Raw genomic sequence first — 72,089 nt, 5'->3', positions numbered from 1 at the left:
AATTTTGTTTTATGCTTGAAAAAAAACTGAATGGAATTATAAGCCAATCTGCCAGGAGTTCCGTCACTGAGTGGCTGTAACTGTCATTAATTACAGAAAAATCTGAATAGCAAATACTAGACTTGCAGTTAAATTGACATTTAATTAGATTTTTAAAAGTATTATGAATTCAGTTACAAGAAAGAAAGTAAAAGAAAATTTATTTCTTTAAAGATCTAAAATAATGTGAAAATTGGATTGTCCTGAAAGAGGAGGGCTAGGCTTCCCTGGAATAGTATTTAGGAGAAAACAACTTCAGAACACCATTCTCAGGAAAGCAGGTGCAATTTTCTCTCCTATTTTAAAAATGAAGTTTTTATTTATAGATATATTTATAATATAATTTGAGGGTAAAGCACTGTACCATGACTCACGATATTTAGTCTAGTCTTACTCTGCCCCAGAGTCTTGGTATAGTCTTGGCAAGATATGATTTCTGTGTATTTTAGCCTAGCATGGAGAATGCAGGAATAATGCATTGTCTATGAAGAAGGAAGGAATGATCACAGTAACTAATTTTATTCTGCTGTGTAATAAAAGCTGTTATTGTACTCCTAATCAATCTCTCCCTACCTGAAATACATATTTTTAAAGAAGAGACATCTAATCTTACTGGAGAAATTGCTGATATAAAATTGACTATAGTCATTGAACAGTAAAGTTTTCATTCACATTTCATAAATCACTAACTTGAATGTCAAAAAATATTTATTTTTTTCTAGATGGGACTACACTTATTTCATTGTCTATTTTCACACAAAAACTGTAGTGATAGAGCCCAAGATCAGACAAAAAATTTCTCATACTGAATTATTCTCTACCAATGAATTTAACTTTTAAAATTATGTTGAAGGTTGTTCACTAGTGTCAAATATTTGAACAACTTGGGTATTTCAAAGCAATTTTGTGAAGTACATAAGATTGAAGAAACAAATGGTTTATTATTAAACCTTCCTTGACTTCAAGAAGAGTTAGATATCTAGATCCATGTTCACCTGAAACAAGATTCTGGTCTTCTGTGGGCAAAGAACGAAGCTAAAGAGCCAGTAAGATATAAGAAATAATATGTTAGCTGTGAAAAACTTATCAACATTCTAAAATTAACATACTAGTAGAAATCATTAAGACCTAAAGACCTAAAGTATACAAAAATAAGACTATCAGCAATAAGTAAATTAAGAAAATGTCTATGCATTTCCTGGATCAAGGCTATATGTTTATAGATAATCAAATTTCTCCAGATCAGTTTTCAAATAACTTAAAAATCTCCTCTCATGCCCTTCATGTTTTATTCCAATTATACTTTGTCCATCTTCCAGGTCTTCTTTTTGCCTTCACTTATGTACATAGAAACCCAAAATTCTATATGCCTATACATAATTATTTTAAACCATTGATCTGTAATGAAAAAACTTGAGAGGAAGAAAAGAAATCAGAAAATAAATGCCATAGGAATTTTTTTAGTTGAATAGAGAAGAAAAATCCAAATTAGTCAACTTTTATTCCTTAAAAATCTACACTGAAAGAGACACTAACAGTTCTAAGCTATAGTGTAATATATTTGGCGTAGTTCAGATATCCAACAGGCATTCATATTATTATAGACATGGCACAGACTTGGCATATTTTATTGTTGGAAGTGACATATGTGAAAGTAGTAAGAGAAAGGCTTAGAGTTATTTACAGTGGAAGATGGAAGTGAAGGGCAGATGTGTAGAAAACCAGGTTTCATTAACTCTATTCTTTGCAGAACAAAACTCGCAGCTGAACCACTCCCATGAAATAGATAGGAATAATAGATAGTACTAATCACATGAAAAAACCCCACCAAAATTCTTTCCTACTTCTGAGTTTTCCTGTGATGAAATAGACAGCTGTGTGTTGAAGTACCTTAGACATAAAGTCAAAGAGTATTTTGATAGCTGCAGTCACTTGAAATACCATGCTTATAATAAGCGGTCTTTTTTTCAGGATACAGAGACCTCAGAAGAAAGAATATAATCAGTCATAAGTAGAGAAGTATCAGAAGGAGACAGATCAAATAGCTACATAAAATAAGCTGAAGTTAATTATTTGGTCCTAGCTCTCCAATCTGCAAATTCAGCTGTTATAATAGTAAAATACTTAAGCAGAAATAAATATATTGTCTATTTTTTTTACTGAAGAAAATGAACAAACTTATGGAATTTTTATAAGGTACTCTTTGAAAAACAGTTGATTTATTTTCCAGTAGGTTATATGATAAAGGAGGAGCCTGATCCAGAATGCAAATCAGGACAGGTGATAATGATGATTTAATTAATGAAATCATCAACTACTATTATCTGTACTACCACCTGTATATCACTGGGATCAGATTAAGTATATTGAATCACTGTCATTTCTTATTCTCCTTTTTGTTAATTAGAAATATCTTCTGTATTCAAGCGATTCTACTGTTGATGATATTAATGAAATTATTAATTTTTCTCAGTGTATAGAATTTTAAAGTGGTAAAGAGGATCAGAATTTGTCTGTCACTGAACATCACATCATCTGTCAGCCACATGTTGCCCCAGGAAATAGGCAAGCTGTTAGCCAGTTACTAATTTTAGTTTGTCTTTATTCAGCTTGGCTTGTTCTCTTGGGTCACTAATTAAAGTTTATGTGCTATGATCCAAAATAAAAAGTTCTTCTTTCTTCCTGAAAATATTTGTTACAATGAAAAGTGACCTCAATTTCTTATCAAAGCATTTACCATAGAAATAAAGGCGCTGCATTTTTGCCCCTACAGAAACAAAGAAAAGCATAATATTTTGTAATTTTTGATTGATCTAACAGTTCTCATCATAATTACTGTTGTAAAATAGTAGTTTCTGATAAGCTTGTATTTCTGTGCTCCCAAAAACTTTGGAAAAATTATCAACTGTGAGGGTCAATTTTTCACTAAGAATAAAATGAAGAAAAACACAGTGTTGAATTTTATGAAGAATAAATTGCAGCTTCACACTGTTTTCAAACTGCTTTTCAAAAAGCCATTTTGAGACACTGGGGCAAATTGAGCAACATACAATTGAAGGCAAACTTGACTTTGAATGCAAACAGCATTTACAAGATATTTTGAACTCTTTTCTTGGTTGTACTATTTTTTGTTCTGGTAACCAAAAGCATGATTTGGGAAGCTTATGTGAATTTCAATGAAAAGTTTTCACTACCTTTTTTTCTCCTTCTTTTAAGGCCTGATTAAAAATCACAGGATAATTTAAGTCTGAAGGAACCTCAGGAGGCCATCTAATCCAACCTCAATAAGACGCTACACCTTAAACTGTGCAAATAGGATGGAGGATCAGGTGTAGTATAGTATACAGAATGCCATCTAATAACACTGCTAACATAAACCTCACAACTCCTAATATTATAAAAAAACTGTGCATAATGATCAAACCCCAAATATTCTCAGTCAGAAACATGGGGATATCAACTGGCTTTTATGTAACTCTTTTCCAGTATACAGACTTGCAAAGACTTTTTCACGTGAAGTTACAACATGGTTTAAGTTTTCTGTCCAAACTATCTATCTGAAGTAAAAGGCTAAAAATAAATAGATTATAACAATATTTATTAATCTCACACCTTGGTGAGCCCAGGTCCTCACTCGTCAAGTTTATTAAAAAGGCCCTTAAGGTGCTACTATGCTCTGAGGCGAGTACAAAAGGGAACTTGAAAAAAGTTTCCGAGAGGTTCAAAACCAAACTTTATAGGCAAACTTTAGAATATCAGGAATTTGACAAAATTTAAAACAAATATTCAATCAAAACAAAAAATTTCACAGAGCTTCGACTTAGTAACCATCCAACCTTAAATCACCCACATTTCAAGAAGAGGAAATTAGGAGTAGAGGTTAAGTGAAAGAGAGAATAAGAAAGAGAGAAAAGCAAGGTATAACTACTGCCTTAGATCCTAGTGTATTCTCAGCTGTCATACAAACCAAGGACAAGAGGGACATGATCACTTGCATCTCAGAGCAATGGGTTTCACCTGCACTGACGTCCTGCGGCCACGTCTGCCACTCCTATTATGCCCAGCTGGGGCTTCTGGTCATCCAGCCACTCTGGGGCTAGGCTAGGGCTCAAGGGGCAGAGTGTGGGGCACTGCTTCCACTATCCTCAGATGTACCACTGACTGGCAACCATTCTGGGCTGGACTAGAGGCTACAGAGGGGTGGGGTGGAGTGTGAAGCAGTGCATGTCTCACTTTAACTTTCTGCAGAATTTTCCTTGTCTCCCTTACTCAATATCTTTTTTTTTTTTTTTTTTTTTTGAGCCACTAATCATTTTCTCCAGCCTCCCACTTCTCTACTTCATACTGTAATTCTTACTCATCTTTTCATACACAGTAACTGGAGAAGGAGGAGGAGTTAAGTTTGTTGTTCCTGTATAAATCTGTAAAATCACTAAGAGACAGGAGTCATTGATGGGATTGGAAAGTCAGCATTTTCTACTCTGCATGCAAAAATGGATAGCTTTTGTTTCAGTCAATAGTTCTTTCTGGAATAAGATAGTTTTCCTTATTTCGCTGAAGACCCTAAGACAGAAAACCATAAAAAAAATAGCCATGGAATCATAGAAAACACTGAGTTGGAAGGGACCCATCAGGGTCATAGAGTCCAAATCCTAGCCCAGCACAGCACCATCCCCAAGAATCACACCATGAGCCTGAGAGCCTTGTCCAAGTGCTTCTTGAACTCTACCAGGCTGGTGCTGTGACCGCTTCCCTGGGGAGCTGTTCCAGTGCCCAACCACCTCTGGCTGAAGAACCTTTTCCTGATATCCAACCCAAGCCTCCCCTGGCACAGCTTCAGGCCATTCCCTGGGGTGCTGTCAGTGGTCAGCACAGAGCAGAGATCAGTGCCTGTCCCTCCTCTCTGCTCACAAGGAAGCTGTGACTGCAGTGAGGGCTCCCCTCAGTCTCCTCCAGGCCGAACTGACCAAGGGACCTCAGCTGATCCTCACACAACTTCCCCTCAAGGCCCGTCACCATCCTCACCAATATAAACACAAATTCTATTGCTCTATTTTAGACCAGAGAGCATTTTTATCTTCATAAAGCTGATGGTTGTGTTTTGGGTTTTTTTTCATACTGTGAATTTAAAATGTTTTATATAAGGCCAAGACAGCTTTAGAGTTTAAATACTAAGAAAATAAAAGAATATAACCGTGTGGAACACAAACATCAAACTATATGAATTTCAGGAAAATTACATTACTAAATGCTGCACAAGAACTTAGCTATGTCCAGCTGGTAGAATAGGAAGGAATTAACCTAGCTAATTTTTTTCTGGAGTTTTTTAAATCATATTTGTTCACTTGTGTAGATTTGGTTTCAATCCATAATTTGGGTCAATATTTTTTTCACACTGACCCGTATGATATACATCATATCCTAAATTAATATTACTATATGAGGGCTATTTTTTTTTTCCTGACAGATATTTTTACTGTAGCTGATCAGATGCACAGATAATATTTAATGAAATATACTGCATTTTAACAAAATATTTTGCATTCTTTTTTAAGAGATATGACTTGAATTTACTTAATAGCTTACATGAAATTTGAAATAGTGGAACCACTGGAAAAAAATGTTAATCTTCTGGCAGAAGCAACACTTTTAATAGGCCACTAGAAAACAGAAGGAATAAAATCGTATGGATAATAGGCAAAAAGTGAACACAAGTTAATATTCTATTCAAATGAATTTTAAAAAAAAAATTGTAGCTAATAGTTTTGAGGTTTCAGTGGATTTGGGAATAAGGAAAATATGTAGCATGACTCATGACTAAGAAAAATCCAGATGTTTGCACCCCTTAAATATATAAAAGATACTTTAAGAACTGAAACAAAACCAAAAAGCCCATCCAGTATTGTCTCTGAGATCTACAGTCATCTTTCTGGTTTCTATCTTACCAATTCCAACCACATCCATACAGAAACTCTGAGCACTGTAGCTCTGTAAAATGAAATTCAGAGCTAGCATGTAGCAAAAAGATAAAAATTCTCTTCTGTGGGAACTTATTTTCACATAGAGAATATTCTTTGCATTTTTACCAAATGTCACTTTTTACCAAAATCTTCTTTGGACAATGTTATGGGGAAAAAGTGCAAGCTTTACTCTATAGAGCTATATTCTAAAGATAAAGAAATGGTGTGCATGGTTCTCATGTATAAGGACTATATAGGTGATTTGTCTTTCATTAATTTTTATGTGATTCTACAAAGTGAGAAAAAAAGAAGTACCATAGAATGTATTTATTTTGTTTCTCTCCATAACCAGATTTATTTTTCTGTGCCTTGTTTAACATGTCTTTTTGAAAGATCTCCACTGTGGATTAAAGAGACAATCACACTAGTGTGATTTTTTATTAGTCTGGCTTTTTTTTTCCCTTCTGCAGTCATAAAATCAAAAAGAATAAGAGAATCTGATGCTAATGAATTTGAATCAATGCTAGGGGGAAGGGTGGAAGGCATAAGGGAAGGGAGCACACCTCCAAAAATACCTTTACGAAGGTTTTCTTCCTTAAGTTTACATTCTCTGAAATAAAACCTCTCTTGTAAGTATGGTTGTTGGTTTTGATAGGAAGAGTATTGCACTCATTTTACAAAGTCATATATCAGTGATTATGATTGCATACACCTCAAAATTGATGTTTTGAGAAATTTTCTGACTATTTAAAATTTTACTTGGCCAAGGAATATCTTTCAGTGAAGGCTTGCATATTTAAAAATGTGTTTTCTCTATAGATTGTTGGTTTTAAAAAAAAAAAAAGAGGAGTAACTTAATGTTTTTTCTAATTATTTTTAGGTTCATGCAGAATTGTCACTAATTTCAGTTGACTGTAAAGCCACGAATTTTAAAGAGTCTTAGAACATACATAAATGTGCAGGAATCTTTCATATGTCTTCTTGAGCTGATGTACTTGAATTCTGAACAGAGCTGAGGATTGGTTTTTTTTTTCTGATTCATGACTACAACTAGAACCCACAGATTAAATCATGAATGGAGCATAACCCTAAGGCAGAAAGAACTAATTGGGAGAACGGCCCAGATTAGATTTCATGTAACTTAAGTACAAATTGCAAACAAATAAGTTAGGAGACTAACTGAATCTCATAATTCTTATGGACATCTTTCAGAACCCAAAACATCATTAGCTTATCTTCTTAAACTTGCTGGAAGTCCTTGATGCTGTTGTTAAAGGGTACAGTGTTATTGCAGGTATTACAAAGTTCCTTGAAAGACAACAAAAATCTTAAAGCTTGAAGTCAACAACCTCTGTGTGATATAGGACTCGTACACAAATAAGGAAAAGACTGGTTCCCTAGGGGAGAAATTTTTTTTTCAGTAAATTGAAATCTTGCAGGAAGGGAAATTATGTCTGCTATTAACCTTTACTTGTTATTGCATAGTGTCTCCTCACCTTTGCTTTAACAATATCCGTCACTTAAATGAGTAAAAAATAACACCCCAAAAACACAAGTAAAATACTTCTCTCAGATATGACCCTTAATATTGAAAAGTGAGTAAATAAGCTGTGAAACCTATTAATTCTATTGTTTAATGCAGTAATGGAAATGGTTAAAGGACCAGCAAATGCAGTACAAGCGCTACAGATAAATTAACAGACAAAAAGAAACTAAATGCTAGATGGTAGAATATGGTTGTCCAAGATATGTCAAAGTCAAAAAGTAAATTGTTTAGGTTACTTACTAAAAGCTTTATCTGTAAAGCTTAGTACTCCTGAAAACAATCTATATGTGTCCATTTTCAGTGCAAACTCATCCCAAAAATTTTACTCCAGCTATTCTTCGCATGTGTTACTCCTAGGTTACACAACCAACCACCTTGTTTGTTATAAGAGTTGTGTCATTTATCTACAGTAATTTCAAGATTACAAGCCGCACCGATTATAAACCGCATTTCCAGCAACGTTTAGGTCCTCGTCCATATATAAGCCACAACAGATTATTAGCCACACTTTCGTTCGTAGCGAGGATCCGTGTGCAACTTTCACAAATTTGCCAATTAGGAACAGGATCGCGGCATAGCGGGGTTTACTGGCTCGGGGCGGGGCCAGGCAGGCTCGGCCCGCTCATGGTTGTCGACGGGGCCGGGTGGCCCAGCTCGGCACTATGGCTTGGCGGGGCCGCTCAGGGCTGGCCGGGCGGTGCTACCTCTGCCACCGCCAGGCTCGCTCACCCCCCGCCGCCTGCACCACCGCCACCGCGTTTGCTTGCCCTGACCCTGCTCTGCCAGGCTCCCCTGCACTGCTGGCCCCGGTTCTGCTGGTCTTCCTCACGTTGCTGGTTCGAGCTCTGCCGCCTGTCCCCCGCACTGCTGGCCCCGCCTCTGCCAGGCTTTCCCACCTCTACCAGGGCTGGCCGGGCTCCAGCTTGGCTTGGGGTTGCTGCGGGCTCTCACTTCCGTGTTGGCAACTTTTAGAATATTGTTCATATATAAACTACTCCGGATTACAGGCCGCACTTCCGGGTACAGACCAAAACTGTAGTCAAAATGGTGCGGCTTGTAATTGCGAAATTACTGTAATATATCTTCTGCTCTGGAAAGATGTCTTTTTCCAGGCTATGTTTTTGTATTAATCAACCACTCTCAAAAGGAATACTGTTTTTTTGGTTTCCATCCAGACTTCTACAAACTACTACTTCAAAGGGAATAAGAAACAAAAGAGACATCTAGGATCAAATTTAACAGTGTAAATCAGAAAGAAATATAGGAAGAAGGGTTCAAGATTGTCCCAAAGAGTTCTTCTGAACTGCTGCCAAGTTAGCTGTATGAAAAAATTATTTTCCTTATGCAAAGTCTAAACAATTCACTTACAATCACAGACATCATGATAAAAAAAAATTAAAAAAAAACCCCAAAACTGATATAGTTAGTGGGCAAAAATAAAATATAAACTATATCTAGCTAAAAAGAGTTTCCTATTTTCATGTTTTATTTTTTCACAAGCCTAAGCTTCTCAATAACTTCATTTTCTACATGTTTAAGCAATAAAGAAACCTAGGTAAATGATGCAATTTAGCCGGGCATTTGTTTCTTGAAAAAAAGAGTTCTGTACATAATGTGTAATCTTGATGCAGTATAAGCAGGAGTGTAATTGGGTTTTGTTTATCCAATGCGTATGCCAATATGTGGACAGCACAACAGTCTATTGTGTTTACTGGCAGGTAAATTTCTCATTTAGTGAGAAGATAGCTCTTCTAAAAAAGCAAACACAGAACTTAATTGATAGTGAATGTTTAATTCATTTTCATAAAAATCAATAGTGTTTCTCAAGGGGATAAAGGTGAATTAATTCATTTATCTAGATCTTTAAAGCTGATGCATAGTAAACATGAGGCGTTTAACAAAGGTTAAAGAGTGCTTGTTGATAGGCCTTCAAAATAGCAACACTGTTTTGATTTGTTTGATTTCTTAACACCAGGAGGATCATTTATATTAAATTATCACTATATCATTCCACAGTAAAATGGGTGTTTCTTCATGCCATAGTCCTATTATGAGTAAATTCATAACACTTGCAGCACAATCACAACAGGAAAAAACATACATTTTTTATGAACATAAGTGAATTCAATTGTTTTGATATGACAAACATTTTAAAATACATATATACAGGATGCTAAATGCTAGTAAAATTTCAGCAATGTAAAGAAAAAAAAAAACACTTTTACAAGCTTATTAGATTTCCGATGCATGGAGCATTTTAGATTCTCAGTAATTATAAAAAGAATGAAGGATAGGAAAAAGGGTAGATGTCTGATAATTGAAGGGCTTTCATACTAGTCTCTTATTATTGATTAGATTTGCTATTCCCTCCTTTGATGATTCCATCACATGGGGTTTAGGGTAGGTTGATTTGGTATGCTTTTTTTCCACAATCTTTACTGTCTGCTACAAATCTCAAAATTTAAAGAGTCAGAATTCAGCCAAGCAAATAAACAAACATTGGAAAGAAGTAGACCTCTTCTGGAGGATTTAAATCTTGTTTAAAAATATGTATTATATTTAAATGTATTAAGACCTATGTTTTACAAATTTGTTTGCACAAGCATAAATCTCCCCTGCAGGACATTTCTGGAGTTCCCTGTTGATAAAATTGGTACTGAAGAATTGTAAAATTGTCAGCAGGATAGAAGATGACCTTGTTGAGAGTGAAGAGCTGAAGATATAATAGTAAAGATAAAATTTCTCTTCATATTGATAATAAAATAAAATAAAATGAATGTGTCAGTCATTGGCATTCCTTTAATTATAAAACATCATTTGATCTGCTTCCCCTTCAGATAAGAATCTAGTAACTTATTAACAATGGTCATGTAAATCCTAGTTTTTAAGAACAATAAGTGTACATTGCATTTCTAAGTTGTCTGCTTCATCCAAAACTGGCAAAAGACAGAACTTTTGGCTCAGATAGGTTCAGCTGCACATTTAAAATCCACACTTACAAATTCTACTTCCCCATATATAAAGACTTGATCAGTCAGTCACACTGGGATTTATTTGCTGATTTATTTGCAACAAAGAAGTTTCTCTAGAGGCTATTGATTATAACGAGGCTTGTGTCTCATTTTTATCAAGAATTGCCAGGAATCTTAGAGTATGGGAAGAGTAAATTTCATCAGCTGAAAATCCACTGAGAAGTGGCATAGCTACCAGACCTTGATGGAACTCAGTAATCAAGAACAAAACTGTGTACCTCAGTCCTTCTGTCCAACACTGCAAACTAGGGAATGCTTGGAGTATTTTGCATTCAGCCTGGTAAATTGGCTATGATGCCATTTAGTCAGGTTTATGATGATTGATCCAAACATAATGACCAGTCAATAAGATAACCAGGAATAGATTGCAAGTTGTATGTGAAGGTCTAGTCAAGGTCTCACTTCTAGCATGCAGCTATTATAATAACACAAAGTAAGCAAAAGTCTGAATCAATAGCATATTAACTATGTGTTATATTTAATTAAAAATAAAGGAAGCTATAGGTAAATCCAACTATATAGTAAATGTGACAGAGTTTATTAATCTGTGCTCACATATCAGCTACCTTAAAGAAGGTAGAAAAGTGCATCTGGACGCTATTAAGGAGAAGTTAGATGTCTGACATGTTATCTTAACTTTTACCATTACAATAATTTCACGACTATAAGGCACACCCTTTTGACTAAAATTTCCCCCCGAACCCGGAAGTGCGCCTTATAGTCCGGTGCACCTTATCTGATGTACAAAGTTGCGACATTTGCCACCCCGGAAGTGCGAACCCACAACAGTCCCCAGCCAAGCAGAGTCCGCCCGGCAGCGGCATCAGGCCAGCGCCGGGCCAGGGCGAGCCCATTGGCATCGGGGTAGCGGCCCCGCGGGGGAGGGAAAGGGCGGTGGTGCAGCCCGGGCGGGGGGCAAGCTGCCAGCGTCAGGGAGGTGGCCCCTTGGGGCGGACCTGCCGGCATTGGGTCACCCGGAGCGCCAGGGAACTTCCGGAGCAGCGGGGCCCCGGGGACACTGCACAGAGCAGTGGCAGACATAGCCCGTCCCTGGGGACGCTCCATGGAGTGGCAGCGGGCATAGCCCAACCCTGCTGGGTACAGGCAGGCACGGGGACCTCGACCAGCAACCGCACAGGGGGATATGGGGGTGGAGCCTCGCTGAAAAAAAAGTGCGCCTTATAGTCCAGTGCACCTTATATGATCTACAAAGTTGCGAATTTTGCCGACTCCCGGGGGGTGTGCCTTATAGTCCGGTGCACCTTATGGCTGTGAAATTACTGTAACTACACAGACAGCTTCAAGATATCTTGCTTATATGCCCATACTTTTATTCACAATACGCAGCCTTGGCTGGTGGGGTTTTTTTGTCATTTCAGTAAAATGGTGTCCATGTGGTTTTATTTTTTTTTTTTCCCCTAAGGAATGCTATTATTGCAGATGTTCTATAGGGAGAAAAAGAAATTAAAACTTTCAATTAGCTTTCACCCCAAATAATAAACAAAAAAGCATGTCATAATTAACAGATACAGCCATAGATTGCAAAAACTGTCCTTCTTTTTTTTGCTCTATTTTTTAAAATAAATGAGAAATTAACTCACCTTCATTTGGGATGAGTGTTGATTCATTTTGATGAATCTTTCTAACAAAGTTGATGTTTGGGTGAAACATCCCGTCACAGAGGTTTCTGCTGGAAGCTCATTATCAGCTACTACAAAATAATTAATTTCAGTTTTTATAAATAAATATGTTAAAATCAGGTGCAGTACAATAGTAAAACTGTTGCATGACTTTAAAAACTGCACTTGGATATACAAGAAATCAAGAGTGGGTTCATGATGCATAGAGATCTACACTGCATCACTCAGTCCCATATAGAGATACTCAAGCTAGCCCAGCACAAGACAGATCTGGAACAAGAAGCAGCACTGTTGTGCCAACATCATGCTGTGCCAGAGCCAAATAATCCTGTTAGGAGCCTGTGCTGATGCCAAGACCCAAGTGTATATCTCTATCCAATACTGCAGAGTTTGTTATATACGTACTAGGCTGTTTGGACATTCATTACATGGAACTGCATTGCATGGAGCAGGAATACACAGGTATCCTTATTTACTGTGCAAAACGTAATGGACCTTGATATGCAGCATTCAGCATTTATTCCCCTACTGTTACGAAAACTACGTACATTTTCAAAAACTCATTATATGGCAACAGGATTTCACAGTGTCTAAGATTAAGATTGTTTCAACTCTACTTCAAAGAAAGGCTGACACTATTCCAGGCTAGAGGGGTTTTTTTTGCACTTCAAAAGTGCAACAGAGGTTCACATAATTATATAACGGAAAAGTCAAATAAGCTAACTATCCAAAACTTGGAACTTCTTGCAGTCTATCCATGACAACATAGATGCCAGAGTAAGCTTGTTTTGAAATACTGGATAAGTATTCAGAGGATAATGTCTGATGCATTATAGTCTCAAGGTACAGAAGTTACATTTGTTCAAAGAAATTAGGAAGACAGCTATTCTTTCATACTGCTATTAGTTTCTAAGCTGACTGCCTTCAAGAGACTTCATCTTTGCCTGCAAAAGCTGTAGTTCCACGTTTAAACACCCAATGTGTTTGCACAGAGTTGTGAATTATGTGCATGCCTTAATTATAAAATTAGCCCTACCCTTGTTAATAAGGAAACATTTGTTTCTCTGCATCAGAAAACAACAACAAAAGTAATTTAATGGCGATCTTGCCTGCTGTGATTACATCTCCTACTTTGAATGCTCTCTTTTCTAGACATTGATTCTGTGTGTTGTTGATCCCTCAAGCTTTTATACTCTGTACTACTGTTCTCTCTAGATATCTACATTAGAACACATACTACATGTGCACTTTAAAAAGACCGTGTTAGACAGGAGACCAAGTACCGTTAAGCTGAAAGAACATCAGATACAATGTAGAACATGCACACCTTAGGTTTGAATTTGACCCCTTGCTTGCTAATATGGAAAATACACCAGAAACGTTTATGTTTCATAGAAGGAAGTAAGATACAGCTTTTCTTTGGACTTCATCCATACCGTAGAAGGAACATAGTTCCATACCTGTACCACTGCAATAGTAACTGTAGAAGTGTGACATCAGTTAAAGAAAACTAAGGCAATAGCAAGCTGTATGCTATCTGAGTGGTAAAAAGGATTCAGATTACTTCCATGGTGGAGCCATCTGCAGCTTTGTTTAATATTTTTCCAGCTATTTCATAGTGGTTCGCAATATTTAGAAATCCAAAAAGTAGTTTTTTTCCAATTCTATAGACTGACTAAATACCACTATGTGCTCAAATTTCAATAGGACAGAACAGTCTTTATGCATGCACCAAGTTTTATGACCCTGTGCCTGAGTATCTTGTTAAGTAACTTTGCCTACTCACAGTATGAAATGTGATGTCTTTTTGCAATAATAAGAGTAGTGGTCTTTTAAATTAAGTACATTACAAAGATTGATACCTGATTGAGTCACCTTAGAAAGTTACTAAATTCTAATTGAAGACAATGTTTGGGTTAAAAATCATGGTAAAACATTTATTGTAAATTTTTAATTTGTTTGTTCTCTGACTATAATTTCTTCTCTCATCTCAGAAAAGTAACAGGAAAAGTAGATTTCACTGCACTAAGGTAAGGATTATAAGTAAAAAAACTAGTTTGTTATCAAATGTGGCTAATTTGAGAAAAAGGTTTTTTTTCTGTGTCTGGTAGTAAGTATAGTGGATATATAGACTAGGCAACCAGAAAATAAGTTTGGAAAACTTATTTAATGCAGCGACTTTTCATTTCCAAGTGTCTGTTCTATCTCAGTTTGCTTCCCCGTAGTTTTTAAATCAATATTGATCTTGGAGATTTGCAGAAACCCATGCTGATAACTCTGCAATTATTGTCTTTTCTCTTTAATTTCTTCAAGCAAGTGGAACTTCAACGTTTTGAAACTGTATGTGAGTAGCCCCATCACAACAAATAGATGCTTAGAACATGTTGACATTTTTGGAGAAACACCTTAGATCCTCCAGCTAATCAGTACTCTAGCAGTGATTACATAGGTCAGTGCCTGTCTTACATCATTAGAGAAAATGTGGTAGTCTAGGGCAAAGGAGAGAAGCCAGTTATAAAACAATATATAAATCAAATATACTTCAGTACAGAGAGATATATCAAGTAGCAATTTATTGTTTGCAGCATATACTGTATTCCTAAGCACATGTTTTTCTGGATTTGTTTGTAGTCAATAACCACCCAAAAGATTCTACTAATCTGGGGTGAGAGAAGGCTAGATGTGGTGGACTACCTTGCTCAAATATGTGATTTTCTTGGGTGGGGAGTGGACAGAGTAGAAAATGGGAGAGAAGGGAATTGAATTTTTAGTTAGAACTTAATTAAAGAATAACCTTCCTATTCCAAAGTATTACGGAGATGTGAGCATTTAGGCTTCCCATTAAAATTATAACCTTTAAAATCATAAATGGTGCTTCTGTCTTTGGAAATGGCAGAATTAGTCAACCTAATGTTTTGAAATTCTTTTCCTCTTCTTTTTTTAAATTTTAATTTGTTACCTATAATCAACATGTTAAAAGGTTTCTTGAGATGAACAGTCTTCTTTTCCCCTTAGCAAGGTGTTAAAATGTGCTTTTTTGATAAATTTAAAAACATTTTCTTTAAAAACACTTTTGAAGTGGAAAATTCATTTAAACACTCTTTTCTTCATAAATCGTTATAATTTCAACAATGAAATATATATAGAGGAAGATGGGAATTTTTTTTCAAAAACTTTTGCAATCCGGTTTCTAAAAGCACTGCTAGTCTGCATCTCTGCAGTGTGCAAGGCATTTTCACAGGCAGGTGAAGGCTGACATTCTGATTAAGGCATAAGTGTGTGACTCAGAAGACTTGTAAACATGGGAGTTTAGGTGCAAGGTTCCATTGTGATATTTGGTAATTTAGTTACTCTCTGTTTCAGTTGGCTCTTGTCTTTGAAACAGGTGTGCCTTGCAGAGGTATGATCAGGATAAAGGCATTAACATCAAGCTGCTGTGGTGATTAAGGTTCTCTAAGTACCCACATAAAAATCGTGAATGTACTTGGACTGCAGTTCATTCAACAATTAATGAAAAGGTGTATTTCCTTGAATATGACTACAGTGAACCTATTAGATGCAGTGGCTAATTTATATATTATTTATTAAATTATCATTTTTATCATTAAAATGAAATAGTGGATGCAAATTTGTCCTTTGTGTCCTTAGCTCTCCTGTTAAGGATTATTCTGAGGAGTACTTTAAACTTCCTGATACTTGAGTTTCTTTAGAATTTAGAAAAAAATATAGAGGTCCTGCAAAATGTTTCGAAGTACTGCAATTATATGCAATCAACATCATTGTGTGATTCAGATGGATATATAAATCAGCATTATTCCACCTCCCTTAGAATTCAAGGTTCCCAAAAGATCAATTTTATATTTTCTTTTCCATATAGATAAAAAATACGTGCTTACGTCATATAAATACAAGTTAAATATATAATTAGAGATATAAAGCATCAAAGAGGTTATTTGAAAATAAAAAATACATTCTAAGTATATTATGCTAAATATTGTCAATTCTAAACCATTCTTCATTTAACTGACTGAAGATAGCAGTAGTATTGACCAGGTCTTGTCCCATCAAAGCACAGGCTATTTTATTTTGAAAACTCTTCTGCTGTTTCCAAACGGGATATTGAGATACAAAACCACCAGTAGTTACCAAATGCATACAAAATGAAAAGTAGGCATCTAATGAGAGGACCAAAAAAAAGTAGATTTTTTGCACCAAGATTTGAAAATATCCTTAATATCCTTTAATATCCTTACTGAAATAAGGTTTAAGAAGATGGTTTAATGTCACTACTGCAGTCTCCTTATTAAGTAAACAAGATATTTTAAATATACCATTGAAATCTAGGTCCCATATCATGCAAAGAAAGATGAATAAAATGCACTTTTTTAGATCAATCCTTATTGAAATAGAATGCAGAACCATATTTTTTTCTGAATTTGTTTTCCTAAAGTACTCCTTATTTCCTAACAAAGCTATGTAGAGGAGAAAGCAAAAAGCAAGAAAGCAAACCAGCAAGGAATCAAACAAACAAGAAAAAGCAAGAAAGCAATACAGAGAAGCAAAAAATTACTTGCTCATGTCCACAGAACTTTATTTTCAAAGGAACGTAATTTTAAAATTTGACTTCCAAAAACTTCCTGACTTTTACTTTGCTTTATTTTTTTCATATCATGAATTATCTGTCCATGGCTTATGTAAAATTGTCACAGTATTTATTAATTCTATTGTCGAGCATTTATTTAATGAACAAAACTCTCTGTGTTTAAAATGTACTTTGGAGCTTTTCTACTTAAAAAAAAAAAAGTTTGGATGGAGAAAATAAATTATCAAAATAAAACAATATAAGAAAATATTATTTTCAGCCCTTTTTTGACATTTAAGATATATGGTTTATTTAAAGAGATTTCTTTGAAAACTATACCATTAGGCATTTTAAGTCTAGTGTAGCTGAAAAGCATATTTTTTTATATTCCAATGAACAACTTTTGTTCCTGTTAGCATTTGTAACTATACTTTCTGCATACATTACTGACTTGAATTCTTCATTGCCTAGCTTTTCTTTTCCTATTTTCAAAATATTAAGGTATTTTTTCAAGTAATTGGCAATCTTCCTCGTCTCAAAGCCACTATAAGCTTCTTATGTTGTTACTATTGCTTTATTCTAATCATGTTTGATTTGATTTATTTTCCCTGGTAAGAAAAATTTTGCTTCCTTCAGAACAGGCGTTAAGACAGACACATATGGTTAACAGCATACCATAGAAATTATAAGGTCGTATTTTTAACAAAAACTTGACTCAGTAAGTCAGAAGCTTTTTTTCTACTCCTCCCCACTCCTATGCTGTCGAGTTCTAATTTGTCACAGTGGCCATAAACACCGTTTGGGAATTCAGTCAGTGTCTAGGGTGGAAACCAGACTGCTGTGTTGCCTTTTGTTCATGCCCTGCTAGATGCCCTCTGAAAAGGCACTTACATACGGCTGTTACCTTGAGCTTTGAATATGATGAGGCAGAGAAAGGATAGTGGAAGTGAATTTAGTTTCTCTGTTATGTTCTAACACTTGCGGTGCACATCAGCATTGGAAGTTACAGATTATGCCAGCAAAATTCATCATCGAGGACTGAGCATGGGCCATGGGTCCAACACTAATTAAAAATATAAACTCCTATGTGTGTTAAAACAGTCATGCATTGTTTATTACATTCAGATTTAGTTGTTTTACTTACTCTTTAGAATCACCTTTTGTGTGTAACATGCGTGGTATGATCTGAAAGTTAAGGTTTATAGTCACACTTAAATTTTGATCTATTTATTCTAACTCATTTTATATTATTATATCATGAATGCAAATACTTTTTAGTCAGTATAAATAAAAATGTGTTTTCCCACAATTTTCCAGTGATTAAAAGAGGCAGTAGTAGTTTTTAATTTCTGCATGTAAGCATTTCTTAATTCTACAAGGCTGGGAGAACATTGAATTTTATGATACCTAGAGGTCACTTCTGTCCCTAACCATTCTGTGATTCTGTAATTCCTTCTCATAGAAACACTCTGCTTTTTGGGTCACAATATTTCCCCTAATTCTTGGGCTTGCTATCTTCCCTAATTCCACAGGGGAGCACTCTGCAGAAAGTGTGGCTGGATTAATTTGCATATTATCAAGAATTCTTTTGCTTTAGAGAGGCCACATGTGACCCAGAGACCACAAGAATATCAGATAGATTATAAAACTTCAGCCACGTAAATGGTGACATTTATGGCTCTTTTTAATGTATTTCATGAGGCAGAAACACTAAAATCATCTCTGTATCTCAGCATTTTTCTGTTTCCATAGATTCCAAAGTGAAACCTACCATTAAATATTAGAAAAATAAATCTTTCTTGCAAATATAGCAAATTACCCTTATCTGGAATGATCAAAGCCGGGTACATTTGTATGGTTTCTCTGCTGAAATTATCTATTCAATAAAATCCACAAACTCATAACCAAGGGCTCTCATACTTAACTTCATTAAGCATTGCATTTTATGGCATAAAAATGTTTTCAGCTGAATTTGTATAAAACAACTGCACATATGTGGCTAGTCAAGTAGATCTAGTTTGAAAAAACAACAAAAGCCACAGCATTTCCTGTGGTGATCAGCAAATAGTTATTCAAGGCTTGTCTTTTGCTACAAAAAGACATTCTTTAATGTAATAGTTCATCAAAATTTAAAAAATTCCAAAATACATTGTTTTTAAGTTTGTATTTTTCTCTCAAGTTGCATAAATCTTGATTTTTTTTCTGCCACTCCCGCTATTGTCTACTGCCTTGCCAAACGACTTTGGGGTTTTTTTTGGATAGTTCCTCCTGGTTCTGACTTCCTTATTCTGTCCTCAGACCATTAACTTCAGACTCCTCTGAAACCAGTTCCCTTTCTCAAACCAGTATCCTAACAAAATGCTTCAACATTACTCTTCATGTGTTTTTCTCTTGTCTTCTGAGAGAAAACAAGACCCAGTAGCAGTCAACAGTATTCTGGCAGGTATTGCTCTCTGTGAGAACATGCTCCAAGTCTGCGCCATTGAATTAAACAAAAAAGGTTACTTTCACATGCAACAATTTTGGGGGTTTAGCCAAATAGTTAGAATAGAAACAGATAATAATTAAGGTTGGAAAATAACTCCAAGATCAAGCCAAACCCTTGGCTCAATACCACCTTGTCATCTAGACCATAGCACAATGACTAAGCATTAAGTATAGCACTTCCAATCATTTCTTGAACACTTCCAGATGACTCAATCATCTCCCTGGACAACTTATTCCAATGCTTAATCACTGTTTCGGTGGGTTTTTTATTGTTTTAATATCAAGTCTGTACTTTCTGTGATGTAACTTGAGGCCATTTCCTCTTGTCTCTTGTTATCTTTGAGAAGAGGCTGACCCTAACCTTCCTACAAACTCCTTTCAGGTACTTGTAGAGAGCAAAAATGTCACTTCTGAGCCTCCTCTTCTCCAGGCTGAACAACCCCAGTTCCCTCACGCACTCATTGAACACTTGTGCTTGTTCAGACCCTTGACTAACCCTTTTGCCCTTCTCTGGAGCTACTCCAGCACCTCCATATTTTTCTTGTCATGAGAGTCTCAGAACTTAACACAGAACTTGAGGTGTGGGCTCACCAGTGTCAAGTACAGCTGGACCAAGATTCCTGGTCCTGCTGGCCACAGTATTGCTGATACAGGCCAGGGTGCCATTTGCCTTCTATCTCAGCTGGCTCATAGACAGAGTTTACCAGCACCACCAGATCCTTTTCTGCCAGGCAGCATTCCAGCCGCTCTTCCCCGAGTCTGTAGCCCTGCATGGGGTTGTTGTGACTCAAGTTTAGGATCCAGTTGTTCACCTTATTAAACTTGATACTTGTTGGCCTGACCTATTAATCCTGAGAATCCAAATCCCTCTGCAGAGCCTTCCTACTCTCCAGCAGATCAACACTGTCACCCAACTAGGTGTTGTCTGCAAAACAAGTAAGAGTAAACTTCATACAGTTGACCATTAAATAATTTTGAGTCAAAAGATAATCAGGAAGTACCTTGTCTCTGCTGTGTTCCCAGGAATCTGTTTCTATGCAGGTAATCACCATGCATAAATTTCTCATTTGTAAGATTGTGATTGCAATGCCCCATATTTCACAGATGTGTTGTTATGGTAACTGAATTAAAAGGAAAACTTAAATGGGGACAAGGAGAGTCAAGTAGGTATCTTAAATTAAAAGGAAAAAAAAATAAAAGCAGATTTATTTCTCCAGATAAAGACATGGAGTTAACAAACGGGAATGGCAAGGAAAGGACACAAACAGATAGGATGTGCCATATGAACAAAAGAAATGCTGATTCAGGAAGGAAAAGGTTTCAGAAAACTAGGTGGGCAGCCTAGGCTAGCCCCTACGGCAAAACTAATTTGCCTGAGTGATACTTGTATGGTAGAAAATGCAACCTGACATCGACCTTGTCAGTATTGCAGTCACAATGTTTTTACAAGGAAAAAAATCCTTGAAATATGGATTTCAATAGAATGAAAACACATGGTATCCTTCCACATAGTGCAAATTTCTTTTTTTTCTGCACAAACTAGGCATGAGAAACAAAGGGGATTTCCATTTTTCAGTTTTCTGCTTTCATTATAGGAGTGGAGAATCGATGAATATGCTTTTTATGATGTTTTTTCAAGGTTTTTATATAGCAGAGACTTAGTCAACATCTATCAATGCTAAGTAACCTCCAACACCTTTTTTTAGCCTTTTATTGTAGAGACACAAATTTTTGCCTTTTCTTATTGCTGCATTGCAATTGTGAAATAGTTTTAAAATAGAAGAAACTGAAAAAAACAAACAGCAAAAAATAACAGAAACAAAACTAATAACCCCCATTCCCTCCCCCACCAAACCCCCAAACAGAACAACACCAAAAGTCCTCTGAATCTTCAAGAATCTTGACTGGCAGTACCCTGACAGCACTACCACTGTGGTAAACAGACTGCAAAGCCAAACATTATTCCTGCACAGACACTGAAAAAGATAAGCATTCTTCTTGCAAATGAGGTGGAGATAGTACAAGATAATAAGTCCTATCCCAGTGCAGTCCCTTTGTTCTTCTTGCCTTTACTTCTTCATCAGAAACCTTTTTAAAATTTCTGATTATGAGGATATGTATTTCAGACCATTACACTAGGAGCATGGCTCCTTGTGTAAGTTCTGTGAAATTTACAAATACACCAAGTGCAGATTTGCTCCCATTGCCTCACACATCCATGTTTTGAGGGTCGAAGAGAAGAATTGCAAATGGGAAATAGCTCAAGAAGCCTGTCTTTGTACTTCAGATCGGATGGTATTTTCATTAGATATTTGATATGATAAGATAGTTCCTTGTATCCACATCAGCTTATAGGGTTGAAAGAGAGAAACAAAATAATGTTTTTCTGTATGATTATGCCTAGAAGCATAATTCTTCTTCTGATTTTTTTATATTGGTCTGAAAAACAGGTAGTCACATCACTTTTACACTATTAAGCATCAGGTTTGTGTTGCAATGTTTTAGTTGGAGGGAATGCAGGGATAGTTTCTGTGAAAAGTTGTCAGAAGCTTCTCCTGTGTCTGAAAGCCCCAGTGCCATCTGACTTCAAGGCTGAGCCCATCAGTGATGCTGCCGACACCTCTGCAATGATGAACTTAGAAAAACAGAGGTGTTAAAAACTGAAGAAAAAAGAACAGCCTGGAGAGATGGAGAAATATGTGAAAGAAATAACCCTGGAGACACCAAGTTTAGTGAAACAGGAGGGAGAAAAGGTGTTCCAGCTGCCAGATGAGGGATTCCCCTGCTGTGATGAAGATCATGGTGAAACAGGCTATCCCTCTACAGCCCATGGAAGTCCATGTGGGAGCAGATATCCTTCTGCATGTTAGAGCCGATGGATGCCTGTGGAAGGCTGTGACACAATGGGAAGCCCACACTGGCGTAGATTCCCAGTAGGACCTATGGCCCTATGGAGAGAGGAGGGAACACTGGAGTAGGTTTGCTGGAAGGTCCCTGGGAGGGACCCATGGTGGAGCAGTTCAGGAAGAAGGGAAGGACCCAGGTTGGACAACTTCAGGGAGGACTATCTCCCATGGGAGGCACCCAACACCAGAGTGGAAGAAGGGTGTGAGGAATCTTCCTCTGGAGGGGGAGGAGAAACTGATGATGACCTGACTGATGACTGCAACTGTGATGAGCTGACTGCAACCCCTACTTCCCATCCTCATGTACCACTGGGACAGAGCAGATAGAGAAATCGGGATTGATTGGGGGAAGGTGATCTAAGATTTGCCTTTTATTTTTCATTACTCTGATTTTGGTTGGTGATAAAATTAAACTAATTTCCCAAAGGCAAGTGTGTTTTGCCTGTGACAGACATTGATGAGGGATCTCTCCTTGCCCTTAGCTCATGAGACTTTTGTTTTCTGTCCCACTGTCCAGCTGAGGAGGGGAGTCAGAGTGTGACTGTGATGGGCACCTGATGCCCAGCCAAGGTTAACTGAGTACGCTGTGTTTCAACATGTTCAGGGTTGATGTGCAGAAAAATCACTCTGAAAGTCCTTAACCAGTATTCCTTATATAAATGAAATGTAAATCTGCCCATACTTACATTAACTTCTATGCTGGCCTCTGAGTTCCTTTAGGTTGGTCACCTGGGTTTATTTATTGTTTTGTATTTAATGCTTTGTTTTACTGTTTTTTTATTTAAAGCAGAATGAAAACATGGCATGAAATAAAAAAGACTTTCTATGGAAATAATTATTTGTCCACATCTCAGAATAAATAGTAAATGTTGATCACTAAAGAGGTACAGCAATTCTTACTTTTAGCTTTAAGGGAATTGATTTGACCCAATTTTATCTAGTTACTTACTAAACTATCCCCATCATTTACCTGTTTAAAGAGCTTGTTTCCTTCAATAAAATTAATGTGGCCTAATTTTGCATTTAAAAAAGCTTAAGACTTCCAAAAGTTGACTTGTATCATCCTACAATCACTATTCAAAATAGAACATCTAAATCACACTTTAGTCATGATTATTTTCCTTCATTGACTTTAAGCAGACATTTAATGACTTAGTGACACTTTAATGGCTAAGTCTTCTGAAACTAGGTGAGATGAATAGCATGTATAATATAAAACTGATGCATTTTACAATGCATGCATGCTAAATATATGTGCTATCCATCAAATACAAACCCAAATGTCAACAACATAGGTGATATTTCTTATAGTAACATGGTTCTCTGAAACCACTTTTAAGTTCTGTCTTTGATTATTACCCTCTACTTCTACCCAATGGTAGCTATCTTGTTAATTTGAGTAACCCCTGTGAACTAGAATCATCCTCTTTCCGTACCTTCCCTACATCTTCAAATATCACTTTGCTGAGCATCTACATTTTTTATCCTTATACAACTTCCATGACCTGTCTGTGAATCTATAGGTCCTCTAACTTTACCAAATTCCTTGCTCATTTCCCCTTTCCCCAGGGTCCCTCTTTATTTCTTTTCACTTAATCTGTGTCTCTCAGTCATAAGGTTCCAGTGGAGAGCAAGACAGGTAACTTGAGAGATGTCTTCTTTATTTTACCAAGTTGTAGGGGGTAGCATCAGGCCCTGAAATGAAATAAGCTCCCCAGTGGAAGGTGAGAAAAAGAAGCGCCTGCCATTGCATTTCAACCTTCAAACAACTGAGTGGTGCTTCAATCTTGAGCAAAGTTTAAGTCTACAATAATTGAAATAGTGTCTGTGTCTAGGAGTCCATTTGAACAACTCTGTCCAAGAATAACATTCAAGAGTACATTTTGCTTAAATAAACAGATTTCTATCTCAGCGAGTAATGTCACTATTAATTAAAATTGTGTGCACAAGTTTCAATTTTATTACATGTGACATAAAAAAAGGAAAACAAAAGAAAAAAAATCCCCAGACCAAATCTACTTTTATCAAACGTTTATGTTTTAAACAGTCTTGAAAGGTATCATCTTTTATTTTTCAGCTACCATCTTGCAAAGCAACATATATCCAAAGCAGAAATTTTCTACTGAAGAGCAAATCACATGAAAAAGTCCACTCTAGTTAATTCAGCTTTTGGCTTGCATTACCCAAAAACATTCATCTGACAATTGAAAAAGAATTAAACTCCTGATAACTACTGGATTATAGAGGAAAAATGAGTGTCCAAGACTCAAAAAAGTAACAACATTTGAATTCAAACATCAGATAGTTTTCTACTAGGTAAAAAAAAATATATCAGTCACAATATTTAGGAAATATGATGCTCTGATTAGAGAAGCAGTAGACCCATTTTATTGACTTAATGGTGGATGACAGTAGTGTTAAATCTGGGATTTGATAATTTAAAATTTAACTAACATAAACCAAATATTTTCACTCTTAATATGACTTTTTTTTCATACAGAACTTCCCCCTAAAAAAATACAACCCCAAATTAAAAACCCTACACATCACTAACTAATTTTTAAAGCAATTTTGAAGGGTATTTTCCTTATATGCTTATAAAGTAAGAATATTTATTAAGTCTACTTCTAGGATATTTCTTTTTTTAATAACTTGTTTACTTTTTTGTTTCCATTTATGGACATGAAACTTAGGATTTCTCTTCAATTTCTACATCTTTTAGTGCATCCCTGTCTTATCCTGTCTATATTAAATTACTTGTTCCTTTCACCATTTTCCAGCCTAAATTCTTACTTATTACAATGGGTTTATCCATGGGTTTTTCAATACGTTTCTTCCTCCTTTTGATCTGAGGAGAGTGACACTTTCTCTAGTTCTTTCTATTGCTATTGAACATATGGGTTACATCCATGAATTTCTCTATTTTTAAAAGCTCATTATCCTGAAGGGTTTTCATGCTTTATTTGAATTCAGCTATGCTATTGATTGTACTGATAGGTAGATATTTATAAAGCACTAATTCTGAGACTTGAAATAAGAAAGCAATTAATAATTACAATTTTAAAATTCAACTATTTTATTCCTGTATTTTTTTTCAATCTCAGATGATTTCAGATTCCATTTGAGAAAGTCCCACTTCTTGATATATTCTTAGACAATTTTATTTAATAGCTACATCTCTGCACACTTGGTTTAGATAAATTACACCAGAATAAAATCTGAAAGCTTCAATATGTGAATTCTAAACCACGCAAGAAATAAAAAATAAAAAAATTAAATATGTGAGGAAAATTAAGAAGGTTGTCATTCTTCTTCTTCCTCCTTGTAAAGCTAATAAATTTTTTAAGCTAGTTCTCAGCCAGATGAAATCAAGTTGCCAATCACAGAAACAAAATAGTTTGAGGGCTTTCTTTATAGAATCTAACATTATTCTTAAAACTCTCCAATGATCTCTCCAATGATCCTTATTACCTTGTTTTACTTTTAAAATACTCTTCCACTTTTTATTTTTATTAGATTTAGCTCTGAGTTTGAACCTCATCTTAGCAAAGCAAAATTTCAGAGTATCTCTGGAATTCAAAAGGATGCAAAGAAGAATAGTTTTGGTATGCTGTTGGGTTTTTTGTTTGTTTTCTGTGGTTTTTTTGTTGGCTTGTTTGTTTGTTTTGGGGGATCTAGTTTGTTGGTTTGTTGGGTTTTTTTTCCCTGTATTCATAATCATATTTTAAATTACAAGTTATTATTTTGGTGCTTTTTAACTATACTGGTATTTGCCAGGGCTGAAAGCATGTCAGTTATTCAGACTGATAATCTGGGCTGACATGTTGAAATATATTTTCATGAAAAATCACTTATCATAAAAACAGTGGCAGATTTTTAAATCAGAGTTCCATCATTATCCTTCTTGCTGACCTTGTCTCTAAACATTTTTCCAAGTGATTTTACAATAAATTTTAAATCATTCAATGATTTCAGTTCTTTTTCCACTAAAATTTCAGATGCCAGAAAAGCTTTCTAATTACATCTTATTTTCTTTTTTCATATGCAGTCTCACACTTTAGAGGTTAAATCTGTAACTAGTGCTATATCTAGCAGAGAAGGCAGGGATAGGAAGAGTTTGATTCCCCCCATCTGCAATTCTTTATTGATCTTCTTAGCCTCATGTTTTGATAAACTTCAGTATTCAGACAAAAACGCTGTTAAATATCTGCTTCATATTAGTAATTTTGATTTTCTTTGCTCTTTTGTTTCTCAAAGTTCCACTGCAATTTTTCTTTTAACATACTTTTGAAGTATCTCTTTCTTCTCAGGATTATGGCGAACACTAATCCAACTTGGGTATTGAAAATGACCTAATATATCAGTTTGGAATGTTTCCAGCTGAAGAAAATCTCATTCCTCTCATCTCTATACATTTCTTTTCAGAATGTTATCTGTCACAAAAGAGTCCTTTGATCCACCAGTTAGAGCTGCATTTTTGTTTTGCTAGTTGATTTTTGCAGATAATTTTATCATTTATTCTATTATTTGTCATTTTCCCCATGTAGTATACCGCAGCTGGTAGGTAAATATAAAAACATCTAGCTATCCTCTCTGTGTCAGAGTTGTGTACTTGTAGCTGGTCAGATTTAAAGGAAATTAGTTTTGTCATAAAGAACCCAAATATTTTCAAACCAAAGGAACTTTTTAGAGGCTTGAAAGCAAAGAAACCATACTTACATACACTCAAACCAAACCCACTAACCAAACAAGCCACTAACTGCCTGAAATTTTGTAGATTCACAGTATGATTCACAGAATGGTTTGGGTTAGAAGGGACTTTAAAGTTCCAACCTCCCCGCTAGGGGTAGGGACATCTTTCAAAAGATCAGGTTTCTCAAAGCCCCGTTCAACATGGCCTTGAATACCTCCAGAGGTGGGGCATCCACAACTTGTCTGGACAACCTGTTCCAGCATCTCACAAGTCTCATTGTAAAAATATCTTCCCTATGTCCAGTATGAATCAACCCAGTTTCATACTAAAACCTCTGAGAGATATTCTGCCTCTGGTTTTTATGTGACTACAAAACCTTACATCATAACTTGAACTTTCAGTTTGCCTCCATGCTTGTCTTCACGCATATAAGTTTAAGCAGGAAAGTGTGTATCCCAGTCTCATCATGAAGATTTTGCTTTAGGTGGAAGTCGTTCACCAGATTTGATACGGCTTAACTGATCTAGATCAGCAATTTTCAGGCAACATCACCTCTCTAGCAATTCACTACTTTCATATATGGTCTCATATGATTCCTCTAGGTAGAGTTAACTTGGACGTATAAGGCCTTAGGTTGCTTCTGCAGAACCTTAGATTTAGGTGTATTAATCATATGCATTTTCTCTTTTATTCTTGATGCAACATCTTTATTATTATTATTACCATTATTATTGTTGCTCACATGTACATTGCAAGAATAAATCAGGTGGAGGGGAGGTGGCTATTTTTTGTTTGGTCTTTTTCTTGCCTTATTTCACAAGGCAGCTACTGGCACTTTACAGGTACCATATTTCGTGTTTGAATCACATGAAGATCCCATCCCAGTACTGGCTAGAACACACGGGTTTCAGATAGAAGTGGAGAGACATGTATATTTCTATTTTCAGATAGAAAGTCCTTCATGTCTAGACAAATTTGGAACAGTTTGTCCATGAGGATGATTTGTCTGTTGATGATGAAAGATTTAAGCCCTAATTCATCTTTTGTTTGTTTAATTCTTCACCGACTTTGGTGTCTGCAGAGCTGTTTCTCTCATATATCCTCATTCCTCTCTCTATGAGCTATTGAAATATTTCTTAAATATTTTCTTAAATATTTAAAAAATTTCTTAAATATTTTATTACAGAGGCACTGACTGATCCAGTGGCAGGTTCACCTTACAGCTAGCTGGAAATAGCTTTCTCCAAGACAGAGGCAACTTCTGTTCTCTTTTCACAGGTGCAACCTCTGCAGGACCCCCACTACCAAAACTTTGACATGTAAACATCATATACACCTACCTATGTGCCAATAAACCCCACCTCTGCCCCTGGGACGGTGATGGAGCAAATCTTATAAAATCTATTTTCTGGTACCTGAAAAAGAGTAATGTGATTGCGAAAAGTCAGACCAGATTTACCAAGAGAAAATTGTGCTTCAGTAACAACACAATCTTTTATGATGAGGCTTCTGGTGATGTGGATAAGCATGGGGTTGGCAATCTGAATTCAGAAGTCGTAATCATCACACACAAAGTCCAGCTGGAGGTCAGTTAACAGTGGTTCCCCTCGAGTGTTGATAATGGGGCAAAACTTTTTATTAATGTTTTGTGGGGTGAGATGAGCCTATTCCAGGGGCGAAACACCAAATTTTGCAGAGTAGTCAATATGGGAGGACATGAATGTTACTCAGAGGGACCTGAACAGGCTAGAAAATGTGCTAACAGAAACCTTGTGAAATTTGATAAAGATAGACATTAAGTCATGCATTTGGGATGTACCATGTATACAGTGCAGACAGCAGGTGGATGACATGTTTTCAGTGAGGACAAATACAATACCTTTGACAAATGCAACTTTTTAGAGGTTGATAAGGTTCAAAGAAGCTGTTAAAAATTAAAAAAATTCAAATACAATGGAAAAATCTGAGAAATAAAAGTCATTACTCATAAAGGGAAAAATATAGGAAGTCATTCCCTAAAGTATTTTGTTTATTTAGTTTTTGAGGTTAAATGGTGAGGCATTTAATTAAATCAATTTAAAGAAAAAAAATGTTTTTCTTTTTTATTGATTCTAGCAGTAAGAAAACATCTTAAATTATCTCATTCATAAAGATGTTAAATTGGCTATCCAATTAGTTATAGAGCAAATATCTAGACAGAAAAACATCAGCATGAGTTTGGCCAGGGATAATGTTATTTAGCTGTGCATTTGATATATGGTTACTGATAATGCTTTATTCTTTCCCTTGAGTTTCAACAGTGATTAACAAAGGAGGAAGGATGCAGGTTCCGTTATTGATTACGTTGTCTCCAACTTTGCACGCAGATTTCTTTTCCCCAGTTTATAATAGCAATAATTAGCTTATTAAAAGAATTTAAGAAGGATTAATGTAATTGAATGGCCAGTCTTGATAAACCTTTTCAACTAAGATTTTGGTTGCCAACTCATCCCCAATAAATGTTTTTTCTTTTTGTTGATATTTAGGTTCATCTTTTAGTTTGGTTAAAAAGTGGCTTTATGACTTCTGCCAGCACCTTCATTTAAACAGGGTGCAAAAAATGACAGAGACTCATCTCAAACACATTTAACCACTAGCCCCTGCTTCCTGATTATTCACAAAAATTCTGCTTCTCAAGGCAATATGTACAATTTACTATGAGGAAATGACAACATTTTCCTTCCACTTCTAAAATAAGTAATTTTCTGTTTAAATGGAACGGAAAGCAATATTGGACTAAGAGTATTGAAAGAAAAAGGATTGCTGCATTTTTTGGAAAAAAAGCTGATCATTCATACAGAACCCAGCTCAAACCTACAAAGAGGAAGCAAGAAGAAGATGGATATGTTTCCTTTAGGGTATTATTGACAAGAATCAGTGCTGAGCAAGGGAAGTTTCCCAAGGATGAAATTCTAGAAGAACACATTTTGTTGCTACTCTGCTTTAAACCTGCAAGTAATTGTACTATAAATACATATAGAATCATAGGATATCCTAAATTAGAAGGGAGTCACAAGGATCATCAAAACCAAACTCCTGGCCCTGCATAGAACAGCCCCAAGAATCACATCATATGCCTTAGAAAGCTGTCTAAATGCATCTCGAACTCTGTCAGATTTGGTGCTCTGACCACTTCCACTGGGCGTACACCTTGTTTGGGTTTTTTTTTGCCTTAGCTATAAAGGACCTCTGCTCAGCCAAACCAGAGTTCTCCCTCAATTGCTAGACTTTGGTATTTTGGAATTGCTTATTTCTGTGTCCTTTAAAGGAGGTGCTTAAAATGACTGGCACTGATGGATGCTATAACCTTCAAAATTATTTTCCAGGGGACTTTACTCACTAGTTCCCTGAGCAGCGCAAAGTCTACTTTCTTCATACCCAGGCTTGAAGTTTTGCTGTCACTTTTCCTTATGTCAACAGAGATTTTAAATTCATTTGCTTCATAGTCACTGTATTTAAAACAGCCAGGAATCACCTGTTCACTCATGAGACCTCCTCTGTTAACAAGCAACAAATCAAGGAGGTTATTTTCCTTTGTCAGCTCCCTGTAAGAAGTTTTGATACGTGTTTTAGGAGTCTTCTGGACCTGTTTGTGCCAGCTCTGTGGTGTTTCCAGTTAACATTCAGCAAGCTGAATACCCCCAGAAGGACAAGGGTAGTTGATTTTGATGTATCTCTTAGTTCTTCAAAGACTCAATGACATAATTCCTGGCATATCTGTACTAGACTTCTGAATAGATAGGGCTACTGTATATATAGGATTTGTGATTTTACTGGAAAAATAAATCTTCAGCCTCAGATTGAGGTTATTTATTTTTGACTCTCTTTTGTTAGTCTTTTATTCTTTTGTTAGTCTTTTTTTCTTTTTACACATAAAACCTCAGATCTCAGAAAAAAATTACAAAAACAATGCCTGTGTATACATTCCATTATAAATATCAGGAAGTTTTGGCTTATTGTAGTTTATTCATCATTAAAACAGTATAACATTTTTCAACTAGTATACTTGGATTAGAAAAAAAGACAGGACAGAAACACTTTTTCTACTTAATTCCTGGGGCAGATAAGAAAACAACACAGTTCTGTAGTTGCTTTTGAAAAAAGCTGCAATAATTTACTTTTTCCAAACAAAAAAGATTGGGTATAACATAATTACTGACTTGTATAACAGCTACATGGCATGAGGGTCTGAGTATTAGCAGCAAGCAGCAAATATTGAAAGATGAAATTTCGAAAAAGAAAAAAATTCTTGAAAGGATATAGAGTTTGTTCTCTTCTTGTTCTGTTTATTAGCTGGTCGCACACTTTGCTGAAATAGGAAATTCTGAGTTGTAGACTGAACTCTTTGAAGAGGGAAGTGGCTTCCACCATGCTTTCTTTTCCATGAAAACTAGGGAAAGATAGAAAAGACTGTCCTGTGCTGAGATCTCATTCTGTACACCATCCAGAGTCGGTAAACCAAAGAGAGAAACAGACAGTCATAAAAATGTCCTTCCAGTAAGCAGGTAGAGTTAAACACAGGGAAAGAAACTTGAAATGAAGGCGAAAGAAACATGAAAATTAAATAGAAATTATCTTAAAAATAAATAAATATATAAATAAATAAATAGATAAATTTTAAGGACAAAAGCTCAGAAAAGAAGTTTTATCATTATTGGCATCTTTTGACATAACCTTCCTAAATGTTGCAAGTTTTCTAGGTCTGCTCACTTTTTTCATTAACAGCTTACTTTCAACTTAGATATTGACTAAGCAGTGGTGTTTAGTAACTTTAAAACACTATACACAAAGTTCTGACAGAGATCTTCCTCAGGATAATTAGCAAGCTGTAAAAGCTACCACATTAACTGATTAAATGTGCTGCTTGACACACATATCCTGCCTCAGAAATTTGTTGTTAGCTCACTTCTCTCATGCTACATGTAAATAGTTTTAAAACACCAGCTGGATCAATGAAAAATAGGTTATGAACAAGTGCGTGTATGAGGAAAGACACAAGAAAAAGTACTAAGCTATCTTTAATACTTCAGTATAACTGTGTTCACCCCCTGTTCTGGCTTTTTCTTCCAGAGCTTCCCAAGAACAGCTGCAACCTGAAGTGAAAAGACATCACAGGTGGCCTTTCCTGCTGTGTCAGTCAGAGTAAGAGACAACCACTACTTTCCATCAATTGATGAGTAAAAATAGGTAAGGAGAGCTTACATATAGGTACAAGATAGGTACATTCTTCCCTGCTGTTTTGGTTTTGTTTGTCGGTTTTTTTAATGAGATTTGCTCTTAATACAGATTTTTGGCATGTGACTTTTGGATACCAGAGTTAAGAAAGATAATGGGGAGGTAAGTGGAAGAGAAATGATCCTTCATTATCTCCTCCAGGAATACCTACAGCTGGGTGTTTGGTCTATTTGTATTAATCGTAACTTATAATGTCATGCTGTCTTTGAGCTCTGATAGCTTGCATTTTATTTTAAGGGGCTTGTTCACTTGATTAAATATGGAATTATATTGCTATATTTTTATCCCTTTGTAAATTAATTCTATTTCTGTTAATAAGGTGAAAACTTAAGCACTAACATGCGCAGCAATGCAAGAAATGTTTTTGCACAGACAGATATTTTCTTTCATGAAAAAAAGGTCGGATAAGTATGGATAAGTACTTTGGTACACAAAATTCCCAAAGATATAAATCACACAAAAAAGGAGGAATTAATTTGGCTAAATGTACACATTAAGACTGTCTGCACCTGAGCTAATCACTTCAGGCTCCCTAGAAGTCAAAGAAGAGAAACAGGCACTTCTAGGTCACAATTCTTCTTATCCTAAAATAGGCATCTGAAGTAGGTCAGATGAACTGCTCCCTGAGACTGCCTATTATTCTCTACCAACTATAAAGAGAGTCCTGGTTTATTAATTCAGATTCAATGTAGATGTTTAAGGAAGATGAGATGAGTCCCATTCAGGGAATCCAGAATGACTATTCAGAGACCAATAGCAAGAAGTGAGAATTTTTGTTTTCCAGATCTATATAGGATACATAATAATGACATTCATCTAAACACTGATTTTAGGTTCCTAAGTCATTTAAGTATTTCAGAATATTTAATCTTATTTCATACCTTATTTTCTTTTGGCTTAGAGAAACTACTATCAACTTTTTATTACTGTATTTCAGTCCAATGATCCATGACTCATATTCTCTATCACTAAGAAAGATGAAAGCCTTCTTTAACCTTAACAGACTTTTATGAACAAAAACTTAACAAAGCAAAGGAATTCACCTTTTCATCTATTAAAAGAGTCCTGTGCTACCAGTAGTATGGGAAATATAACAATAAGGACAGATCTGCTACTACGCTTACCAGTATAGCTTGATTTCAGCAGGAGTGCTATGAACATTTTATCAAATGAACATCCGAGTTTCAAATCAAGCCAAAATGCCTTAGATTTTCCCTTACAAATTTATGTGGAGAAATAATGGAGTCCGGATATATTTCACATTCGTAACTGTGGCTCTGTTTCAGTAGTGAAAATACTGCCTTATTTGAGAAGTTTTTCGTTCAAATGAGAGAACAAAACAGTAGATAACATAAAAGGTTTTTTAATGAAAAATATTTTGGAGCTGATATACCAATATCTTAACTACAGTGCACCATTCTGACCATTATCCACTTAAAGTATATAGGGATAGTTTATAATGCCTCCAATCAGTAAATAAGTAAACTTTACAGTGTCAGTGAAAAATTTCTGGTCTAAAAGGTTATTTTTGAGTCTCTATTTATCACAGGAAAGAAAGTATTCCATTACATTTTATCACTGTCAATGTGGGTATATTATGTTCATCTTAAAAAGAAAATCTAAATGAAAAATAAATCCAACTCATAAATTTTATCATTTTTCAAGTTATTTGTTGGAGAGGAACGAAAATAGTAGTTTTAGATAACATTTTTTCCCCAGTCTTTCGTATCCCTCATAAAAGAAGCTGCAATGAGGATAATAGAGGAAATATTAATAGGATTTATAACCCATTGAATTATCAGGATACCTTCAACTGACTTTGGGCTTTTGATCAGATTCTAAAGTAAAGAAATACACTGAATAACCTCAAGTCCTTAGAGCTTGTTAACAACAGTGTCTCAAAAGGAAAAAAACAAAAAGGGTAGCTTTTGAGATTACTTCTAGTTTTGTGCTTTTACATAAGGATACTTGTAGCAAGCATGATACATCTATGCAGAAAGTAATAATGAGATTAATGTTACTTAACTTCTATCATCTTAAAATCTTACTACCATCTAAAAATTAAGCATTCAAGCTGTTTATGAAGGCTTCTTCTACACAAAATAAGAACCTCTAGAAATTATTGCAAAATACAGAATTTCTACACCAATGCTAGGTTAGTCTCACTCTGGTTGATGACTCTATTTACTTACCATAGATGAAATTTAGACATCTAGTGAATAAAAAATGCTAGTTTTTTAACAGCAACAGTTTTTTACCTCACCCTTCCTGAAACACTTGAAATCTTGAACAAATATGATATTAAAATTTGTGTGTATATATTCTGGTGGGAGAGACCATGAGCAAGAAATCATTGTATCAAAAGGAGAGAAAAAAAAGTCTCCTTCGCTTCCTTTAGAAAATTCAATAATTAGTACAGTTATTTAAGCTCTTTAAAAAAGAATTTGTTTGGCAATATATGTAAGGTATTTCATGCTTGAATCCTTTTGAGTTTTGGTGTTTGATTGGGTTTTGGTGGGTATTTTAAAGTTGTCCCTACAGTAAGAGTATTACTAATGTTTAACTTTCTTGTGTGAATTACTTTGGTTCTGAGTAGATTAAGGCTCAGATTTTGCCTCCATAGAGGCATAATGGAGATTTAACAGCTTTTGTTTCATAACTGACAGCTGATTTTTATGAACAGCTTATTAATCTCATACCTTAGCCTTTCACCATTTATCTTAACTGAAATGATATAGGAGTATTGTTGTCATTAAGTGGCTTACTGGAAACAGACATACAATAACAGTACATGTGTATGCATAGGAACACATGGATGCATAGTGGTACCCACATAGAAATTTTATCTTCATTCCAAGAAATGCTTGAAATTATGGAAGGATGTACTCTGCCCCATGATGCTGGTGTTTTAATGAAGCTGGTGTATGTAATACATACTATGACACCTTGCCTGTGAATATTCTCTACTCAGTGTTGCTGAGGCCACACATATGTCCTGTTCTGAGTTCCTTAGTCCAAGAGAAGCATGGATATACTAGAGAAAGGAGAGCAAAGGGCTACAAAAAACTGAAGGGACCTGAGATATGAAGAAAGGCTGACAGAAACTGTGACTCTTTAACCTGGAGAAAAGAAGGCTCAGGAGTAATCTTGTCAATGTGCATAAATGCTTGAAGGGATGGTGTCAAGAAGATAGAGCCAGGTCTCTTCAATGATGCCGAGTGAGAGGAACAGAGCCAGTGGGCTCTCACTGAAATACAGAAAGTTCCACCTGAACACTAGGAAACACTTTTCACTGTGAAAGAATCAGCGTAGGTCAGGGTGGCTGACCACTGGCACAGATTGACCTGGGGGACTGTGGAGTCTCCCTCCTTGGGCATGTCCCAAAGCCATCTGAACATTGCTCTGGGCAGCCTGATCAAGGTGGCCCTGCTGGACCCAGCAACCTCCAGAGGTCCCTCCCAAACTCAGCCATTCTGTGATACTGATATCAAAACCAATATAGTGTAAAAATATGCTAAAACAATATAATTTGAATCAAACTTTGTCAGTAAAGCTAGCTTATTTGTACTGCTCTAATAATACAGCTCTGTGGTTTCTGATTCTGTAAATAGTATGCTAGTATACTATCTGACCATATAAGCACTGCAAACAACTTAGATTTTTTTTTTTAATCAGACACAGATCATCAGGACCACAAATTTATATCTAAGTATTTTAATACCATGCAACACACCCATAGAGAAAATTACAGAATGAAATTGGATACTGTTAGCTAGACAGCAGATTGTTACTTTTAGGTGTTATTAAAAGAAGTGAGTAAGTAGTTGGCAGAATTATCAGATCATCTGTCTGCATGTCTGTTTCTACTTCTCTCCTTCTGTCTAACTAAAGTGTCTGTATAGTCTAGCACAGTAGTCACTGGAAATTGTGCCGTTTGTCCAATAAAAGCATTTTTATACTGCAATGAAAATTTTTATTCCCTATTTGACTTAGTCTCAAGTGTCCATCCTATTTTCATACCTGAAAAAATAGATTTAAATATACAGTAATTTCACGATTATAAGCTGCACCATTTTGACTAAAATTTTGGTCCAAACCCGAAGTGTGGCTTATAATCAGGTGCGGCTTATATATGGACAAAGAACAAAAAGTTGCTCTTTTAGTTTGGAGGACAGGTGTCTGCTGAGAAAGGCAGGAGCTTCTCTTTGAAATGGAGAATGTAAACCCCCTCCCTCCACATTATTAGAATTTTGAAATCAAGGGGCTTTCAGGCAAAAATATGGGAATTAGGAGTAACAGTTCTTTGCTAGGGAAATTAAAATAGAAATACAGTACTACAAAGAAACCCCAAACCCTGACAAAGTCAGAGTACAACCTGACACCCCGTCAGGCAGGGTGTTGGTAGCAGTCCCATTAAATGGTGGCTGCATCCTCCTGCAGTGACAGATGTGGTTCAGTTGAAGCAGTGCTCCTGCAGAAGGTGCAGTTTCCCTCCGGAGGTCCAGTGGTGATGTGGGGAAATCCAGTTTCCCCCTGGAGTCCAGTGGAGAAAGGGGCTCCCTTAGTGTCCCAAAACCTCTGTTTTTATCTTGGTAAGAAATGTTGGACTCTTCCCCCTGGCTGGAGCAACTTCCAATGGGATGCAGTAATTTTATCAGTCACACAGTGGGACTCAGTGGGTCATTAGCAGAAAATGACTCCCTGGAGGAAGGATGGGTTGTGAAAAGATAAAGAACAATGTCCCACCTGGTTTCAATGGATGGCCCATTAGCAGAATACCTCCCATTGAGATAAGGATCACTGCCCCCACCCTCAACAGATGGTGATAGAATAGATACCTTTTATCACACTCTGTATTGTAAAGTGCAGTTTATAATCAGGTGCGGCTTATAATAGTGAAATTACTGTAATCCTAGCGGTATATTAAACTTAGAAAATTTTCTACTCTAAAAGAAGAAGTAGGCATCTGTAGGTTCCTGAAAGATTTCATGTAATTTCTTGAAGGGCTGTAACTGGAATTCAAAGGTTTCTTGCAGTCTTTTGGAAAGGTGGATTTAGGACACGCTTGTGGGATGCATACTTTCCATTATTTTGCCTGTCAATAACACAACTTAGAAATTCTAAACTGTCAAAACTGTCCCATCTAAGGTGCCTCTCCAGATCAGTCTAAATCTATGTCCATGTGGAAGCACAGTGCATAGAAGGCAAGGCTAGATTAGAAAACAAATTAAGACAAATTTGATTAGCACATCTGAGGCTTAAATTTTAGTGGGTTGATCTTATTTCTCCTAAAACTCCCATTGATACTATTGTAGTCTAATAAAGCTTACCTTTTAAATAATCAAGATCATGTGTCTTTAATATTTCAGTCTTGGCTTTAGTATTGGCCTTCATTTGGATGTGGATTATAGTTTCTGAAATTTGAGGTACCAGTTGCCAGATCCTTAATTTGTAAGATGAGTTTGTATTACTAGCAGGAATCTAGGGGAAAAATTGAAATTTTTGAATGATCAGTAATTTTAAAATATAGAATGATAAAAATATTTGTTTCTTTTTTTTTCCAAATTAATTTCAGAGAATAATTCCATAGATTTTAAAGCACTAGAAGTTATCTTTGTTTTTGTTTTGCTTTCCTATATTCCTTGGTCTTCTATTGCTTCCCCATTGTTAAAACCAAAAGCATGAAAAGAATGTAATCCATTTGAAAGGTAGCAAGAATTTCTAGCACACTTAAGCAAACTGCTTGGGGGAAAAGTACCCAATAATTTGAACAAAAATAAGCTACCAGCGAGTGGGGAGGGTAGGAAATATGAAAATTCTTCAAAGGAAGCAGAGAATGAATCTCCATATTTTGAACAAGATGAACAAAGCATATATTCACACCTTCAGAGTACCCTGTTCAAAGGCTATTGAAAATTTCTCTTTCTTTTAAACCTATCCAGCTCATCTCCACAGGATATAATTTAATCCTAGTATATACGTATGTTTTGTACATTCCCATCTGTGTGGGCTGGAATATCACACTATGCACTCTGAAACAGAAATGTGCTTTCTTTTTTTGGACAATCACATCCCTTATGTTACTGACAGTGCAAAGAATGTACCTCAGTTGTTGAATATTTAAGTTCTTCAAAATCTATGGAATAATAAAGACAGTATGTCCATCCAAGCGAACAATTGCTTCATGGGGAGCCTGTGCGTCTCAAATTAGTTAATTCCTGGACTGTAAATTGGCCCCTGTTCCTGTTGTTTAAAGCCAGCAAAAAGTAGCACTGGCAGAAAAGCTGTCTGCCGGAAAAGGGCATTTTCAAAGTCACACAGCATGAATATCTTCTTGTCAAGACCCATTACAAGAAAAAAGTAAGTGGCATTTCAATGGAATCATAAGGAGGGGCGTGGGGGTGTAGTTGGTGTTTGTGAGGGTTTTTTGTTTGTTTGTTTGTTTTTCATTTGTTTTGTTTTATTTGTTTCTTTTTTTAATATATTATTTTTAACCATCTGGATATAAAGTACCTGCTTCCTACTCTGAGAATACAGGGGCTTCAGTCTGTGACAAGAAAGCAGAGATAAGTTTGGAATAAAGAAATCTAAGTATTATATTTCTTAACATTCTTTCACTTATTTTATTTTTTTTTCTTAAGCTTCTCCTTTAAATTTTGATGCAGGCATTTCACTTGTATTGCATTACATTAGGTTAAACATATTCTGTGACTTTGATATGACTTGACCAAAGCAGATGAAAATATCTTGTTGTATCACTTACTTAAAGATAAAAAACTGTCTATATTTTGATTAGCTTTTAAAGCTATTAAAAATTATTTATGAAAAGTTAAATAGGTCCTCTTACCTGTCAATTTCTTAGAGTCCTGTGACAGATAAAGTAGCAAGTCTACTCTAAGGTTCAGATCCAGACATTTAAAATAATCAAATCATTGACAATATTTATAAACATTGAATTTCCACTTAGTTCATAGGCATTCTATATTTTTACTTGTTCAACTACTTTCTAAGTTAATAATCAGTGCCCATTTTGTGAAGGCTTATTAGCTGACAAAAATTTTTGCAAATACAAATTCCTAGTTGGAGTTCTTGTAGCAATATCAACTCCTATATAAAGATCTTTGGCCATATTATTCTGCCCATATTATATAAGTGCAGATTTAAGATTGCAATCTTTCTTCCAGCTCTGGAAAACTCTGTTATGAGTCTGCTGTTAGAGTTTTTGTTTATAGATGTTCTTAGTAAGTAGGAAGGTATTTTACAAATTCCTGCAAGCCATGTACTTTTCTGTCTAACAGTTTCAATCATCTATCAGTACTATTTGAGAAGAAAAATGCTGAAAAAAATGAGGAAAGGAATCAATAGCTGGCACCTTACTGGCAATTAACAGTATTGTTTCCTGGTCTTTTAATATGTGGGTCATTGAGCATCAAAAAATTGTAGTTTCTGTCCTTGTGGCTGTCCAGGGACCAGGCCTGCAGTTGTTAGCATTTCTTCAGCCAACTTGATGAAAACACAGGGTTTTTACAAGGCATGCTGGCAATAAATAGCGATTTATAAATGCCCAGTTATTCCATCTACTAACTCAGACATGATCCTTCTGCAACTCACTTTGAAAGACAGATCCTAGTGCTGTGTATTTGCAGAACCATATCTATCTGCATGGATAGGTAAAAACAGAGGACTCTTTAATAAAGGCATGTCATTCAGATCTAGTATGGGAGATTTACACCTTTTTAGTAAAATTCTTTAGATTTCCTTGGTATTCATATATTCTGGATTTTCTGTGATTAACTGCAGTACTGCACTGATTAAGACACAAATCTTTGGATCAACAGTCACTGACTTACATTTTCAGGTTATGTACAAGTAGAGGAATTCATGTTTGTCTTCATTCATCCATGCAGATCTGTTTTCCAAAGGCCATAGTGCAGCAGAGGATACAGCCTTTACAGTACCTGGACAATTTTATAAAGCATGAGGATATAGGGGGAAAAGTCAGCATTCAGGGGATTTCAGAAGTTCTTTGTATACCAATGCTCTGAGAGCCCCTAGGCTGGAAAGTCATAAATAGTTGATTACTTGTTGATTTTCTTGGTATATTCTTTCTTTTATCTTATATTTACATATATCTATGTACAAAAACAATGGGAATGTTGGAGCAGTTGTCCTGAAGCCTTTATTCCTTCACCAGTGATTATTGGTCTCATTTTACAGAATTAAGCAAGGGAGATAGAAATGGCCAGCAATAGCAGATGAAGTTCTCTTTGTTAAAAGTCTTTTAACAACTTTCTAGTCAACAGCATTTTAAAAGTTGATAAGTTTTTGTTCAGGTAATTGATAAAGCTACATATATGTCTTGCTTTGAACAATGCTTGATTGTGATTGTTTATACCTTGGGAAGTATTTGGTCTAAAAGTTCTAGTCACTCACAGAATTGCTCTTGTTGGCAACCTTGGTTTAGTATTCATTTGCCTTTTGGTTAAAGGATCATAATATATAGGTATTGGCCAATTTCTTACTGGCACACCAATTAGACAGGTTGCAAAAGGCTTTTTTGGGTTCAAATTGGACAGGCATATGGCATCTGAACATGTAATCTTGGTCAAGGAAACCCAAGCATTTGTCATTAGTTGTCTTATATGTAAATCCACACTGCATGAAGTAAGCAAGACCAGCAAGCACCAGCATAGCAGCAGATTTCTCTTCATATCTTTTGTGAGCTATTTTTTGGAAAAAGAGTTTTTCATAAATAACAATTTTTAAATTTATTCAGAGGTTAGAGGTAGTAAAAAGGGGGTAATTTTACTTTTACGGAACTCAGATGTGTTAAAATTTGAGAAACAGGTGTGCAAAGTACCTTTATCCATCCTAATGGTGGGAAGCTCTGGTAACTACTGACCCATGCAGACCTTAAGTTTTATTTTACTGTAGGCTGCAGGTAGCTGCTTCTGAAGTACAGCACTTCTTTAAGGTGAATCTGACAGAATCTGACATGCATAAAAAATGAGTAAACAGTATGTATGTAGCATACATCACTGTGACATTCACACAGTCTGGGTTTGGCAACAGTTTGGTTTTGTAGGCTACTTTTGATATTTAAACAGAAGCAAAGAATCTTTCTGGAAGAAGCCGGGTTTGCTTGCCAGGTATGAATATATATATATATATCTCATTGCAAAGGCCATCCTGAGGCAAAAAAAATCTGTAGGATTGTCGTTGGAGGTGACATGTTGCAGTTGAGGTATTTTGAGGAAAAATAACTTGAATAACAACTGAGAAAATATACTTTGGTCTAATAGGGAATGCTTCAATTATGTGAACTAGACCTTCACCTGGTATAAATCATCTGAAGTTCCCTTGACTCTTATCATTTTCATTTCACTTTTTTTGATATTTATTTATCAGGATATTATACCTTCTCCTTTGTATTTAGGGCTCTGGTGAATTTTTGTTACTTAGGGAATTTTCTGCTTTAGGAAATGGTATTCAAATTTAGATTCTTAATGCATACTACTGAGAAATAAACCCCCCATACCCCACCAAAAAGAAAAAAAGCTATTTTATTCAAACTACATTTTTTTCCTTAAGCTGAGATGAGGCATGGATTGTTTGTTTTCCACTTCTATAATGTTTTTTTCTCTGGTAATATAATACTGTGTGTAACCTCCTGGAAATGGACTTTGAGAAGCTTAAACTTTTTATAACTGCGTAATAGATATAAAGATCAGATGCTAAAGGATTTAAATTACTCATCATTCATTAAATCAGCTCTGCATGAATTAGTATGTTGCTGCATTCATATAAATCATCTCCACACGTGCAATGAATGCTAACATCCATATTGCATTTAGGTAGCAAGATTTTTGTGGCATGGACTGCACAGGTGGCCCTTCATGACTATCTAAGATAGATAAAGTCCATCATTGCTTGGAAGGTCAACACTAGTTGCTTGGAAGGTCAAGCTTCTAGTACCCAGGGAATTTCAGGGCCTGCTGATTAAGGCATTCAGTCTACATCCTGGCTGGGCATGCATAGTCTTCTTCATGAAAGAAAATTGGGAGGACTGTTAGCCTCCACATCTTTTCTGTTTTCCATCCTTGAAGGCAGAAGAAATGGACCTTTTTGTGTGTGCATGTACATATATGGATGGATGGATGGATGGATGGATGGATGGATGGATGGATGGATGGATGGATGGATAAATATTCTTTGGAGTTCTTTGTTTGATTTGTTAAAAATAATTTATTTTGCTTAGTTTTGCCTATAATGATTAGTGGGTTTAGATACTCTTTATCCTTTTCCTCATTCTATGACTCCCAAAACAATGAAGGCTTTCTTTTCTTTTTCCTAAAGGTAAGAAAACCTTTCCCAGAGGCATAAAGCATATGTCTGTTGGGTACTTCTAGTTCCTTTCTGTAGTTTGCAGAGATATTTGTTTCCCCTGGAAACATCATGCTTCCTCAAGTCCTCTGTGTTCCAAAGAGTAAAACACCTTCTTATAAGGCCAAAATTTGGAAATTTTGGCTCCATAATGGGTATTTTTCCCCCTCTTGCTCTTTTCAGATGCAATATACATCTAATTTATCTGGTTCTTCTAGGGATACACCTTAATATATTGAGTCAAATTAATTCATCCCAATTCTTCACTTTTTTGTCAATGTGCTCACTAATAGCACGTTTTCCTGTTCACCATTAGCCAGCTTGATATTAACCAGGGTAGCCAGTTCCAGCGAAATCACTGTCATTTGGGGATTTCTGTGATGACCGCAGTGAATGTTCACAGGGTGATGATACTTCAGGGAAGTGTCAGACCTAACACTTGCGCCCAGAGGAAGTTGTGCGTCTTTCAAAATGGATCAGTTCACTAGCATTTGTGCTATAAATTTGTAGATCATGTGTGAAACTCTGCTTTATTGTCTTGAAAAAAGATGTGTGATTTAGGGGTTTCATTTTCCCCTGAAATAGCATACTTCTGAATTTTCTGCCAAATAGTTAGAGGATTCACAGGAGTCTGAGTGAACAATCTGTGTTAAAGAAAAACTGCATAGAACTCAAGTATTGTAAATAGATAATTCAAGCAAGAAAGTTTTTTGAGACAGCTTTATTTTGGGGTGTGTGTTTTGAATTCAGAGTGAAAGCATGTCTAAGTCTTCTTTGGTTTTCCTCCACATTTTTTCACTTGGGTTCTAAACAACCAGCTACCTATTCAGATGCATGAGTTGCTTTCCTGCATTTTGGTAATCAGTGAGAGCTGAGAAGAGTGAGAGAGGTTTTCTGTGCTCTGCAGCACTGTACAGTTTCTGGTGCTGCATTGGGCAGCAATAACAAAAACAAGCCTGTTTAGCTGTTGGAGCTTCATTCTTTGTCAGCTCATCTACAAGAAGATATAACAATGCAATTGGCTGGGTTTATACATTAGCTCCAAGCCAGAATTCATTCTGAAGGATCCTTCATGTGGAAGAGATATTTGTGTAATCAGGTATATGATTCTCTCTTTAACTTTTTAGATGCAATTGTGTGTAAATACAATCTTTTTATCCATGTTTTACTCCTGATTCAGGTAATCTCTACCTAGTGGGATCTGTGTGGGGACCTGGTTGCCTCAATTTGAGTTTTGTGTGATAATTTGACTATACAAACTCTATGCAACTCTACAGATTCAGAACAGAGGCATTGCTGATGTCATGTCATACAAGTGAGTCAGACAAAAACATATTTGAGAAATTATTGGTGAATATTATAGGTAGCACCTACATATGTTCAGGAGTTTGTACCCATTGAGTTTGCAAATGCTCTTGCAACTGAGTAAAACAAAACACTTTTTAAAATAAACATATACTAATATACATGCATAAGTATTTCTTATCCATCATCTAGTAAATACATGTTTTAATTGACAAGCCCAAAACATACATATATTTGATGAACAACCCTGTCTAAGTCTCATTATTTGAATCAGAAGAACTATCTCAATACTATAAAGTATTGTAGTACTAATAAATATGTTGTTCGAAATAGAAGTATAATTTGAGTTCTGTACTTTCTGGCTGCCTCTTTCCCTGCAGGTTATCTGATCTCACAGTGGAGCTGGAGTTTTTACTGGAGGCCTCCATCCTGTGTTGGAGGCTGCCTCACACATTGCCACTGCTGATGCTGAAGTTTCCTTTCCTGGTAATATTTGGGATATAAAAGGAGATACTCCCAGCATAGACACCACTACTACTTAAGCCCAACAGTTATGCTCTGGTCTGCTGCTTTAAAAGTGATAAAAAACCAAAACAAAACAAAAAACGAAGCAGCTTTAAGGACAGAAGGGGGAGGTTTCCTCAGTTTATTCTTTTAACAGAGCTAAAGCAAAAAGAAACACAGACACAGCTCTGCCAAATGGGTTTAGAAAGCCAGAGGCTATACAGAGCATAGCAGGTGATGGCAAAATTCAGAATCAATCATTTTTTTGCATTTAGTATTGAATTTCATACATTTATAATCATCATCTCTTCAGTACCAGCATCTTGCCCGGTATTGATATCCTGGCAGGTATAATAAATTAAGCATGATAACCCCACTATTCAATGTCTGCAGAAAATACAAAATTGTTTAAAATGGACATATAAATTATGTGATTTTTTTTTTCTTTACTGAGTTCGTGGTGTTCATTTTTTTCTTATTTTCATTGTAACTTTGTATGTTCAGTAACTTTGCATTACAGAACACATGCTTTTATTTATTTATAGGAAATTGCATTAAAGTTTTTGCTTACTGTAAGCTAGTACAAATAATGGCAAACAGAAGTAAGTATTATTGTACACTATTTGTTCATTTCAGATCAAGTAATATTTAATGTGTTCTTCTGTTTACATAATAATTCCCCTCAAATATTTAGTTTGTCCTTTAGGAAAAAAAAAAAAAAGTTATTTTACTAGAAATTTTTAGACTATTGCTACACAGGAAAAACAGAGCAAATTCAAGTCTTTTTCAAATGTTTCTCCACCAGATCAAATTTTTAGATACAATGCATAAATAAGAAGAACTTTCCTATGAAATTTCTTAGAATATTTACTGAATTATATCCCCATTTTTAGTGGTTTAACATCAAGAAAAAAAAATTTCATTTAAAATTTACACTTATGTGCTTATTTGACTTTATTGTGAGACATCTGATGGTATACATTTACTGTAAAATACACTTGCAAGTTGCTTCAGGTAAAAGGATTATATAAAACATGTATGTGTGTGGACCTACTGCCCCCACCAGACTCTTACATGTTGAAACAAGATGGAACACCTTCAGGTATAGTATTGGTGAGGGTGGAAATGTTGATCCCAAGACTTAAGTTATAGAATATTTAGTTATAGAATATTTACTAGAGATGCCTTTCAAAAGATGAATAATTTGACATTGTTAACTTGTGCTCTTACCAAACTGGTGTTTACATTTCTGTACTGAGGCGTATTGTAGAATTGCACTTCCTGGTACCCAGAGATGTCAGTAAAAGTCATGAAAGGTAAATGTCTGGAAATTACTTTCAGAGTCATGTCTTGCATGCTTTGTCTTTCCTTCAGCTAATCTTTTTATTTTGCTTTCCTTCTCAGTTAAGTAGAAGCATCTGCTCTTAGGAATATTTCAGTCAAAGGCATAACCTTTACTCTTGTCTCTATTTTTCCCCTTCTTTCAGATAGGCAACTGCAAGGTGCAATTGTTAGAGAAGCAGAAATTTCAAATCCTCATATGGTTCATTAAATAGCTAACATTCTGTTCTTATGTATGAAGGCCAATGTTTTTAAAATAATTTAATTGTCTAAGCCAGATAACATTTATTTGGCAGAACTGTATAATATAATAATAGCTGCATCATATAATTTTACATACATGGCAATACATAACAACATTATTGAAAGTAAATGAAACCCTGTGTTATAGATATATAATTGAAAAAAAAAAAACCAAAACCAAACAAACAACCAAAAAACCCAAAACAAAACAGGAATATAAGGGTTCCCATTAACTTCTGCTTATCTTGAAATGCAAAACTTAGCAAAGGGACTAAGACACAGATAACTAGCCTGCTACAATTTCAATCTTCACTGCATTCAGTGAACATTACCATATATTTTTGACCTTTTACCTCTGCCCCAAGATGTGCATTTGATCTAAGTGGTGCCCTTTATTGTCAAGAGCTGCTAAATAAGTCAAAAATTAGTAGTAAAGCCTACTTTGGGGGAAAAAAATATATTGAACAGAATTATAACAATATTATGCCCATCCTGTGCAACACAAGTTGAAAGCAAACATGGATTCCAATGTGCTATGTTCTTGACAACATCCTCTTCAATTTTAATGTATATTTTTGTGCCAAACTATCTGAAGGGTGTAAAGATGTACTACTTGTCTTTCCACACCTAACCCATACCGCTCAGTACTCAGGAGCTCTTAGTGCATGTCAGCAGTGACATGAGTTATTGACTGAATATTCATGGGATTCCTTTCATTTTAATACACTTTCTCATTCTGTGTCATTGTAACCTTTTCCCTTTCATAAGACTTTTTGCAATGCAGAATCCCTCGACACATTATTCCTTCTTGATTTTCAAACATATGTTGGGCAAAGTTGTAAGACTCATAAAACAATAGTTCTTCCTGTCCTGAGCAATTGCCAGATTGCAGATTTCTTATGAATAAAATATTACATTTTTAAGTACTGAGAAAATACAAAACCATCCTTACTATTGAAGAATCCCACAACAGATAGCAAGCATACAGCTCACTCAGATGTGGTTATTACAGAACAGTCACCTAAAATTATCATGCTTTTAGCACTGCTTTCTGATGTAATCCAATTGCTATTCCAGAAAAAGTGGAAACACTAGAACTTTGTGCACCTAAGTGGGGCTACCAACAACCTTAAATATCAATAACAAAAGCTGAAACACTGACCTCTATATTCCTAGGTGCTTCAGAGTGCAATTAGGCGTGAAATCTTGCAAACAGACAGACCAGATCTTGTCACACACCACATGGGTGCTGCCTTTGACTCAAGGCTACAATTTTTGCCTTTCCTTCTTTGCATGTACGTTCTATAGTAGAGTACAGTTTCCTTTTACTTTTCTTCAAAATTACTCAGAAATTCTGAGTTACCTGACTTCCTTACCCTGCCTTTGCATGTCTTTCCTCAGACACTCCATACTCCAGATCATCAGAACACTGAGATGGGTGCTATGAATCCCTGTCAGTGCCATGAGACACCACAGACAGCAGAGTTGATGTTGGCACACTCTTTTAGAGCAGATTTCTATTTATAAACCACACATTAGTGGCTACTAAGCTCACTCAAAATGCCTGTGAGCTCCAGGTAGAGAACTTTCTTTTTTACAAAGAGCACTGTGTTCTACTTGGAAAACTGATGGTGTCAAAAGCAAACACAGAAATCATCCTGCATCTTCCACCTGACATCAGTATTCCTCACAACTAAATTCAATTTTAGTTCCAAAAGATTTTGCTATTGTCCTCTTTGTTAGGTACAAGCACACAGCAATTATCTGGCTTCCTATCTCTGTCGTTTTACTGAAAGAGACAAGGATTTCTCTTTTTTTGCATCAGAATGGAAATGTAAATATTATTATTGAAAGCAACAAATGAAAACCTTGAGGATGAAAAATGAGTTTTATCCACTAACATTTCAGTGATTCCAAATATAGGATTGTGACCTTTCAAAATTACAGCTTTTACTTATAATGCAAGACTATTTCAAAAAGAAAAAAAAGGTGATTAAATTAATATAAAATAAATGTGTGCCTTCATTTAATCAAAGGGAAAAGAGTGTGTATTTTGCCCCTGCCGCATACATAAAAAAAAAGTATGGAGATAGACATCAAAAGTTGGGGATATCCTTAGTCTTCACGAAACTGCTACATCTGTAGTGTTTTACACATATTCCTGTACCATCTTACAGCAGGCCTGTTTCTGTACAGTTGCAGTAACTGGATGTACAGGGGCTTATTTTTATTCATAGCTATATATAAAAAATATATATATGCATTCCCCGAATCAAAGTGAATTAAAAGGAAATGACATACAAGGGGAGAAAGTAGCTCAGATTTCTCATCAGCAGTCTAATCATGAGTGACCCACAGGCAACTCAAAAGCTGCCCACGCAATTACTCATGGAGCCTGCTTAGAAAAAGGCATCGCTGCCAGGGGAATCTTTGTTACCTTGAATCCAAGTTTAGTGATGACCACCTATAATAGGAATTGGAGGGAGGAATGCAAAGTGCAGAGCACTGCATTAAACTGACACTATACATCACTGTTGGGCAGGCTGTACATTTTATGGAATGCTTTTGACAGACATAGATAAATATATGCAACTAAGGTAAGTATGAGCAACAGGGTAATTCCTAGTCTGGTTTCTCTTTTTAGATGTACCAGTCTCACTGAAGTTAGCAGAGCTGCCTCAGTATGGGAGACAAAACTTTCAGAATGTGCTGGGTGAGAGTGGTACTTTTTCTCTCCTATCATGCTACAGGCACACTAAACACTGTGAACTTCCAAGTAATGAAAAGCTGTGAGATCAAAGCACAACTGCTTCTGTAGCCACCACAGCTAAAACCTGATCAAGGTTTAAGTGACTTCAAAAGCATTAGGTGAGGGATGACTTCAGCATTTGAACTGAACCTACAGTGATACCTCAGCAACGTGTAGAGGAGGTTTTACTGCTGGCTATCGTTCTGCTAGGGACAGATGTAATCAGTATTCAACCAGAACAGGAGGGAAGTATTTCTTAGCATTTTTTCACAAAATACTATTTTCACTGGAATAAATCCGTGTTGGAGTGCATGGAAGGTAGGATTCAAGTAATTTCCAAAATCATACAAAGTTCTTTCAATGATTTCAGAAAAAAAAGTTTGCCTGTGAAGAAAACTTGAATGTTTTGACAGTTTAGTTGTTGGTTTTTAATGAACTAAATACAAAACAACATGATCATAAAAAGGACTAAAAATAATACAAAATAAATGAAATCTTTTTAGCCTAACAAAATATGCCTTTGTACCTGAAATAAACTATTACTTCTAGACATTTCCCTGAGAAAAATGCCACATTAACTCTACCAGCACTGTTTTATGATTAAATGAAATTATTCTTTCCACTTATTTGACAGCTGATCTGAAATAATTGATTCACTCATGGAATGATGCTTTTAAATAGACTGTCTTAATATATTTTAATAGTACATGGTTATGTATCCATATGTGATGTTTTAAAGTTTCCATATTCAGTGTGAACACTGACTGATGTTACTGTACAATACATTACATATTAAAAAAACAATATTCCAGCTTGGCAGAAAAATCCAAAAGAGAAACAGGCTGGTTAAATGATTGAACTGGAAGAAGACCTCTTCTCATCACATAGTTTTTTACACCTTTTTACTATCTAATTATTTCCTTCAAGTGACAGGCATATATTTTTCCATTACTTATTCCCCCACCAAAAAAATTTAAAAACCAGCAGCTTATATATGTCAAATCAATGCAAAAAGAATATTTTTTTAAAATTAATCTGAAAAATGTGGGATGTTTATGTGTTGCTCTTTATTACATGGAGTTTCATGTAATATTAAGTTTTCTACTAATTTGCTCATTTAATACTGAACATATTCAGGACTATCTCTCTAAAGAATCTGTGGAGTCACCATTTTTACTATTCTACCATAATACTGAAAGATGTTACTTTTAGATTTATGTACTTGAAGAAGGACATTACAACATCTGTGCTTCTCAATAGTTAAGGATTTTATAAAAGCTGAGATCCTTAGCTGTACCGATTTGAGAAATCTGAGAATTTCCACCAAAATTAACCTTTACCTTTCAATTGAAAAACCTCTCTTGCTGATTTCCCAGCAGACATGGGAAACCAGAGAGGTCCCAGCTGACTGAAATCTGGCAAATATTGTCCTGATTGTCAACAAGGGGAAGAAAGAGGATCCTGAAAACTACAGGCCTGTCAGTCTCACTTCAATGCCTGGGAAAGTTATGGGGATTATCCTGAGAGATGTTAAAAAACACCTGAAAGACAACAGAGTCATTGGTCACAGCCAGCAAAGCTTCATGAAAGGAAGGTCATGCTTATCAAAACTAATTTCCTTTTATGACAAGGTAACTCACCTGAGTGATCAAAGGAAGTCAGTAGATGTAATCTGTTTGGATTTCGGTAAAGCTTTTAATACAGTCTCTCACAGGATCCTGCTGGATAAAATGTCCAGCTCACATCTGGATAAACATATCACGCAACAGGTGAACAACTGGCTCACAGGCTGGGCACAAAGGTTTGTAGTGAATGGGGTGACATCAGACTGGGACCTGTCACTGAACCTGGGGTTCCACAGGGCTCCATCCTCAGCCCTGTGCTCTTCAACATCTCCATAAATTACTCGGACACTGAACTGGAAGGGATACAGAACAAGTTCTCAAATGATACAAAACCGGGAGGAGCTGTAGGCTCCCTTGAGGTTAGGGAGGTCCTGCAGAGAGATCTGGACAAATCAGGGGTCTGGGCAACCATCAACCCTTTGAGGTTCAACAAGGGCAAGTGCTGGATTCTGCACCTGGGATGGGGCAACCCTGGATGTACAGACAGACTGGGGAATGAGAGGCTGGAGAGCAGTGCCATGGAAAGGGACCTAGGGGTCCTGGTCAATGGCAAGTTGAACATGAGCCAGCACTGCCCTGGCAACCAGGAGGGCCAACCCTGCCCTGGGGGGGCATCAGGCACACCATCACAGCCAGGTAAGGGAGGGGATTGGGATTGTCCTGCTCTGCTCTGATCTGGGGTGGCCTCAGCTTGAACACAAGTTCCTCATGAGGGGAAGAGGAGGGGCAGACACTGATCTCTTCTCTGTGGTGACCAGTCACAAGACCCAAGGGAATGCCCTGAAATTGTGTAAGGGGAGGTTTAGGTTGGATATCAGGAACAAGGTTCCTTGGTTGGAGTGTGCTGGAGGGCACTGGAACAGGGTCTCCAGAGAAGTAATCACAGCACCAGCCTGACAGCTCAATAAGTGTTTGCATAATGCTCTTAGGAATATGGTATGACTCTTTGGGATCTTGCTGCGCAGGACTAGGAGTTAGAATGGTTGATCCTTTAGGGTCCCTTCCAGTCCTTCTCTGATTTTGTGATTTTTTGATCCACAAATGTGTTCAGAATCAAATTGGCTAATAAAAAGCTTCCTTAAGGCACGTACTTCTGCAAATTATATAATGCCCATATTAGAGTATTATATGTGGAGGAAAGAGAAGGGGTTGTTATGTGGACAGTCTCTGTTCAAGTGAAAGCATTTGTTGGGCTGAGAAAAAGCAGTTTCCGTTCAAATTAATAGCAAACTCCTATAGACTCAAAGTGACTGTTGTATTTAAGAAAGGGATCTCAGGAAACTCACAATATTGTCTGAGAAAAATGTGTTGGCTTGGACAATTTCTTTGAGAACTGTAGGTAATGATATGAGAGTTACTGTAATAAGTGAAATGAAGACATAAAAATGATGCACTCTCTAATTTAGATGTATAGAGACTTTTTAGCTTATTTTTCAAGACTGACTCATTTACCCATCTGAACACATAGAAGAGGTTTCAATAAAAAGTAAATGTAGCCATTTGATTTTGAACTCTGCTCTCCTTTGCCCTTCATTGCAAAGAGCTTCTTCCAACTTTCTTAAGTGAATTAGTGCTAAATCCAAAAGTTTTTCAGTAATATTGAAAGAGAGGTGGGCATTTTTCAAGCCAAATTTTTTAATCATTACTTTGAGTGTGAAGTTTTTCAGAAACTCACACAGAGCATGCATTATAATTTTGGAAAATCATGAAAAAAGAAAATCCTCAGTGTTATCAAGAAAGCCTCTGGGATCTCAGATGTCAGTTTGAGGAGAGAGATTGCTCTACCTATAAATTTATCTCTCCCAGAGCTGACATCCAAGGTCCCAGAGCCTTTTCCGTATTGCTAAAGACTTTTTTCATGCAATTCCAGCAAGGCAGTGCATTCCATTCGTCACGAAAAATGTTCAGCTATTCATATTGCAGACAGACAGACATCTTGCTGACTGTCTAAGTATATTAGAGTATTTGGAACAGAAATAGCATATTATACTAACTTTTCAATCAAATTTCATAAATTAAAATCCACTATATATTTCAAAAGAAAAATAGCATCTGGGAAAAGCAAACAAAATAATCCTAACAACAACAACAACAAAAGTTAAAAATGCTGTTAAAAATCCTGTTAAAAATGCTGCATGTTCACATTTAACTTAGGGTGTGTGTGTTTGCCTGTTTGTCTGTCTTTCATGAGCATAAGCAAGAAGTGCAAACATATTTATCCTAGGCTATCAGTTTCACTTTGATATTGCAGCAACTTCCTCTGTGTACTGAAAACACTCTATGATTTCAGGGGAGGGGAAAAGAGAGGAGGGCAGAGGAGAGAAGGGGAGAAAAAAGAAAAAAGAAAATTAAAAAGAATGAAAAAAGAAAAAAGAAGAAAGGAAAAAGGAAAAAGAAAAAAGAGAGAAAAGAAAAGAAAAGAAAAGAAAAGAAAAGAAAAGAAAAGAAAAGAAAAGAAAAGAAAAGAAAAGAAAAGAAAAGAAAAGAAAAGAAAAGAAAAGAAAAGAAAAGAAAAGAAAAGAAAAGAAAAGAAAAGAAAAGAAAAGAAAAGAAAAGAAAGAAAAGAAAAAAGAAAAGAAAAAAGAAAAGAAAAGAAAAGAAAAGAAAAGAAAAGAAAAGAAAAGAAAAGAAAAGAAAAGAAAAGAAAAGAAAAGAAAAGAAAAGAAAAGGAAAGAAAAGAAAAGAAAAGAAAAGAAAAGAAAAGAAAAGAAAAGAAAAGAAAAGAAAAGAAAAGAAAAGAAAAGAAAAGAAAAGAAAAGAAAAGAAAAGAAAAGAAAAGAAAAGAAAAGAAAAGAAAAGAAAAGAAAAGAAAAGAAAAGAAAAGGAAAAGTTAGGAAGGAAATTGGAGGATAAGAGGGAGGGAAAAGCCTTCATTTGCTTCATTTTCAGATGCTCCTCTAAAAACCTCACAAATGGCCCTAAGGACACAAATCTCTGCAGCATAGCAAATCCCAGCTGAGGTCAGGGAACTTCATGGAGACTAAAACATCTGTTTTTGTGTAATCAGGTAACTAGGATTTCAACTGAGAGAATTCTAAAGGAAGCTGAGATTTTGATAACTATTATTTTTATATATTTCCAGCTGAAGTTTTGTAAGCTTAAGTGATCCAAACAATCATTATCAATGTATATTCTAGGAACAGAGTTTTTGGAGAATAGGCTTGCCTGACTAAGGTATTTTTGGTCTGATATTAGGCCTTTTGGATTTTTTTCCTCTTTTGCCTGCCTTTCAGAATCACAAGGCCTTATTTCAGTCATTGTCATGACTGCAGCACAATAGCTGTATCAGCCATCCCTTTTGAGAAGATGCATGCTTTCTGGCTGAACTGCAAAAATGCTTGTTATTGTTGACAACCACTTAACATCCAGAACAAATAGTTTTTCACACTGGAAACAAAAATATTAATTGATTTTAGATGCAGTTATGTTTTTTAACAGCAGATTGGACAACTCTGCAGTCTGGGAAGCAGCTAAATTGTCTTTTGTTTTCTTTGTACCAGACATGCATAAAGATGTGGGAAGTGTATTTTATCTGTCACTTCTGCTAGCAGCAGACTGAATTTGCCTACATCTGGCTTCGTCCCCTATAAAGTAAATTTCTCTCCCTTTAAGCTCTGTCTTGTTTGGATTGTAATTATACAAAGAATAAAAGGTGGGGAGTCTGTGAGGTTCTTATTGAGGCATCAGTTGGATGCATGTCCCCCTTAACCCTTCTAAAATCCCAGAAGGAAAGAAGAGGAAGTGTATTGCATCTGCACAGTGACAGGATTTCCCTGGATACCACAGAGCTACCAGTGCTGGGCAAGTGGCAGTCTCAGCTCAGCAAAAAGGGGACACAGAATCATAGAATTATTTGGGGTGGAAGGGACCTTGAAGATCATCTAGTTCCAACCATAGGCAGAGATACCATCCACTAAATCAGGTTGGTCAAGTCCCCATCCAACCTGGCCTTGATGCTCCAAGTTTGAAACATCTGCAATTTCTCTGGGCAATCTGTTCCAGTGCCTCAACACCTTCACAGTAAATAATCTCTCTTTTAATTTAAAGCTATTCCTGCTTTTACTATCATTATCTGTTGTGCAAAAAGTTGCTCTCCCTTCTTTTAATCTGCCCCTTTAATTATTGGAAGACTGCAAGGAGATCACTCTAGAGTTTTCTTCATGCTGAGCAATTCTCTGCTGTCACAGCCTGTCTTCATAGGAAAGCCCTCTGGACAACTTCCACTCTTCTGACGAACTTGGTGGCCCTCAAGAAGCAGCAGATCCTCCTCTTTATTTTGCTGAGCACCCCAGAGCTGGACATATTACTGCCTGGTGGAATCTCACCAAAGCAGAGGGACAGAATCACCTCTCTCAGCCTGCTGGTTACCCCCTCTTCTGATGCAGCCCAGAACTCAGTTTTCCTTCTCAGCTGCAAGCACACACTGCTGGCCCATGTCCAGCTTTTCATTCACCAGAAACCACGAGTCCTTCTTCACAGGACTGTTTTTCAACGAGTTAATCTCCCAGTCTATATTCATATCTGGAATTGCTATGACCCAGGTGCAGCACTATGCTCTTGGACTTGTTGAATTTCATGAGGTTCCTATGAGACTATCTTGAGGTTCTCAAGATTGTCCAGTTTTTCTGGATGGCATCATATCTTGTTTTTCCAACTGTACTGTTCTCTGTTTTGTGACATCTGCAAACTTGACGAGGGTTCACTTCATCCCACTGCCCATGTCACTGATGAAGGTCCTGAAGAGCACTAGTCCCAAGACTGAGTCCTGGTAGACTCGAGCACCTGATAAGGGACACCACTCATCATCAGCCATCACCTGAACAGACCTGTTGACCACAATTCTTTTGCTCCATCCATCCATCCATCCATCCATCCATCCATCCATCCATCCATCCATCCCCTTGTCCACAGAATAGTCAATCTTTCATACGCATGTCTCTCCAATTTAGAGATAAGGATGTTGTTTGGGACTGTGTTAAAGTCCTTACAGAGGTCCATGTAGGTGACATCACTGTGTCTTCCCTTGTCAACCATTGCAGTCAGTCCCTCACAGAAGGCTACCAGATTGGTCAAACACGGTTTGCCCTTACTTAAGTCATGCTGGCTGTCTCAGATCACCTTCTTGTCTTCCATATGCCTCAGCACTGCTTCCAGAAAAATCCTATCCTAATATAGGAAAGAGTTATAAAATGTTTTACAATAACGGCCTTTTTTTTAGCATGTAAGATTTAAATGCTCTCATCTAGATAATATCTTCTTGTTGATGATTATCCCATTCTTTCTCATATGATACTGTACTTTTAGATTCAAGTGTCTTACATGTTAATGCCCACACAGATAAAGAAGTGACAAGAGTGTCACTGATAAGTTCTCATCAGAGGTTTCTAACTTAGAAAACAGTTAATTCCCTCTATATTAAATGTAAAGAAAAAGACTGCATAAGAGAGCACAGTTCTAGACTAATCATTGCTGCTCATATGGCAATATCCTGCTGTTTGAAGATACTGTCATAGTCCTGTAGGCAGACTAGAATTACTTTTTTGCCTGATCCAAGATCTTACCCTAGCCACAGCCCCATACATCTGCTACGTCTGGTTCTGGGCTCTTTGTAGCATCTGAAAACTGTTCTTAGGCATCCCTTGAAACTTTTCACATGAGGGTTAAGTAGTGTAGATACAAGTAAAATGCTTTATTTAGGACACCATATGGCGGAAACGCTGTAAAATAGCTGCATGACAAGAGAAATTCATCCATTTGATAGAGACCTACTCACAGCCTAAAGATGTCTTACCTAGATAAGACTTATAGCCTCTGTTCTACCACTCTTCTGTTCTGCCATCCTTCTGTCCAGAGATGTAGAAACACCCTAAAGGGATGAAATTGTTAAGAAAACATATAACTAATATTTCATAGGAGCAACACCATTTTCTTTAGCTGGTCCTTTTCTTCATCTGTAGAGGATTGCTTGCTTTGGCTTCTTACAAAGTTTTCTAAAACTTTTTGAAATTTCTTCAGCCTCTGTATCAGTTTTTCCTAAGCAGAAGTCTCAGAGTCTGAATGCAGCTGTGCACACACCCATTAAAGAATAAGGATGAAAACACAAGGGAAAAATCCCGACAAACCAAAGCCAATTTATGTCTAATTTGTATGTCACCTTCAGTGTTTACTGAAATGTAGCAAACTAGAGGAAAATAATTATTTTTTCTTTTTGTTTCTTTAGTCATGAATGCCGCTGTTTAGGAGAATACCATGTCAAGGTTTCGCTTTTCCAACTTAAAGGTGTACAAAAGGTTAACAAGGAGAGAGAAAGGAAAAAAAAACCAACCAAACAAATAAAAGAAAAAACAAACCAAGCAAACAAAAAAGAACAGAGAAGCATAGACATGGGGAAAAAGATTTTTAGATCAGGAGAAAATGAAAAGTTACAAGGCAACTGCTTTCAAACACGTAAAGCAGGAGCAGCAGAGGTACAACTGAGAGAAGTAGAATCCAAAAGCCCATGAAGACAAAGGCAATAACAATGGTCATGGCTTCAGGCTCATGCCTTTTCCACAGTTTTAATAATCTAACATCTCTAGAGTATATATCCATCATCTTTCAGTACCGCCAAGACAGTCCACCAGTGAACATCGAGGGAACTAGTGTTTTACTTAGGAAGTAAAAGCAGTGTATAAAAATTTAAATCTGTTTTTCTATTTAACATATACAGTAAATGATTAGAGTTTAGTAATTAATATGGGCTTTCTTAAACCACCAATGTATTTGAACAGATTTTTTTTCACTGTTTTTAGAAGAATAAGTAGCATGCAGATATTTTAATAACTTCATGTCTCAAGTGTATATATTTTAGTACCTGTAAGAGGTATGATTCATCTATCGACCACTTAATTTTCTACCTTGAAGGATAGTAAGCTATTCAAACAGAAGGGGAGAAATCCATGATGAAAAATAAAGAGGTCATTCTATTTTTAAAAACTTAGCCTGCATATTCTGGTTTTCCTTGTTAAATGTTCTCCTTGATAAAAATTATAGGCTACCTACTGTCAAGCAGAAATTAAGATCATATGAGTAGGTATAACCAGGTAAAATGTAACCGGGTAGCTGATCTGTTTCTTGCATCTTCATAGCTTATAGGATTAAAGCATGACAAGCAGAAAAGTACAGAGATCACAGTTACACAGATCAATCTTCACTTAGGATTGTTACTTTGATGTGATCCAAGTAAATTCCTTTTAAGATGTAAGGATGTGGTTTCCACTTATGGTGATTAAATGTAATCTAGTTTGATTCAATATATTACAATATAACTTTCTTTCCAGGTTCTTTTCTGAAGATTCGGGAAATTTTATACTTCATGTTTCCGCTCACTGGGAACCTGCTTCTACAAACTTATTAAAGCAGTAAATTGAGCAGGGGAGAAAGGTTACCAGTTTTCCTTCTTCAGAAGTATCAGACAAGTGCTATTATAAATAAATTTAAATATTCTGCATCTGTTACATCTGACCTACCAAGAAGGTTAATAAAGTCCTACGCTTAGTTTGTCTTTCTGAAGGCTTGAAACATCTCTTGACTAGACTCTCAAATGCATGGTCAATGTGAAATAGACCCAAACCCAGATAACATCAAAGTGGATCTGTCTGAGCTTTTCCTCTGAGGTATGAAGGAAGAATTAAAATGATTGACAAAATTTAGAATTTAAAATTTAGTTTTAAAATGAAATTGACTAATATAATAATTTTTTTTAAATAAAGGAACCACAGGATGATATACAATATAAATAGAAATAATTTGTTAAGAAATCTTTCTTAGATAAACTTTTAATCAAAGCTAGATGCCTGTAACTAGTGAAGTTTACATAAATATACAAATTTCTCAGCATGGGATAAATTAGAATACAACAATTAGACAATCCATTAGGAAGCAGGCTATTATATCATCACTTTTCCCTTTTTCCAGTAGAAAAAGTAGCATGTTCTGATGGCCATAGTGGTCAGTTTGCACTGATGAAAACTGTCAACAAAGAAGAAAAAAATCAAGATCCCATGTTTTTGCCTTTAGCATGACTAATCAAATAAGATACATGAATTTACCACCTGCAAATTACACTGCACATATAAATTCGATTGACGACTGTGGTGAACAGTTTGTGAATTATATGATGATTAATGGAAACCGGGAGATTTCAATCCGTACTCTTGCCAGAGATATGAAATAGTGTGTGCAGTTCTATATGGCTTCCTGGCTGAAGGTTTGACACTCAGGCAAATAAATGAGTCTGGCAAGCATCTGGCCACTGCCTTTGCAAAGGAGTCTGCACATGTCTTTGCAAGTGAAATTACTGGCAAGAAAAGCATGTAAAATCTGTTGATTAGCTCATAAATTTATACTCTCCCTTTATCCCCCCACCTAAGTCAGGGAGATACAGAGATAGATTTAAACTGGGAAGGTTTACATCCTTCTCTTTAAGTTCTGAGTTTTCAAAGTTTATCGAGTTGGAAGTACTCTCCAGGTTGCTCCCTATTGCAGTCTGCTACTTAATCATATCACTTTGTTGATAAAAATAATAATATTTAGTGCATCTCCTTGCATTGAAAATCCCCACTCTAATGCTTGAGAGTTTTCCAAAAAATATCAGTAATGTAAGCTCACACACCCCATGAAACTTCTCATTTCAGGACAAAATTCTGCTTGGGGTAAGTGAAAAGAGATCTTAAAGGACAGAGCAAGCAAATGAAAAATGAGTATTGTAAATGCTTTTTCTCAATTACAATCAAAGCCCAGCTTTATCTCACCTCCCCTATTGTTAAACTTTGGTCAATCTCTGAGTCCTTTCTCCTCCTGCAGACTTATTCTTTCTTAAGTCTCACATCTTTGCCTCCCTTAAGTCTTAACACTTTATAGCTAGAAGCTTTTACTTCATGGCCTCTCCCCATGAAATCACTCCATTACCTGAGTCCCACACTGGCTTCTAACTTCCTTCCACAATCACTCTCAAAATCATTTTTCTTGTCGTCAAGGTCCTATTCCTGCCTATTTCTCTCTTATCTCTCTCTTATTTTGTTGCCTGTTTGTATCTTATTCTTTCAACCCAGAAGCATGTCTTTCCCTAGCTCAGCTGTGAAATCTGTGCTGAAATATCATACACACATCCCCCTTATTTCAGCTTCTGGGATTTGGTAGACTACATAAATTAAAAAGAAAAAAAAAAGGAAAAAAAATACAATCATCAATATTACTGTAATCAAACTTCAGATAAAAACATGTAGCAATTGGTTCTAACATAATAAAATTAAATAGCACTCCAGGCAGTATTTTAACTTCAACATAACAAACCACACAAAAGTAGTGATGGTAAAGAATAGGAGACTGAAATCTACTATTGTTTGTCAGCACATAGACCTCCCTTTCAAGCAAGCTTAATGATGTATCACACCTCCCACATCAGTTGTTTTCTGAAGTTGTTTCCTAAAACTAACAAAAATGGAACTAATGTCGTGCTCATCAATCCCACAGGATCTTCAAAGAAACAAAGGCTTCCTCTATCTTCAGGAATTGTTGAGGTAGTCCTCAGCCAGGATTACATATTCATTGTCCTGCCAGACCAGAAAGAAACCGGCAAAACCATTCAGCAAAGTGGTAGAAAAATCACATGTCTTTACAAAAAGTTATAGGGATACCCCCAGCATTAAAGCAACAGGGCATGAAAAATATTAAACAGAAAATTTGGGCTTTTCAAAACATATTTGAAGAGGACACATTACTAAAGGTACTTCCTCTAAAAAGGATAAATAAATTCAATCTACTGTTCAAGATCCAGGAGAAGAAGGTGGAGCTAATTAAACTTCGGATTTTGAAATTCCAGCCTGTAAAAAATCTAATCTGAAATTCAAGTGCCCCATACAGACCTTTGCAAAATCTCCATGGGCATATATCACCATATATCTCTATGGGCATAATATCACCCAGTGATGGAAATTCCACTGAAAACAAATGTTTTGTCCAAGATATTTAAGATACAAATCCTGACATGGTTGGAGTCAGCAACAAAGTAATCATGAATTTCTCAAGGGTCACAATTTAAACTGAAATTTTGTAAGAAATGTTACCCTGAAAATAAGCAAATTGTCAGAATTTTGAACTGGAAAAAAAAAAAATATATATATATATATATTTTGAGGTAAGTGCATACACAAATTTCTCTCAGCATTTGAAGAGCTAAAAATATGCAGGGGAAGTAGAAAGGTGATACATGAAAAACAATCTAAAAGTCTCATATCTCTATGTCTGTTCTACTATATTCTCTCAAACCTCAGTAATAAATTATGGGGGGAAAACCCTAGATATTTTAAATTCATATTTTCCATTTATTCTATTTTTTCATTTTTCTCCTGCTAAAACGGTTTTCTTTTGGAAAGGACATTGAAGCCTTGCCGAAAAGCACTGTGTTCTATTTTATTTTTTTCAGCAAAAACTTGAAAAAACCCATACAGATAAATCTTAAAAGCCTTCCTCAGTGAAAGGTTGACCCTGAAGACAAAGGCCATTTTAAATGGAATAAAAAGGTTTTAAACAAGCCCATGAATATTGATCAACTCTCCTTATAAACCCTTGTAGTGAAGAAGGGCCAATATACTGCCTCGTTTGATGCTAGTACTGCTCTGTATGAAATACAGGAGTAACACAGGAAGGTGATAAGGGATTACACAGTCTAAAAAAGAGAGTGATGAAGTTTTCTTTCTTATGTTTCCATAGTTTCATCTCTATCCAAGCAGTGGATGGCTGAATAGGAGCCTTGAGCATGCTTTCCCAGTAAGGGAAAGTCTCTTCCCAGGACTGTAGGTAGGCACACCTCACTCTGACAATCTGACTTAGAGGGAGTAATGCTCAGACCTTTCTGCAGCTGTGCGTGATGTGTATGCTGTTGTGTGCTTCCTCAGGCACCTGGACAAGGAAGCAGACTGGACCTTTCATAGACATTGCTGTCCTCTGCCCAGCCCAGGAAGCACAAAGCAGCCTGGTCCCTAGCTGTCCCTGGAATGTTCAGTTATAATTTGGCTGGTAAAGGCAGCTGGGCCTGGGAGCTGGGACAGCTCTGGTGTACCACACTGTGTATATGGGGCCACCCCTTTCCATCTGCTAACACTACCCTTAAAAACGTGAAATATTTATGTATGATGAGGCCATTTATCTTCAAGGGCAGACTCAGAGAACTGCTTTGTTGAAATTAAAGTACCTATAGTAATTAACGACTTTTGCTGGTACTGAATTCAAGTGGGATGGAATTGTGAGCCTGAGAAGATTTTAGATGTCATTAACAATCCCTTGTGTCGTCATTCTTTCAGTCATTCATTGACACAGTCTTTCAAGAAAACGCACTTGCAGGAATAATTGGACTGTGCCTTGCACTCAAATTCAATACAACTTTTCCTTCAGTTGCTTTTTGTAATTCATGATGAGGAAAGACTGAAAAAAGTTAAGAATACAGAAAATTTCTTTTTGTTTCAGAATTGAAGAGACTAATACCTCAAAATGATCTGCTACAGCACTTCATGAAAATCAGATTTCAGTTGTCTTTGAGAGGAAGACAGAATTGGAAATGTTCAGAGTAGCAATTTATAATAAACTACTTTGGAAACAAATGTGACAGAAACAATTTTAATGAAAAGGAGTAAGGCTAGAAAACTCAGGTTATGCTTTCAAATTCTCTGAAGTCTCCAAATGAGATATTTGCTACCTCAATAACAAATGCAAGATCTGCACTTTGCAAAGAAAATGTAACAAGTAAAAAAAAATACGATTGACCTGACAAAAATCAGCAAGCAAAATCATGAACTGCTTATGCAGAGGGCTTATCCCGTTGTCCAATGCAAGGTTTTTTGCCATCACATATTTCTTTTTCTAGTTCTATTTTTGCATATTTGTTGTTGTTTTATTTTTCTTATTTCTCCCTCAAACTTTAGTTCTTCTGGACAGACTTTCATTTCCATTCCTGTATAATCAGTGTCTTGCTCATTAGGGACATGGTGTAGCATTTCAGATTTTAAATGCTCCTGACAGAACAAAAGAGAGCCTATATCAGTTACACAGCCTGGAAGTTATTGTGTTGATGTTTCATGAAATGAAGAGACTCTGCTGATTTCATTATTCCTCTTGCAAACCTTTCAATCTGTATGAGATATGTGCTCATTTTGTATTTTTGCTACTATTGCTAATATTCTTGTTTTACTTACTTGCAGTCATCATTACTGTTGTTGTTGCTACTACTGTCATTATTATTCATGTATTTAATATTATTGATATTATTTGTCCTAAACCAGTGACCGAAATAGTGAGCTAATGATTGCTTGAGATACACCTAGAAAAAAATAGTAGAAAAAGTTTCAAAAATTAACTTAAAAACCTCCAAACAAAACATAAAAGTATCAAAAATTCAGTTAATGCCTCAGTCCTATGAATGTCTTTATTTATATGAGTTGTGATTCTCTGGACAAAAGATGCTGTTCTTTATTTGGGTCTTACTGGTCCAGAAAAAAGAGAACAAAGAAAATGAGGGAAAGGATGAAGTATGAGCTAGAAAGTCATATATGAAATGATATAAAGCCAATCAAACCTAGCTACGGCTGAACATATTTTACCTCTGATATTCTCTTGAAACTAATGAAAACAAATTCTCTTCCATGAGATTCAGTTTCATAATTTTTAGAGGCCACAACCGTCTACTAAGGATCTTCTGAAAGCATAATTCAGGTTTTGTTCAGTTGAACTTTTAATTGTACAAACAGTAAATAAAAGACATCCTATTCTGACCTGGTATTGTATGCATTTTCCTTTCAGTATTAGGAAATATGAATTCAAAACATTAATGAAGTTAAGAGAAAAAAAAACCACAGTAGCCACAGTTGTTTTTGAGAAAGTAAATATTTATCTCGGAGACTGATTCCTATTTTGATGATCTCTGTAAGGACACATCTGTTGCTTAAAAAAGCAGTAACAAGTGTCTTTAAAAAACTTAAATTGACAATGCATAAATACTTTAGTAACCACTTCCTCATTGCAAAACTGAGTAGAATCAGAGTACAGGATATGAAAAACACTGTATAGGAGGACTCATCAAGATATCTATAAGTGGGCTGATCTTGACTGGACATCAAGTGCCCACCAAAGCCATCCTATCAGTCCCCTCTTTAGCTGGACATGAGAGAGAAATTACAATGAAAGGCTCATGGATGGAGCTAAGGACGGGGAGTGGTCACTAACCATCACAGGCAAAACAGATCTGAAGTGATGAAATTTGTTTCATTTATTAGCAATCAATTCAGAGTAGGATGATGAAAAACACAAACTCTATCTTAAAACACCTTCCCCCTATCATTCCCTTCTTCCTGGGTTTCCTTCAGCTTCACTCTCAATTTGTCTACCTTGTCTGCCCCAGTGGCACAGGGGGATGGAAAAGAGGATTGCCGTCAGTTCATCACACACTGACCATGGTCTGCACCAATGCCTGCAGGGGAATCTCAGCTCCAGCACCTGGAACATCTCCTCCCTCTGCTTCCTCACTGACTTTGGTGTGTGCAGGGCTATTTCTATCACATGTTCTCTCTCCTCTTTTCTGGCTGCTCCATTTTGTCACAAGATTTCCCCCCCCTTTCTTATCTTTTCCCCCCATTTTTTATTCCAACCAACATTGCATGGCCTTGGCCAGTAGTGAGTTTGTCTTGGAGCCAACTGGCTTTGACTCTGCTGGACATGGGGAAAGCTTCTGACAACTCCTCACAGAAGTCATGTCTTAGCCCCTCCACTACCAAAACCTTGCTATGAAAACCCAATGCAATATCTCTGAGATGAATGCATGCAAACAGCATAGCCACTGATAGCTCTTGCTTGGAAAACAGTGAGTCGTTTTATTTTCCAAGAAGAAAGAGAAAAGCTAATAATTTATTTTCAAGTGTTTGATTATACAGAGATGGGATAGAAGGTACAAAGTCAAAAGTATGTCTTTTTCGAAGAGCTAAAATTTATCACATATTTATTCCTCAGAACTTTGCCTGGTTGTATGTGTACACAACTGAACACACCTACACTACCTAATAAAGTTTCTACAATCAGTCCTCATTCTTTTCAGCCTTATGATAAACTTTTGGCATTAAATCATAACATTTAAATATTAAATATAAATAATGAATGAAGAAATCATTGAAGTAAATAAGAGTGGCTGGCAAAGAAGTAAATAAAGAATCCCAGGCTGAGTATTTTATTAGCAAAACAAAAAACAGAGAAGATACTGAAAAGAAAAGCACTCCACCTAGCACTTGACATCAGAGAACTGCTACCCTTGATCTTAAATTTTTACATTTAATACATTTGAATTTCATTTTTAAAATAGTTTAGTTAAGGCACAGGGATCCTGAAATGCATGTGTAAGCCAAAGATCTCTGCATTGGCTGGAGTCTTGCTCAAGTTATTCATTGCCTACCCACTGACAGATCTTTCTCCACGTTTTGCCTGAACATTGCCCTTCTGCCTTCCTGCTCTGCCAAAGCACATTTTTTGTCGACAGTCACTGGTTTCCATCTTGTCAAGTGCCACTCACCAAACTCTAGACCTTTGCCAGCATGATGTAATGTTACTTGCCACACTCCCTCACATATTTTTCCTTTGTCATTTTTGAAGCACACTGCCAACAACTGTAGGAGTAATAAAGATCAGATTTTGCATGTCTCAGTTACCACCTCTTGGTTCATTTCACTATCACCTTAGAAAACCAATACATTAAACCCAATAAAAACAAAAAAAATCCCTAAAACCTAAAACTAGACATAATCTTCATTTTTCTTTTCTTTTTTTTCTGAGTCTTCTGAAACAGAAACATAATTTATCAACCATTGAGGTAATTCTTATGGGTCAAAAAACATCAATGAAAACTGTACCCATCAGAGGAAGCCGTATGTGTCATATATATATTCCTATGAGCCACTGTTTCTGCACAAATTAAAGATAAATGAATAGTGGGTTATCCCATAATATTTTTTTTCACTGAGTTACTGTAATTCATGTTAATATTTAATGATCATTTCACTCATGTCTGGTAAGCAAAGAAAACTGTCTTGGGCTGCCCACAATTTACCTGTGCTTCCAGAGTAGAGTGATAGAAATAATGCAGTGATACTGAATTCCTATCAGCGGTTGTTTTGTCTAAAATAATCAACACAATAATAAAAGTTCTGAAGAAGGTAAATACTATGACAACTCAACCTTTCTATTTAGAAATACACAGGTGAGTGAAAAACATCTCTTGTTCTAGGGAATACAGAAACAATGAAAGAAACACCATCCATTCCCAAGTTTCATTTGACTTCCATTAGAAAAACTGAAAGTTGAGAAACATATATCGTCTATCAATATCTCCAAATAAATGTTGCATCTGTCTACCTATCCATGCTAATGGATTTGCATGGGAATAACTCAAGCTAGAGATAATAGCTTTGAGAATTTCCAGTAAAGCAGCTTTTAATCAAGAAGTTTAATAGCTTAAAAGGTTGTTTGTTTTTTATTTTTTTTAATGAAAATAACTTTCATTTTCTAAGTAAACAAGCAAAAAAAAGAAGTATATTAAAAAATTTTGCAAAACTGCTCTAAATTTGCTACAAATATAACTGTATATTTATGACTAGAAACAATTTTTTAAAAATTAGTTGTCATTTTGTGCCTCTAAATAATGGAAAATAAGTAAATATGAAGTAATTTTTAACCATCCTGTGTACTCCATATTTCTAACCATACCACTTTTCATGAGTAATATCTTTTCTAAAAAGAGAAATTGTGTGTGTTCAATATTACAATGCACTATAGCCATGCACACTGTTTACTTGCCACTAATATCGCCCACAGAACTGACTAGTTGACCAATCAATGAAGGACCTTATGTTCTATAATCCCTAATTTGGCAATAATGAATATCTGTGACAAACTCTGAAAGTGAAATTTACTGTTAGTGGATTATTGAGAGCCTCTTCTTTAATGGGTAACTAAAGAGGCATTCACAGCAGTCAGTGTGTGAAGCTCAAAGCTACCAAATACAGCAGAGAAAACTACCAGGCTTCTTCAAGGGTTTCAGAGAGGTGAGCTTTTTGTTTGGTGGAGATTGAAGAAACCAAAACCTCACATCTTCCTGTTTATTCTGTGATATAGCCAAATTTAAAACTCCTACAAGGAAAATATTTATTGCCTTTTTCTTGCACCCTAATTTTTCACAATTTCAGGACTTAAACTTTTCAACAAATACTACCAATCATTTGGAGTGCATCAAAATACTGAGCAGTAGATGCTGACATTATCCCTTGAATTTTGTGCTGCTGGAGTGCATCTCATCAGAAAAGATATTTCTTTTATTCAGATGAAGTTTGTGTACAGAGTCCAGCTGGGAAGGCCTGCCGTTAAGGTGGAGAAATATAAAAGTGCACTAACATATATCATGTTTCATGGTGAGATGAAATGCAACTTTGGAAACAGATTTGACATTTGAGATTTCCCTGTGTTGGAGAGGCAGAATTTGTTGCAGACATGAAAATGCTCAGTATGTGCATCTGGAGGAAGCTGTGCACAGTTCTCCAAAGCACCCCTGGCAGCTGATAATGGAGAGCTGTTGGCAGTGTTTAGAGAGGCAGATGCTTACCTGTGCTCCTACAGTGTGCAGTCTTGGCTTGATGACAAGGTGAGAAGAAGGACAAGCCATCACAGAGTGGGGGCAATTGGCAGCTGGTACCCTGCTGGGGAAGGGTAAACAGGTCACCTAGGGCTTCTTACTCATCTGTAGCAGAGTCATCAATCTGTGCCAGAAATATGTGCTTTTCAGAAGATAAAACAATTACTTATACAGGAGAATAGACAGAAATTAAAAAGTTGTTAATTTAATGAGAATTAAACAAATTGTTTGCAGCTTGGCATGTGATATATTGCAGACCAAAAAATGTCATCTCTACCATAAAATTGCATCCAGGTTTATCTGTGTACTAAATAAATGCAGGACTTTTAGAGACAAGTAACAGGTGTCACACTGGCAGTGTTCAATGTCAACTGAATGCCACTGAAACTCCGTAGAGGGCACTCCTCTAAAAAGTTCTTTATCTCTTTCTCTTGTCCAAGCTGCAGGGTAGGTTGTCTTATTTCCCCATTTTATGAAAACAGATTATAGTTCATGAGTTGTTCATCATGACTCACTGATAGTGTGGAAGGTCAAAACCAGGAATGTGTACAGTAAGCCAGAAAACAAAGAATCTATTTACACACAAACCCCCCCTAAAACAACAAGGAAAAAAAATAAAACCCTTTTCCCTTAGCAGTGTTATTTCCTGTTATCTCGCTGTGGATGGGTGTACCATCAAAGGTACCAGAGCAGATCATGATATTCTGAAGTTGAAAGACCAGTGGCAAAGAACATACAGGGCATGCAAACATATTTACTGAATAGTCTGATAATTTAGTCTTAGTCTGATAATTTATTCAGGAGTTAATCGTCAATTTTAATAGTGGCAAAAAGTTTTTTTAAAAACATTTGTAAAAACTCGGTGCACTAAATATTGATGTGTCTTATGATTCAAATTTTTTTAAAACTGAATGATAGTGGAAACTTCAGGCAAGAAGGACACATGACGTATCGCTTTTCTTGTCCTTGACAGAAGACAAACCATCTCAGGCACAGATACTCAATATGTGTTTAAAGTTGAGAATGGCCAATCACGGATTGTGAGACACATGTCTGAATAAATGAACTAAGAGACAGTGATGTATGGGTTGCATAACATGTGACAGCACAAAGACCATTAATTTATCATATCCTTAAGATCGTTTTCCTCACTGGAAAAAGGGATACAGGTGTCTTGACCAAAAGACTAGAGTCTTTAGGCACATCATAAAAATTTGTGAAGTACAAAAAAAAAAAAAAAAATCATCTGTTAAGCTTTGATGAAAATAATTTTCATCAAAAAACACTTACTAATTTGCTCTCAGTAAGTAAACCTTTACTGAAAATCAGTGCTAAGCATTGTTTTCAATCATATTCATTGAGAATTATGCACTCTGGTACCTTAAAACATTCTGGTATTATTGATATCAGTCAATGTGTTAATGAATTATAGAGGTATTTTCTCCTGGTAAAATTACAACATGGCATCTGATGAAGCATATAGTAAACCTGGTCTGTGTTTTATGTCATCATCTGGATAAAGTGTGTAAAAATAGGTGAGATTTAGGTCCCAGTGAGATTAAGAACCTTGCCATTAATGATAATAAGAGCAAAACTTCTAGATGTAAAATCCATTGATTCCTCTCTGTATAATGGTTGTGGACATCCTGTAGTAGTACTACAACTATTCTAATAATTTACATAAACTTATGATTGGGCTGGTGTGGGAAGCATTTACCCCTGTCAGTTAGCAGATAAAAGCTTGTTCAGACTTATGGTCAGAACAATACAGATCTGTGTGACTTTACAAAAGCTGTTTCAATGAAAAAAAGAGTCCATTACAGGAAATGTTAATGATAATCAAAAATTACAGGACTTGTAGTTTATTTGACTCTAGATTTCCTAAGTGATCCTCAGAGGTTTTATTTCTATTTACTGTATCCTTTTTTTTTTTTTAACCTTTCCATGATAGTAACTCACTGAATAGGTCAAAGCTAGGTTTGATCAAAAGGATGAGGTATTCATCAGTTGTGAAAATTGCTTAATCCCATAATAATAGCTAACACAGAACCAAAAAAGTCCTAAATCTGAGAAAATTTTTCAAAAGACTTCTGTCTCATTTTCCCTTCATCAGTTTTGATCAGCTTCTTCCTCTTACACTGCTTTGAAAGAAAGCATAGACTATAATGTTGCAAAGACTGCATCTAGAAATGTACTTAAGATTGTCTAATGGGATTGCAGGAAACAGACAAACATTTCAAGGGGTGTCTTTCTTGTTTATGTTCCAAAACAAACCATACTACTCTAAGAAAAGAGTTAGAAGAGGAATATATATCTTTTCTTAGTTTGGATAAGTGCAAAAATAGGTTCCCATATTTGGGAAGATCAACCTGGAGATTCATACCAAAGAGAAAATAAAAAATAATCTGATGCATAACATGTTTAAGGTATTCTTGAAAGGGAGATATTTGCTCTCTATCAATTATATTACTTTTTATTTGGCATAACTGTTCTCATATAATAATTTTCTCCAACTCTCAGTGCTCAGTCCACATACATGTAAGTGTTTTTTGGACAGTTCTGGAATTTTAAAGTGAGCAACCATTTTATGATGTCAACCATCTCTTCTAAAAATGAAGGCATTTTTAGAAACTTAAAAAATTGACCATTTCTTCATTAAAAATATTCCTTGTAATGGCCAATACTTCTCTAAACTTCATTCTCCTAAGTTTTTGAGCAGAAAAAGAAAAAAAAATAAGAAAATGAACCCACACATTTGTTAACAATCATGGAAAAGGAGTATCAAGTTTCACTGAAGAATTGTCCCTCTTCATAGTTACAGTAATATCTCATCTGTAATATTTCATATTAGTTCTTTCAAGCTTACAGAGATTAGGTATCTTCCACATTACAGGTATCTACCATAGCCATCTCAGATTCCTGAGGCCCCCAAGCCTCTTGTTTAGATTCAGCACAAGTCTGGTAACCATGATTTTTTTAAAGTGAGAGAGCTATTCAATATCTTTAGTATTTTGCACAAGTTTAGCATTTTGTTTCAAGTTGCCTTCTAATATGCAGAGTGAAAAGTGTCAGGATTTTTGAGGGTCATTCGGTATCCAAAACATAAGAGTACATATGCATGCATTGCCTTCACATAAGCTGGCCTTTCATGGTAATTACTGTACTGTTTGATCTCAATATTATATACCTCTTGTCTTACACCATTGGTTATGACATAAAACAGGACTACTGTGGCTTGGCTTTTCACTGCCACACGTGAAGTCCCACTATAATTAATTAGCGTTGTTATAGCAACACCTTTTATGACATTGCTCGACACTCAAGGGAGGGAGCGACACAGGGGTAAACTGTGTGAGAAATCCTGTTGTAAATTTCATTCTTGAACTCCCTGGTTATTTTTTTTTTTTTCTCTAGAATGATTTTCCTCCTCAAATTTGTTCCCTGCTGTATTCAAACTATTGAGCGGTCAAATCTCAGTGTTAATCGTATATTGGTCATGCTCATGTGAATCCTGGGAGGAACACGCTAAAATTTGCTGTCAAAAAGTACAAATGCACGATGTCTTTTATTTCAAAGTAGTTGGTTTCTTTTATTATTTTGTTTACAGTGATTACACTCAGGATAGAAAGTTCCTGCTATATTTCACTGTCAATAATGGATATCACTCACTTAAATGAGCAGTATGACAGAGGTTTTCTTTGAAAATAGAGCTTCTGTCCTAGAAAATATTCTCCACTATGCATCACTTGCTGCTATGGAAAAATTTTAAGTCTCATATAATTATTAGGATGTTACTAAAACAAAACAAAACAAAACAAAACAAAACAAAAACACCCAAAAACCAAACCAAACAAAACAAAAACACCCAAAAACCAAACAAAACAACACCACCCAAAAAAAAACAAAACAAAACAAAACAAAACCAAATCAAACCAAACCAAAAAAAACAAAGAAAGTTGAAGGACAGGGCTGATACCAGTTTTGCTAAAGGAGGTCACATCCCTTTGTTCAGGAGTGCTACACACGACTGTGTTTCTGCTTTTAGCTGTCAAATGCAGTTTCGTGTGAAGGAACATTCTCCATTCTACCATGACTCTGAATGTTTATTATTGGGGTGATAAAACCCCCATATATGTGTGAATGATGTCTTCAATGTTGTAAAAACCTCAGCACTGACTCAGCTGTAAGAGTACTTCTGTTGGGACACAACAGGCTCCTGTCACCTCATCTCAGGCGAGTTGCCCAAAAGTTTACTGCTAGCACAGCAGTCTATACCCTGCTACAGCAGGTGGTTCCCATACTGTCCCCTTCCCTGTTCTCTTCCCCACATCCCACCACAAACACACAGTTTATCAGCTTGTTCTTTTTTCCTTCTGGAGCCAGCACACTCAGGCAGCAGACATTGCCAGTTCTTTGATCAAGATGAGTAATTTGGCTGTTGTTCATCTTCTCTGAAAAGGAATGGTTAGGAGCTCCTGCTGCTGCATCTGCAGCATGGAGCCCTCTGGGTTTTATTCTGTGATGCTCTTGTCCATCACATTAGTAAGACAATACAGCAAAATGAGAGATGAAAGACATCCTAAAACAAATGATCATTAAGAGTCAAAAAAAGATCCAGTATTTTGCTATACATTAATTTCATGCATTACAAATAATTAACACTGTTGCTGTGCTTATTAATATTACTATTATAATTAAAGATTACATTTAATAAAAAAGTATCATATTTTATAAAAAATAAGGTAAAAGAAATATATATCTCATAGGTTACAGTGTAGAAGTAAGCATCCATAAGTTCCTAAGTGATTTTTGAAAATAATTCCCCATGTCATTAATATCTTTAAAAAAAAAAAGAAAAAAAGAAAGTGCGACTTCAATGCTTAAGATAGAGCAAAAATAAGCCTGTTTCTTCAGAGAAATCAACTGTGAGGCCAGGAAAATCTAATCCAAAATGCTAAACAAGTCCTTGAAAACAAAGATTCACACTCACAGTAACTGTTAGTCTATAGATTCTTTTATTCCTGCTTTTTGGTCAAATGAATCCAACTCTGAATTTTGGCACGGTTTCTACAAAGAAA

General features: G+C 36.0%; 1 long non-coding RNA gene across 1 annotated transcript; it reads left to right on the top strand.

Moving 5' to 3' along the window:
- Positions 1 to 38,435: 38,435 nt before the first annotated feature.
- On the top strand, positions 38,436 to 62,557 carry LOC116993124. Its single transcript, XR_004417187.1, has 3 exons — positions 38,436 to 38,519; positions 44,228 to 44,333; positions 61,062 to 62,557. It is a non-coding gene; the product is annotated as an uncharacterized LOC116993124 (long non-coding RNA).
- The last annotated feature ends 9,532 nt before the right edge of the window (positions 62,558 to 72,089 follow it).

Source organism: Catharus ustulatus, chromosome 2, assembly GCF_009819885.2.
Source record: "Catharus ustulatus isolate bCatUst1 chromosome 2, bCatUst1.pri.v2, whole genome shotgun sequence".
NCBI classification, from domain to species: Eukaryota; Metazoa; Chordata; class Aves; order Passeriformes; family Turdidae; genus Catharus; species Catharus ustulatus.
The sequence above is the reverse complement of the archived record's forward strand: the minus strand, read 5'-3'. Positions and strand labels throughout refer to the sequence as shown.